The sequence below is a fragment of the Dryas octopetala genome, chromosome 4, assembly GCF_963921425.1.
Source record: "Dryas octopetala chromosome 4, drDryOcto1.1, whole genome shotgun sequence".
Lineage (NCBI taxonomy): Eukaryota > Viridiplantae > Streptophyta > Magnoliopsida > Rosales > Rosaceae > Dryas > Dryas octopetala.
This window is the reverse complement of record NC_141369.1, coordinates 12,869,614-12,940,598: the sequence shown is the minus strand read 5'-3', so window position 1 is coordinate 12,940,598 and position 70,985 is coordinate 12,869,614. Positions and strand designations below refer to the sequence as shown.

General features: G+C 38.4%; 6 protein-coding genes across 10 annotated transcripts; all 6 read left to right on the top strand.

Moving 5' to 3' along the window:
- Positions 1 to 22,454: 22,454 nt before the first annotated feature.
- LOC147286966 (3-isopropylmalate dehydrogenase 2, chloroplastic-like) lies at positions 22,455 to 27,725 on the top strand. The gene is made up of 11 exons (XM_086239846.1): positions 22,455 to 22,715; positions 23,018 to 23,147; positions 23,262 to 23,373; positions 23,676 to 23,751; positions 23,856 to 23,944; positions 24,666 to 24,752; positions 25,894 to 26,010; positions 26,149 to 26,256; positions 26,410 to 26,463; positions 26,544 to 26,696; positions 27,220 to 27,725. The coding sequence occupies exons 1-11, from the start codon at positions 22,502 to 22,504 to the stop codon at positions 27,292 to 27,294; spliced, it is 1,215 nt and encodes a 404-aa protein (XP_086095972.1). The 5' UTR covers positions 22,455 to 22,501; the 3' UTR covers positions 27,295 to 27,725.
- Positions 27,726 to 28,759: 1,034 nt separating this feature from the next.
- BRIZ2 (zinc finger (C3HC4-type RING finger) family protein) lies at positions 28,760 to 34,199 on the top strand. Of its 3 annotated transcripts, none has more exons than XM_086239844.1 (12): positions 28,760 to 29,083; positions 29,599 to 29,714; positions 29,806 to 29,914; positions 30,044 to 30,158; positions 30,274 to 30,371; positions 31,793 to 31,899; positions 32,050 to 32,296; positions 32,396 to 32,449; positions 32,621 to 32,758; positions 32,911 to 32,975; positions 33,519 to 33,573; positions 33,762 to 34,199. In XM_086239844.1, the coding sequence occupies exons 1-12, from the start codon at positions 28,844 to 28,846 to the stop codon at positions 33,831 to 33,833; spliced, it is 1,416 nt and encodes a 471-aa protein (XP_086095970.1). In that variant the 5' UTR covers positions 28,760 to 28,843; the 3' UTR covers positions 33,834 to 34,199. The 3 variants fall into 3 exon arrangements, with proteins under 3 accessions (XP_086095970.1, XP_086095969.1, XP_086095971.1); XM_086239843.1 differs by having other exon boundaries at positions 33,731 to 34,199; XM_086239845.1 differs by having other exon boundaries at positions 33,736 to 33,889.
- A 2,327-nt stretch (positions 34,200 to 36,526) lies between these two features.
- On the top strand, positions 36,527 to 39,639 carry LOC147286964 (RNI-like superfamily protein). 3 transcript variants are annotated; one of them, XM_086241393.1, is made up of 3 exons: positions 36,527 to 37,004; positions 37,047 to 37,089; positions 38,010 to 39,639. In XM_086241393.1, the coding sequence occupies exon 3, from the start codon at positions 38,051 to 38,053 to the stop codon at positions 39,452 to 39,454; it is 1,404 nt and encodes a 467-aa protein (XP_086097519.1). In that variant the 5' UTR covers positions 36,527 to 37,004; positions 37,047 to 37,089; positions 38,010 to 38,050; the 3' UTR covers positions 39,455 to 39,639. The 3 variants fall into 3 exon arrangements, with proteins under 3 accessions (XP_086097519.1, XP_086097521.1, XP_086097520.1); XM_086241395.1 differs by having other exon boundaries at positions 36,527 to 37,089; positions 37,968 to 39,639; XM_086241394.1 differs by lacking the exons at positions 36,527 to 37,004; positions 37,047 to 37,089 and adding an exon at positions 37,105 to 37,860.
- A 3,771-nt stretch (positions 39,640 to 43,410) lies between these two features.
- Positions 43,411 to 46,633, top strand: WIN1 (HOPW1-1-interacting 1). The gene is made up of 3 exons (XM_086241526.1): positions 43,411 to 44,082; positions 44,899 to 45,333; positions 46,018 to 46,633. The coding sequence occupies exons 1-3, from the start codon at positions 43,714 to 43,716 to the stop codon at positions 46,549 to 46,551; spliced, it is 1,338 nt and encodes a 445-aa protein (XP_086097652.1). The 5' UTR covers positions 43,411 to 43,713; the 3' UTR covers positions 46,552 to 46,633.
- A 7,502-nt stretch (positions 46,634 to 54,135) lies between these two features.
- Positions 54,136 to 59,443, top strand: LOC147286962 (uncharacterized). The gene has a single exon (XM_086239231.1). The coding sequence runs from the start codon at positions 54,331 to 54,333 to the stop codon at positions 57,007 to 57,009; it is 2,679 nt and encodes an 892-aa protein (XP_086095357.1). The 5' UTR covers positions 54,136 to 54,330; the 3' UTR covers positions 57,010 to 59,443.
- A 10,455-nt stretch (positions 59,444 to 69,898) lies between these two features.
- Positions 69,899 to 70,771, top strand: LOC147286961 (Integrase-type DNA-binding superfamily protein). Its single transcript, XM_086240858.1, has one exon. It carries the CDS (start codon positions 69,899 to 69,901, stop codon positions 70,769 to 70,771), a length of 873 nt encoding a protein of 290 aa, XP_086096984.1.
- Positions 70,772 to 70,985: the final 214 nt, after the last annotated feature.

Genomic DNA, 70,985 nt, shown 5'->3' with positions numbered 1-70,985 from the left:
ACCATATATATATATTTATATCTATATATATATATATTGGTCGGCTTTCTACTCATCCTTATGATTATATTTCTCATGAGCTTTCGTTTTGCATCAATTCCCAAGCCGTTGGGTAGTATCGTTTTAAATATCGGCCGTTGATTGGAGCATCATGAAGTTGGCCATCATTGTCCATTAATTGATACGCTCCTTTACCTAAAACCTTAACCACAGTGAACGGTCCCTTCCATGTGGGTGACCATTTTCCGAATTGTCGATCATGCTTACCAAGAGGCAAGATGGTTTTCCAAACTAAATCGCCCTCCCCGAAACTTTTGGCCCTCGTTTTCTTATTGTACGCCCTTGCTACAGCTTGTTTTTGAAGTTTTAAGTTGTCCAAGGCTTTCAACCTTGACTCATCCATCTCTTCGAGCTCTTGAACCATGGCTTGAGTGTACTCATCCGGTGTTAAATTTCCTTGGAGGGCAACCCGCAAGGACTTGACTGCTATTTCCAAAGGTAAAACCGCGTCATGCCCATACGTTAAAGCAAACGGTGTCGTTCCTGTCCCCGATCTCCTTGATGTCCGATATGCCCACAAGGTTTCGGATAATATTTCGTGCCACTTCTTTGGCTTGTCCGTTATAGCTTTTTGAATGATATTTTTGATAACCTTGTTGCTAGCCTCTGCCTGACCATTAGCTTGGGCATAATATGGGGTGGAGTGATGCAACTTGATCTCATTCTTTTCCATGAATGCCTTAACATCCGCCCCTATGAAATATTTTCCCCGATCAGTGGTAATGGACTCGGGTAGACCGAAACGGTGAATAATGTTTTCTTTCACGAATTGGATGACCTCTACCTGCGATACCTTCTTCAAAGGTACAGCTTCGACCCACTTAGTGAAGTAGTCAGTGGCCACTAAGATGTAGGAATGGCCCTTACTTGAAGTTGGGTGAATCTCTCCGATCACATCCATAGCCCAACCTCTGAATGGCCAAGGTTTGATTATAGGGTTCAACGTTGATGCCGGCACGTGTTGGATCGGGCCATGCCTTTGGCAAGGCTGGCAACCTTTCGCATATGTGATGCAATCTTTTAGGATAGTTGGCCAATAGAAGCCATGTCTCCTGATCAACCACCTCATCTTAATTCCGGGTTGGTGGGCACCGCATACTCCTTCATGGACCTCAGCCATTATTTGCATGGCTTCCTTCTTCCCTAGGCACCTCAACAGCAAGTCGTCAAACCCTTTTCTATATAAATCACCGTTCATAACCACATAGTTTCTTGCCTGAAGTCTTATTCTTCGACTGTGCTTCTCGGTTGGACGCCTTAAGTATTGGAGAAGAGGATAACGCCAATCTTCTGGCGTAACTCCTGACGGTATTGCTCCGATCATCAATCCCCTTTCCTGAACCGAAGGCAAGGATCTTCTTTCTACTTTAAAGAATTTCTCAGCCAACCCCTCAGATAGGTGTACACCAGATGCAAGTTGGGCCAATTCATTGGCCTCCCAATTCAAATCTCGAGGAACATGCTCCATATTAACTTCGTCAAAGTCGCCCATTAATTGTATGGCCATTTCACGGTATTCTGACAACACCGCACTATAACAATTATACTCTCCGGTCAATTGTTTAATAACTAGCATGGAATCACCCATGATCATTATATTGGCTGCCCCTAGCTCCCTCAAAATTTCCAGGCCGATAATTAACGCTTCATATTCGGCTTGATTATTTGAACATGTGAAGTCTAATTGGAAGGCATATTGTGCTCTAAAACTCCCCGGAGAAACGATCACAATTCCGGCCCCAGATGCGGCCGCAGTACTTGACCCATCAAAGTATAACTTCCATGGAACCAGAAAATAGTGGCACGCCCCGCACACTCACATCCAAACGGACCAAAAATCACTTTTGGCCAACCTTGGCTAAAAAACTAGTGAACATATTTTTGGCACGCCCGGTGGGATCTTATTTGTTGTCTTTACTAACGTTGCATGGTTGCTAATACTCGTGCGTTTCCAAATCGTGATCAGGAGAATCCTTATCGTAACCCGGTTCCTTATCGTGATCCAATGACGAAGAATCAAGCCAACCCAAGCAACCAACCCGTTGGCAAGGCGACCAGTGCTGTGAATCCAAGCAATCATCCCAACCTCGATTCTGGAAAGAAGCCTCAAGTTAGCCAACAAAGCGGGAATGATCACGTTCCGACCTTTGTGGACCATGGAGTGGACCAAAAGAATCAGGATGGATCATGTGATGAAGTTACAATTGAAGATGTACCGGAGAAAATCGGTCCTCTATTCCAGCCGAATCCGGCTACTACAGAGGATGTCCAACAACTTATCAATTTGGTGATGGAGGAAAGTCGGGTCACCCAGAATCATCTACAAACGGTGGCCATTCAGGTGAACACTACGTTAGACCGGATTGAACGGACTAATAATGTTATGGCCAACAACATTGCTGGTATGGGTACCCAAATCGGACAACACATTGTCCAAGCTCTCCAAGGGGGTCAGGGCCAGAATCCACCCATGGCCAATCAAGTGCAAATCCCTGAACCTTACAGACCGCCACCTTTGGCAAATCAACCGCGAGCTCATTTAGGTTTGGGGGGCAATGGTAACGGCCAGAATAATGGCCGGGCCCAAAACCAAGGGGGCAACCATCAAGCGGTCAACAACTTTGCTGGGGGCATTCAGGTCGGATTCGGCCAAGCCCCGGTGGGAATTGATAGGAATATGATCGAGATGGTCGTCCAAGACATGTATGGACCTCTAGCTAGGAGAACAATCCGACCGGTATACCGAAGACCTTACCCTGACTTTGTGGACCAAACGGAATACCCAAGAGGTTTTAGGGTTCCTGATTTTACTTTGTTCTCCGGTCAAGATTATCAATCCTCTATTGAACACATAGGCCGATTCACGGCCCAGTGTGCTGAAGCTGCAAACAATGATAATCTGAAACTTAAGATGTTTCCCAACTCACTCACTGGAGCTGCTTTCACCTGGTATGTTAGTTTGCCGGTCAACTCGGTTCCAAATTGGCAAACTATGGAGCGAATTTTCCATGAACAATTCTATCGCCATGAACCAGAAGTATCGATGGCTGACTTAGCCCGTTTGGTGCAAAATTCTGAAGAATCAGCTCAAGGGTATATCTCTCGATTCAGGCTTGCAAGAAGTAGATGCACTGTCCCTTTGCCTGAGAGCGAATTTGTGAAGTTAGCCCAGAATGGTTTGTCTTTAGAGCTTCGGAAGAAGTTTGAGGGAATGGAGTTTCGAGACCTTTATGACTTAGTTATGAGGGTGGATAAGTATGAGGCTCTTCTTAGGGAAGAGCGTCAAAAGAGGATGGCCGCCAAGGCTGCATGGAACAAGAATAAGTCAAGTGTCCAAATGGTGAACATGGAAGAGGAGCTGGAACAATTTGACACTGAGTCGGATGAGGAATTGGCCGAGATCAATGCGGCTGAGATTGTTATTTCCAAGCCACATGTGTGTAAGGCCTTGGTAAAAGCTTCTAAAGATCAGAAGGCACAACAAGTGAGTTTTTCTTCCAAGCAAAAAGGGTCAGCTACTAGAACGTTCACCTTTGACTTCTCAAAGGCTGAACAAATATTCGATCAATTGTTGGCCGAAAAGCTCATCAAGCTCACCAACGGTCAAACAATGCCACCCGGCAATGAGCTTAAGGATCGAACTTATTGCAAATGGCACAATGCATGGTCTCATTCAACTGCTAATTGCGTTGTCTTCCGTAATGTTGTGCAAGACCTTATTGAAAAGGGAACTCTGCGTTTCCCAGACAAGGACAAGCCAGTGATGGGTGTGGAGAAAGACCCTTTCCCAAATGCTCAAGTCAACATGGTTAACTTACACCTCCCAGAATACGGTCGACGCAATGAGAAAAAGGCTGGGGGAGATGGGAGTAGGTCATCCCAAACTCTTGGGGGGCAATCCCAAAGAAAAGAAGTTCGGCCAATAAAGGAGGTGACTACTCGGCCAGAAGGAAAATTGGCCCCAATTAAGGGAATTGTGCTGTGTAGCAGGTGCCAATGTGAGGTAGAACTAGAAGCCTTTAGGGTGGAATCGGTAAAACAAAATGAGGAGAACGATAACGTTCTAAAGTCGTCTCAAAATCGGGACAAAAGCATGCCAACCACGGCCCATGAAAAGGAAAAGGTTGGCCAAGGGCACGAATTTGAGAAGTCAACTGAGCATCAGTTTCAAGAAAAAGGCAAAGGCAGAGTGGATGAAATGTCACCACCTGGGAATTTCAGCCCTCATAGCCCAAGAAGGAGGATTGACTTAGGTGGCAGGACAAGGCGTCAACTCGAAGGAGATTTGCGTGGGGATGGAAAGCCAATAACATTTCAGCCAAAAGACAAGGGCAAAGGAAAAATGGAAGATTTGGTACCACTAAGGGATGACAGACTTCGTAGTCCAAGAAGGAAAATCGAGTTGGGAAACGAGTCAAGACGGTACCATGAAGACAACTATCGTAGGCCGTATAAACGGCCTTACCACAGGACACTGCGGTATGAAGATGTGGTGGAGGATTTGTCCAAGCCATATGAAAGAAAAGAAAGGAGCCTTTGGGTTTCGGTGACTGAGGGCCAAAACAGAAATGTGGCTCATGTGGCTATGCCAAAACCGGGAAAAAACACCTTCAAACCAACCCCAGCTGAACCTAATGTTTGGTACAAGAAAGGGAAGGACGGAATTATGATTCCTCTGACAAGAACCCAAACTCGACGTGTCCAAAGGCAGTACGCTCAGTCATGTCGTGAGGAGGAGGCTTGGATTAAGGAAAGAGATGCTCAATTGAGAAGAAGCTCCGATTTAAGGGAAAAGATAAAGAGAGGAGAAGTCAGGCTCTTGAAGGATGATAATTTGGCTGAAGAAAATATGGTGGCCGTACCTAAGGTCCAAAGAAAAGTTGAAGGGACCAAGGTAATGGTTGTCCCAAGAGAAAAAGAGGAAGTCATAAATATACTTGAAGCTCATATGTCAGGGGCATTTGAGGCCAATAAGGAAAAGGTTGGGACATGCAAGATAGACACCGACCAATTTATGAGTGAAGTTTCCAAGAACGAATCTGACCAATCCATGGTCGAGATTGCTAAATACGATAATGACCGGCCTGTAGTTGAACAACCCAAGGTTGAAGTCGGCCAAGAGACGGTTTCAACACAAGTAATGGCAGACCCTCCTTCCTCATCTCATGACCTTTCACCAAGAATGAATGGGCCAGCTGAAGGAAAAGATGACTCTTTTAACGAAGGGGATGAAGATAAAGTCGACCCCGACCAAGAAATGGGATTTGAAGAGGCTGGGGATGAAGATTACTTGGATGAAGATGACCTTGACGGAGAATATTATGAGGAGGAGAAAGAAAGTGACAACCATAAAGGTGAAAAGAAGTCCCAAATGAAGATATCACCTTCAGGAAAAATTACATATGAATTTGGGTCTTTAGGACCATTTGAATGCGGCATGATCATTACTTTGCCGTTGGATTTCAAAGCAGGGCCAGAACAAGTGGCCCAGTTGGAAGGAGACGTCATGGTTGAAGAAGAGGCATGGGCAGAAATAGATGACCAAGTAGCAAATCAGGAAGAAAATGATTGTGGACGGTCTGCGTGGCTCAAAGAGCATGGGGATGACCTCAACAACCAGTTAAGAACATTCCTCGGTAGGCCAACTGATGCAATGGCCAAACAAGTAAGAGCGTTATACATCCGGGCACATATTGATGGAATGCCGATGAATAGAGTATTCGTGGACAACGGTGCCGCTGCTAATATTCTACCATTGTCTACCTTGAAGAAGCTAAAGAAAACACAACATGACCTGCGTCCGACAAAGGTGAGGATAAGCTCTTTTGTGGGGGATGACGAGGAAATTCTAGGGGCAATTTCGCTAGAAGTAGCGGTTGGAAAAAAGAGAAGGGACACTACTTTCCTCGTGGTGAACTCGTTCTCCCAATATAACGTACTGCTTGGTCGAGATTGGATCAATGGTAGTTGGTGCATCCCGTCGTCTTTGCACCAATTGCTAATACTTTGGAATGAGGACAATACAATCGATGTTATTTCGGCCGATACACGGCCTTTTTCAGCTTCAGCAAACTTTATGGACGCTGAATTGTATGAGGAAGGAGTCACATTCCAAACCTTAGTAGATGGAGTCAAGGATATAGAATCTTTTGGGGTCGCAGCCAATGAGTTGGTTGAAGCCAAGAAATTGGAAGTCAAGATTAAAGATGAGCGGCCAATGTTGGCTGACCTGTTTGCATCAATATCCATATCCGATGACGGACAAGAATCAAGAAACGATTGAAGAAGCGCTGAAGAGATGGTCAGTGCATTTGGCTGAAGAAACGGCCTGGAAAGACAAAGATGAGATCGATCTCGTCGAATGCTTAAGAGAAGGGCCTGAAGAGGACCGCTTAGAAATTGAGGAATTGGACCCAGCACCAGCCAAGCTTGATGACTCCAAGGCTGAAGTGCAAGACCCTTTGATTGAAGTGAATTTGGGAACGGCTGAGGAGCATAGGCCGGTTTACGTTAGCGGCTTGATGAAACCCTCGCTAAGGGCCGAGATGGAGTCAGTTCTGAAGGAGTTCAAAGATTGTTTTGCGTGGGATTACACTGAAATGCCCGGACTTAATCGTCAGCTAGTGGAGCATCGTCTTCCAATCAAAGACGACTTCAAGCCATTCAAACAACCGCCCCGACGGATGTCAAAAGAAGTTGAGCTTAGGGTGAAAGAGGAAATTGAAAAACTTTTTACAGCCAAATTTATACGGCCAGCGATATATGTAAAGTGGCTTTCTAATGTTGTCCCTGTAATTAAAAAGAATGGCAAAATAAGAGTCTGTGTTGATTTTCGTAATTTAAATCTTGCAACTCCTAAGGACGAATATCCTATGCCTATGGCCGATCTCCTTGTTGATGGAGCGGCCAAACATGAAATGTTGTCATTTATGGATGGCTACTCGGGCTACAACCAAATTAATATAGCAGAGGAAGACGTCCATAAAACAGCATTTAGGTGCCCAGGGGCGACTGGAGCATTTGAATGGGTAGTGATGCCTTTTGGCCTTAAGAATGCTGGTGCAACCTACCAGCGAGCCATGAACGCGATTTTCCATGATATGATTGGCAAGACTTTGGAAGTGTATATTGATGATGTGGTTGTAAAGTCGGCCACTCGGTCGGGCCATCTTGGGGATTTAAAGAAAGCCTTCGAAAGAATGAGGTTGCATAAACTAAAGATGAATCCTCAAAAATGCGCTTTTGGGGTGTCGGCCGGAAACTTTCTAGGCTTTTTAGTCCACCAAAGAGGAATTGAAGTGGACAAGAATAAGGCCAAAGCCATCATTGACGCGCCCCCACCCAAGAACAAAAAGGAATTGCAAAGCTTCCTTGGCCGAATAAACTTTTTGAGAAGGTTTATTTCAAACTCGGCCGGAAAGACAGAACCTTTTTCCCCACTTCTTAAGCTTAAGGGTGAAGAGGAATTTGTATGGGGAGAACTACAACATAAGGCATTTGAAGCAATTAAAGATTATTTAACCCGGCCACCAGTATTGATTCCGCCTAAGAGAGGCAAACCACTGAAGTTGTACATATCGGCTTCAGAGAACTCTATTGGAAGCTTGTTGGCCCAAAACAATGATGAAAAGAAAGAACAGGCCATCCACTACTTAAGTAGAATACTAACGGCGGTGGAAAGAAAATATTCGCCGATCGAAAAGTTATGTTTGGCTTTATACTTCACAGCCACAAAATTGAGACATTACATGTTGCCTTCTGTTGTCTTTATCATTTCCAAAACAGACCTCATTAAATACATGTTATCCCAGCCTATCATTAGAGGCCGAATTGGAAAATGGACAATGGCTTTGTCTGAATTCTCGTTTAGGTATGTGCCCCAACAATCGGTTAAGGGCCAAGCCTTAGCCGATTTCCTAGCCGCTCACCCTAGTGTAGAAATAGAAGACATGGAATCATTCGAGATAGCATCTCACTTTCTGGTTCCATGGAAGTTATACTTTGATGGGTCAAGTACTACGGTCGCATCTGGGGCCGGAATTGTGATCGTTTCTCCGGGGAGTTTTAGAGCACAATATGCCTTCTAATTAGACTTCACATGTTCAAGTAATCAAGCCGAATATGAAGCGTTAATTATCGGCCTAGAAATTTTGAGGGAGCTAGGGGCAGCCAATATAATGATCATGGGTGATTCCATGTTAGTTATTAAACAATTGACCGGAGAGTATAATTGTTATAGTGCGGTGTTGTCAGAGTACCGTGAAATGGCCATACAATTAATGGGCGACTTTGACGAAGTTAATATGGAGCATGTTCCTCGGGATTTGAATTGGGAGGCCAATGAATTGGCCCAACTTGCATCTGGTGTACACCTATCTGAGGGGTTGGCTGAGAAATTCTTTAAAGTAGAAAGAAGATCCTTGCCTTCGGTTCAGGAAAGGGGATTGATGATCGGAGCAATACCGTCAGGAGTTACGCCAGAAGATTGGCGTTACCCTCTTCTCCAATACTTAAGGCGTCCAACCGAGAAGCACAGTCGAAGAATAAGACTTCAGGCAAGAAACTATGTGGTTATGAACGGTGATTTATATAGAAAAGGGTTTGACGACTTGCTGTTGAGGTGCCTAGGGAAGAAGGAAGCCATGCAAATAATGGCTGAGGTCCATGAAGGAGTATGCGGTGCCCACCAACCCGGAATTAAGATGAGGTGGTTGATCAGGAGACATGGCTTCTATTGGCCAACTATCCTAAAAGATTGCATCACATATGCGAAAGGTTGCCAGCCTTGCCAAAGGCATGGTCCGATCCAACACGTGCCGGCATCAACGTTGAACCCTATAATCAAACCTTGGCCATTCAGAGGTTGGGCTATGGATGTGATCGGAGAGATTCACCCAACTTCAAGTAAGAGCCATTCCTACATCTTAGTGGCCACTGACTACTTCACTAAGTGGGTCGAAGCTGTACCTTTGAAGAAGGTATCACAGGTAGAGGTCATCCAATTCGTGAAAGAAAACATTATTCACCGTTTCGGTCTACCCGAGTCCATTACCACTGATCGGGGAAAATATTTCATAGGGGCGGATGTTAAGGCATTCATGGAAAAGAATGAAATCAAGTTGCATCACTCCACCCCATATTATGCTCAAGCTAATGGTCAGGCAGAGGCTAGCAACAAGGTTATCAAAAATATCATTCAAAAAGCTATAACGGACAAGCCAAAGAAGTGGCACGAAATATTATCCGAAACCTTGTGGGCATATCGAACATCAAGGAGATCGGGGACAGGAACGACACCGTTTGCTTTAACGTATGGGCATGACGCGGTTTTACCTTTGGAAATAGCAGTCAAGTCCTTGCGGGTTGCCCTCCAAGGAAATTTAACACCGGATGAGTACACTCAAGCCATGGTTCAAGAGCTTGAAGAGATGGATGAATCAAGGTTGAAAGCCTTGGACAACTTAAAACTTCAAAAACAAGCTGTAGCAAGGGCGTACAATAAGAAAACAAGGGCCAAAAGTTTCGGGGAAGGCGATTTAGTTTGGAAAACCATCTTGCCTCTTGGTAAGCATGATCGACAATTCGGAAAATGGTCATCCACATGGAAGGGACCATTCACTGTGGTTAAGGTTTTAGGTAAAGGAGCGTATCAATTAATGGACTATGATGGCCAACTTCATGATGCTCCAATCAACGGCCGATATTTAAAGCGATACTACCCAACGGCTTGGGAATTGATGCAAAATGAAAGCTCATGAGAAATATAATCATAAGGATGAGTAGAAAGCCGACCAATATATATATATATAGATATAAATATATATATCATTTAAAAAAAAAAAATGGTCAAGGCTATCAAAGCAAGGCCATAAATGGCCAAAAATCATAAGTCAGCCATTATAAAACAAAAGTGGCTGAAATCGACAGATAAATCCCAAAATAGGCAACTATGATCGGGGACTAAACATGGCCAAAGTCTCAAAATAAGGCTAAAAGTGACGGAAAATGGTGGCTTTGAAAGTGTCCCAATGACTCTCAGCAATGCTCATGGCCGCGACAAGTCCAGCCTGTTTCTTGGAGAAGTCCTCTTGAGCACGAATCAGCTCCTGAAGGCGGGCCTCAATGGGTTTGGCCCCCTGAATACGTGCAGTGAACTTAGAGGCTAACTCGGCCTGTTGGGCATCAATCTTTCTCTTCTGCTCCTCAAGGTCGTGATAAAGTTGCATCTCCTCCTCGCTTGCGACGGCCTCAGCTACAAGAACATTCTTAGTAGACAGAATTTCTGTGGCTAGGCTAAGTCCAGCCTGGTGCTCGGCCCGGGCGTGACGGTAGCTGGCCGCAGTCGACTCAAGTAGCTGAAACGAGAACTCTATCATGGTCCCAATGCCAGCAACCACAGGGTTGGCCAAAGATAGCCTAGCAATGGCATCTCGAAGCTTAGCCCGAAAGGCTTCGTCTGACATCGCCTCGAGACCTTGAGCGAATAAGGCCTCAAAATCAGTCTTCACTTGGCCACTACATGGCCCAAGGATGGAAGACTCGGAGGCTGAAGTAGTGGAGGCAGTAGCGGCTCCAATCAGACAATGGAAGCGCTTCAAGGAATCCGTAGCTCCCTTGTCCATCATAGGTGAACCCTGAAAATTTTAAGTGGAGTAAGAGGCCATTGGGGGAAATAGAAGTTAAGTATGTAAGGCCATGGAAACATACTCTAAATGGCTGAGAGGTCATAATGGCCATGGATTCGGAGGTTGGGGTTGCCGGAACCACTAGCGTAGAAACTTGTGAGCTGGAACCAGCAGTAGAAGTGGGGACAAGTGTCTCGGCCATGAATCCCTACAAGAAAACTCAAATGAATAGAGTCTGACATCGCCTCGAGACCTTGAGTGAATGAGGCCTCAAAATCAGTCTTCACTTGGCCACTACATGGCCCAAGGATGGAAGACTCGGAGGCTGAAGTAGTGGAGGCAGTAGCGGCTGCAATCAGACAATGGAAGCGCTTCAAGGAATCCGTAGCTCCCGTGTCCATCATAGGTGAACCCTGAAAATTTTAAGTGGAGTAAGAGGCCATTGGGGGAAATAGAAGTTAAGTATGCAAGGCCACGGAAACATACTCTAAATGGCTGAGAGGTCATAATGGCCATGGATTCGGAGGTTGGGGTTGCCGGAACCACTAGCGTAGAAACTTGTGAGCTGGAACCAGCAGTAGAAGTGGGGACAAATGTCTCGGCCATGAATCCCTACAAGAAAACTCAAATGAATAAAAGATATGATTTTGTAGGCTGAAATGAGGTTTTTTGACAATTACTTACTGGGATTGTCAGAGGAGGCGATGTATGAGCAACGTGAATCTCTGTATCAAGGCCATTAGAGTTGGCCCCAGCAACCAAGGAGATGTCAAGGGTCGGCATGACGTTATTCTAAAGTGATAGGCGATTAGAAGTTAGATGTGCTACAAGGCCAGCTGAGAATTTATATGAAGAAATAGAGTTACATACCTTTGTTGCTTGTGGCTGAAGGACAATAGCCATATCCGTAGAAGTCCCTGGAGCAGTCTCAGTGGCATAGTCCAAATGAGGGTTATTTAGGGATGTGATGTTGGCCTCAGTGGGTTCTTGGCCAAGTGAACTAGCTAGAAGTGCAGGAGATGTTCGAACCACAACCTATGATGGATAAAATGGGTTAGGTATGCCTCACAAACATGCAAAAAAAAAAAAAAAAAAAAAAAATGTGGCATTCTTTGCCCCTACCCACCTCCGAGTGGGGAGATGAAGACTTGTTCCCATCAGGCTGAGTCACTAAGTCGTCAGACATAGTGATGATGTGACCATAAGGGACCTCTCCCATGTCCAAAAGTGTCTCCACACACCCATTAGTTGGCTGAGAAACAAGGCTAGCCACCTGCAAAATATGGGTTAGAGTGGTGCAATCCCAATATTCGCCAAAAGTTTAGAGGAACATGTTCACCCTTTGCTTAGCAGCAAGTAAAGAGTCATTTGGTGGCAAGTACATTGGCATATAATACATGTTTGCGGATGTGTTTTGCGGGCCAACATTCATGGCCCCAGAAGAAGAAGGGGATGAGGAATTGGCGGCCCGCTAGTACAAGGATAAGGAAATTAGTAAATTTCTGAAAGATTATAATAAAAGAAATAATTCGGCCAACATCGGCCGTATTTCTCAAAATGGCCAATATTGGCCGTAATTTGTAAATTGGTCAACATTGGCCGAAATTCTTAGAATGGCCAATGTTGGCCATAATCCTTAAGTAAAAGACAATGCATACCTGAGGCTCAGGAGGGTGCCTAGGTCGTATCTTCAAAGGGACGCCCTCCGAAGAGTCTTCATCCTCGAGCATGGCCAAGGAGGCTTTTGACTTAGGCTTATGCTCTAAATAAGGAAGAAATTTGTTAGTGGGCCATTAAAGCAAATATAACAGTTATTTGAAACGAAGCTTACTCGATTTGATGGGTGGTGCTCTACGCGTGGCCAGAGTTTTCTTGACTCGTTTTCTCTTGACAACTGCAGGGGAGGCATCTGAATCCTCATCTGAGGCGTTTGAGAATGAATCTAAGTAGCAAATGGAGTGAAAGATTAGTTTCATGCAAAAAAAAAAAAAAAAAAAAGGGGCAAAGAATGCCACATTTTTATAGGCCAATTAAATGATAATGGCCATTCTCGGCGTGCAAGAGAAAGAAAAACTAAAACTTTATACTCTCAAATTGCTTAGACTATAAAGCTTGGGGGGCAATGTTTGTACCCAAAAATGACACTTGGGTTATTATTGGCCATTTTTCATATTGGCCATTTCTCATATTGGCCATTTTTCATATTGGCCATTTCTCATATTGGCCATTTCTCACATTGGCCATTTTTCATATTGGCCATTTCTCACATTGGCCATTTCTCACATTGGCCATTTTTCATGTTGGCCATTTCTCATATTGGCCATTTTTCATATTGGCCATTTCTCACATTGGCCATTTTTCTTATTGGCCATGTTTCTTGTTGGCCATTTTCGTGTAGTGGCTAAGAATATTTTCTTGGCCCATATACTCTTATTTGGTGGCTAACTTACTTTGGGGCCAATGGGTGTGTGAACCCACTCCTCTTTAAATTGTGGTTTAAGGGCCAATAATTGTTTAAGACTACTAGCCAATATGGCCCACGACCCAAAAGAAATTTTTAAGGCCAGTAATGAGACTATAAAATAGATGAACCCGTCTCAATAAAGGGGCCGGTAGAGGTTTCCACGGCCCATTCGCATAATCAACTCCGAAAAATGAGTCCAAAATTGCTAGGAAGCCAAATCAAGCAATGAGTCCAACTTTGGAAATAATTCGGAAAGTTTTGCGAATAAGTCACCTAGATGGACAAGGACTCAATACGATCAAGTAAAGGAATCCTACTATGGAAAGAATTTCAATCCTCATCAATAGCAAAACTTGGCCGCCAAGAAGAAATCTCAGAAGTTCGAGTCCTATTAGGAGAGGGAAGATGATTTCGGGCCAGGAAATGGCCCATTATCTAGGGTTGTATCCTAGCACCCTTATAAATAGAGGCATTCGAGAGAAGAGACACACATTCAGCATCCAATACACCCAGATACTCAAATCTCAAGAATCTCTCAAAGTTCTTTTGCTTTCAATTTCTTTTTAGTTGCTACCGTTCGAGGTGCTTTTAGGCTTCTCATAACTTTAGTCTCAAGATCATTAGGTTTGTAGCTCTGCCATTGCCTTCACAAGGATTGTGGTATCGATTTATTTTATGCACTTTAAGTTCATGCAATTGGATCGCTTCTATTTTAATTTATGTTCAAGTTCTTCATTCAATACATAGATGTTTATTTTGTTCATTGTTCTTTTTAATATTGAAGTTGATTTAGTTGACAATAATAGCATTGAGTTTCAGTATAATTTTATCGTCCATAGTTTCTTTTATCTTTTTGGCCAATTTCATCATTGCATTCACGAATTCAACAATACTGTTCTAAGGAGGCCGAGACGCGACTCGGACTCTGATTCCGACTAAAGCCTTGTCCCCGAGGCTAGAAAAGAATCCAGGCCAAGAGTGGTTCCTAGCTTGGCCGCACAATCGTTAGATTGGATTTCAGATTTAAGCGCAAAACCCCAACATTATCATCCCAATTTCTATTGTGGCCTAGTTTGAGGCCCAATAGTGGCACGCCCCGCACACTCACACCCAAACGGACCAAAAATCACTTTTGGCCAACCTTGGCTAAAGAAATAGTGAACATATTTTTGGCACGCCCAGTGGGACCTTATTTGTTGTCTTTACTAACGTTGCATGGTTGCTAATACTCGTGCGTTTCCAAATCGTGATCAGGAGGATCCTTACCGTAACCCGGTTCCTTATCGTGATCCAATGACGAAGAATCAAGCCAACCCAAGCAACCAACCCGCTGGCAAGGCGACCGGTGCTGTGAATCCAAGCAATCATCCCAACCTCGATTCTGGGAAGAAGCCTCAAGTTAGCCAACAGAGCGGGAATGATCACGTTCCGACCTTTGTGGACCATGGAATGGACCAAAAGAATCAGGATGGATCATATGATGAAGTTACAATTGAAGATGTACCGGAGAAAATCGGTCCTCTATTCCAGCCGAATCCGGCTACTATAGAGGATGTCCAACAACTTATCAATTTGGTAAGGGAGGAAAGTCGGGTCACCCAGACTCATCTACAAACTATGGCCATTCAGGTGAACACTACGTTAGACCGAATTGAACGGACTAATAATGTTATGGCCAACAACATTGCCGGTATGGGTACCCAAATCGGACAACACATTGTCCAAGCTCTTCAAGGGGGTCAGGGCCAGAATCCACCCATGGCCAATCAAGTGCAAAACCCTGAACCCTATAGACCGCCACCTTTGGCAAATCAACCACGAGCTCATTTAGGTTTGGGGGGCAATGGTAACGGCCAGAATAATGGCCGGGCCCAAAACCAAGGGGGCAACCATCAAGCGGTCAACAACTTTGCTGGGGGCATTCAGGTCGGACTCGGCCAAGCCCCGGTGGGAATTGATAGGAATATGATCGAGATGGTCGTCCAAGACATGTATGGACCTCTAGCTAGGAGAACAATCCGGCCGGTATACCGAAGACCTTACCCTGACTTTGTGGACCAAACGGAATACCCAAGAGGTTTTAGGGTTCCTGATTTTACTTTGTTCTCCGGTCAAGATTATCAATCCTCTATTGAACACATAGGCCGATTCACGGCCCAGTGTGCTGAAGCTGCAAACAATGATAATCTGAAACTTAAGATGTTTCCCAACTCACTCACTGGAGCTGCTTTCACCTGGTATGTTAGTTTGCCGGTCAACTCGGTTCCAAATTGGCAAACTATGGAGCGAATTTTCCATGAACAATTCTATCGCCATGAACCAGAAGTATCGATGGCTGACTTAGCCCGTTTGGTGCAAAATTCTGAAGAATCAGCTCAAGGGTATATCTCTCGATTCAGGCTTGCAAGAAGTAGATGCACTGTCCCTTTGCCTGAGAGCGAATTTGTGAAGTTAGCCCAGAATGGTTTGTCTTTAGAGCTTCGGAAGAAGTTTGAGGGAATGGAGTTTCGAGACCTTTATGACTTAGTTATGAGGGTGGATAAGTATGAGGCTCTTCTGAGGGAAGAACGTCAAAAGAGGATGGCCGCCAAGGCTGCATGGAACAAGAATAAGTCAAGTGTCCAAATGGTGAACATGGAAGAGGAGCTGGAGCAACTTGACACTGAGTCGGATGAGGAATTGGCCGAGATCAATGCGGCTGAGATTGTTATTTCCAAGCCACATGTGTGTAAGGCCTTGGTAAAAGCTTCTAAAGACCAGAAGGCACAACAAGTGAGTTTTTCTTCCAAGCAAAAAGGGTCAGCTACTAGAACGTTCACCTTTGACTTCTCAAAGGCTGAACAAATATTCGATCAATTGTTGGCCGAAAAGCTCATCAAGCTCACCAACGGTCAAACATTGCCACCCGGTAATGAGCTTAAGGATCGAACTTATTGCAAATGGCACAATGCATGGTCTCATTCAACTGCTAATTGCGTTGTCTTCCGTAATGTTGTGCAAGACCTTATCGAAAAGGGAACTCTGCGTTTCCCAGACAAGGACAAGCCAGTGATGGGTGTGGAGAAAGACCCTTTCCCAAATGTTCAAGTCAACATGGTTAACTTACACCTCCCAGAATACGGTCGACGCAATGAGAAAAAGGCTGGGGGAGATGGGAGTAGGTCATCCCAAACTCTTGGGGGGCAATCCCAAAGAAAAGAAGTTCGGCCAATAAAGGAGGTGACTACTCGGCTAGGAGGAAAATTGGCCCCAATTAAGGGAATTGTGCTGTGTAGCAGGTGCCAATGTGAAGTAGAACTAGAAGCCTTTAGGGTGGAATCGGTAAAACAAAATGAGGAGAACGATAACGTTCTAAAGTCGCCTCAAAATCGGGACAAAAGCATGCCAACCACGGCCCATGAAAAGGAAAAGGTTGGCCAAGGGCACGAATTTGAGAAGTCAACTGAGCATCAGTTTCAAGAAAAAGGCAAAGGCAGAGTGGATGAAATGTCACCACCTGGGAATTTCAGCCCTCATAGCCCAAGAAGGAGGATTGACTTAGGTGGCAGGACAAGGCGTCAACTCGAAGGAGATTTGCGTGGGGATGGAAAGCCAATAACATTTCAGCCAAAAGACAAGGGCAAAGGAAAAATGGAAGATTTGGTACCACTAAGGGATGACAGACTTCGTAGTCCAAGAAGGAAAATTGAGTTGGGAAACGAGTCAAGACGGTACCATGAAGATAACTATCGTAAGCCGTATAAACGGCCTTACCACAGGACACTGCGGTATGAAGATGTGGTGGAGGATTTGTCCAAACCATATGAAAGAAAAGAAAGGAGCCTTTGGGTTTCGGTGACTGAGGGCCAAAACAGAAATGTGGCTCATGTGGCTATGCCAAAACCGGGAAAAAACACCTTCAAACCAACCCCAGCTGAACCTAATGTTTGGTACAAGAAAGGGAAGGACGGAATTATGATTCCTCTGACAAGAACCCAAACTCGACGTGTCCAAAGGCAGTACGCTCAGTCATGTCGTGAGGAGGAGGCTTGGATTAAGGAAAGAGAGGCTCAATTGAGAAGAAGCTCCGATTTAAGGGAAAAGATAAAGAGAGGAGAAGTCAGGCTCTTGAAGGATGATAATTTGGCTGAAGAAAATATGGTGGCCGTACCTAAGGTCCAAAGAAAAGTTGAAGGGACCAAGGTAATGGTTGTCCCAAGAGAAAAAGAGGAAGTCATAAATATACTTGAAGCTCATATGTCAGGGGCATTTGAGGCCAATAAGGAAAAGGTTGGGACAAGCAAGATAGACACCGACCAATTTATGAGTGAAGTTTCCAAGAACGAATCTGACCAATCCATGGTCGAGATTGCTAAATACGATAATGACCGGCCTGTAGTTGAACAACCCAAGGTTGAAGTCGGCCAAGAGACGGTTTCAACACAAGTAATGGCAGACCCTCCTTCCTCATCTCATGACCTTTCACCAAGAATGAATGGGCCAGCTGAAGGAAATGATGACTCTTTTAACGAAAGGGATGAAGATAAAGTCGACCCCGACCAAGAAATGGGATTTGAAGAGGCTGGGGATGAAGATTACTTGGATGAAGATGACCTTGATGGAGAATATTATGAGGAGGAGAAAGAAAGTGACAACCATAAAGGTGAAAAGAAGTCCCAAATGAAGATATCACCTTCAGGAAAAATTACATATGAATTTGGGTCTTTAGGACCATTTGAATGCGGCATGATCATTACTTTGCCGTTGGATTTCAAAGCAGGGCCAGAACAAGTGGCCCAGTTGGAAGGAGACGTCATGGTTGAAGAAGAGGCATGGGCAGAAATAGATGACCAAGTAGCAAATCAGGAAGAAAATGATTGTGGACGGTCTGTGTGGCTCAAAGAGCATGGGGATGACCTCAACAACCAGTTAAGAACATTCCTCGGCAGGCCAACTGATGCAATGGCCAAACAAGTAAGAGCATTATACATTCGGGCACATATTGATGGAATGCCAATGAATAGAGTATTCGTGGACAACGGTGCCGCTGCTAATATTCTACCATTGTCTACCTTGAAGAAGCTAAAGAAAACACAACATGACCTGCGTCCGACAAAGGTGAGGATAAGCTCTTTTGTGGGGGATGACGAGGAAATTCTAGGGGCAATTTCGCTAGAAGTAGCGGTTGGAAAAAAGAGAAGGGACACTACTTTCCTCGTGGTGAACTCGTTCTCCCAATATAATGTACTGCTTGGTCGAGATTGGATCAACGGTAGTTGGTGCATCCCGTCGTCTTTGCACCAATTGCTAATACTTTGGAATGAGGACAATACAATCGATGTTATTTCGGCCGATACACGGCCTTTTTCAGCTTCAGCCAACTTTATGGACGCTGAATTGTATGAGGAAGGAGTCACATTCCAAACCTTGGTAGATGGGGTCAGGGATATAGAATCTTTTGGGGTCGCGGCCAATGAGTTGGTTGAAGCCAAGAAATTGGAAGTCAAGATTAAAGATGAGCGGCCAATGTTGGCTGACCTGTTTGCATCAATATCCATATCCGATGACGGACAAGAATCAAGAAACGATTGAAGAAGCGCTGGAGAGATGGTCAGTGCATTTGGCTGAAGAAACGGCCTGGAGAGACAAAGATGAGATCGATCTCGTCGAATGCTTAAGAGAAGGGCCTGAAGAGGACCGCTTAGAAATTGAGGAATTGGACCCAGCACCAGCCAAGCTTGATGACTCCAAGGCTGAAGTGCAAGACCCTTTGATTGAAGTGAATTTGGGAACGGCTGAGGAGCATAGGCCGGTTTACGTTAGCGGCTTGATGGAACCCTTGCTAAGGGCCGAGATGGAGTCAGTTCTGAAGGAGTTCAAAGATTGTTTTGCGTGGGATTACACTGAAATGCCCGGACTTAATCGTCAGCTAGTGGAGCATCGTCTTCCAATCAAAGACGACTTCAAGCCATTCAAACATTTGACAATGAACAAAATAAACATCTATGTATTGAATGAAGAACTTGAACATAAATTAAAATAGAAGCGATCCAATTGCATGAACTTAAAGTGCATAAAATAAATCGATACCACAATCCTTGTGAAGGCAATGGCAGAGCTACAAACCTAATGATCTTGAGACTAAAGTTATGAGAAGCCTAAAAGCACCTCGAACGGTAGCAACTAAAAAGAAATTGAAAGCAAAAGAACTTTGAGAGATTCTTGAGATTTGAGTATCTGGGTGTATTGGATGCTGAATGTGTGTCTCTTCTCTCGAATGCCTCTATTTATAAGGGTGCTAGGATACAACCCTAGATAATGGGCCATTTCCTGGCCCGAAATCATCTTCCCTCTCCTAATAGGACTCGAACTTCTGAGATTTCTTCTTGGCGGCCAAGTTTTGCTATTGATGAGGATTGAAATTCTTTCCATAGTAGGATTCCTTTACTTGATCGTATTGAGTCCTTGTCCATCTAGGTGACTTATTCGCAAAACTTTCCGAATTATTTCCAAAGTTGGACTCATTGCTTGATTTGGCTTCCTAGCAATTTTGGACTCATTTTTCGGAGTTGATTATGCGAATGGGCCGTGGAAACCTCTACCGGCCCCTTTATTGAGACGGGTTCATCTATTTTATAGTCTCATTACTGGCCTTAAAAATTTCTTTTGGGTCGTGGGCCATATTGGCTAGTAGTCTTAAACAATTATTGGCCCTTAAACCACAATTTAAAGAGGAGTGGGTTCACACACCCATTGGCCCCAAAGTAAGTTAGCCACCAAATAAGAGTATATGGGCCAAGAAAATATTCTTAGCCACTACACGAAAATGGCCAACAAGAAACATGGCCAATAAGAAAAATGGCCAATGTGAGAAATGGCCAATATGAAAAATGGCCAATATGAGAAATGGCCAACATGAAAAATGGCCAATGTGAGAAATGGCCAATGTGAGAAATGGCCAATATGAAAAATGGCCAATGTGAGAAATGGCCAATATGAGAAATGGCCAATATGAAAAATGGCCAATATGAGAAATGGCCAATGTGAGAAATGGCCAATATGAAAAATGGCCAATAATAACCCAAGTGTCATTTTTGGGTACAAACAGCTAGCTAAGGCCCAACCACATGTGCAGCACCGTCACATGAAGAGAGGCATACATATGCAAACGGTATAGACTATACCGTATAGTTCAACCTTATCCTACTTATTACCCAATTGAGAGAAACTTCTCTGCAATAGGGTTACGGTTGATTTGGTATTTCAACCCTATAATATGATGACACGTATACTTTTATACTTTATCACATATATTTTTTCTACCCAATAAATAAGGAATGTGGATGGAAATTTTCGAACTAATCAAAATTAGCTTCCTGCGTTAGAATTCTAATATCATATTAATATTTAAATTGCATATATATGCATATCAACCTAACAGTTTTTACCTCCAAATTATCATATTGTCAGCGAAGCCCTTGTATAATATTATTTTTCTAAAGGATATAATATTAAAGTTGTATGCTACAAATTAATTATACAAATTTTTATCAATGTCTCTTATTTCTATATTTGCAGTATTGAATAAAACATTCTTTCGGTTGTCGAGATAACCCAGTTGAAAGAGTCCTCAAATTTTGATACCCAAGTTCGATCTTACTTCCCTCCTAATAAAATAAACAAAATAAACAAAATAAAACAATAAAACAATCTTTAATTCTTTTATTTTTGTAATGAGTCATTATTTTGGGTAGAGCTCTATAACTTTTTTTTTATACATTTTTAAACCTCATTTTACCCTTACTCAAACACCCTCCAACTCGACATGTCCTTCTCCATCGTCTCCCACCTTGATTGACCCCGGCCCTCCCCGGCTCCCCCCTCCAGCCACTACGCCAATCCTTATCGGATTCCTAGCTCCTTAATTCCTATGCAACGTACTCCCTTTTCTATTTATCTCTCACTCTCATTTGGGTTCTCTTTCAGACCTTTCAACCACTCAATAAGACCAAAGTGTGAAAGCCACTGGACCAAAAAAATAGAGTGACACAGTCCATTATCTTATGTTATTTCTCACATAAATTAACATGTCAAAAACTAATAAATGAAATCAACATAAAACACAAAATTAATCTTATGGAGTTATATCCACCTACGTTTTACCATAAAAATCATTGTTACTAATTACACTTATTTGATAGTGACAGTTGCAATCTTTCCAATTTCCAAAAAAAGAAAAAAACACGCCAAGCACTTGACACAAAAAATATGAAAATTATTATAACGTAAGTTTATTTGTCAAAAAGTAGATCTAGTTGTTATTGCAACTTTTTAAATAGGTTTAGTTATCATTAAGGACTTTAAAATCATTCATTTTTTTTATTAAATTAATGTGAGGACAAATTTGGAAGTTTAAGGGGAAAAAATATAAGTGTAGTACTATAGTGTGTAGTCAAACAAGCACTAGACTAATTGATCATATCTGTTAGGGGTGTGATTTGGATAGGAAAATCCGAATCCAACCGATTCCGATTAGAAAATTTCAATTTTAGAACGTCCGAATCAAATCCAAAATTAGAAAATTCTATAAAAAAAAAAAATTGGATTGGATTGGAATTGAAATGTTTATGTAAATTCCGATCCAAAAAATTCTCAAATTTTACTAAGGCATTCCGATCCAATATTTTCAAAATTTTTTTTTAATATATTTCGTATTTATATTAAATATTTTATTATTTATTTAGTTTTCTACTATATATTTCATTAATTTGTTATTTATTTTAAACATACACATATATATATTAAAAAAAGATATATGACTAATACTATTAATATAAACATATGTATATCATAAATATATGTATATCATAAATTCATAATAACATAAATGCTAACAAAAATACCCACATTTTTTTGTTATTACTATTTTGTTTTTATTAGGGGGAGGGGGGATCGAAGCTAGGGTAATTAATTTCATTATTATTAAATATATATATATTCGAAGATGGTCTAAAAAATATTTCGAATATAAGAAAATGTTAAAATTTTGATTTTTTATTCAAAAGTTTCGAAAATATAATATTTTGAAAAAATTCAAAAATTCTTATTAATTCGAAAATTTCGAATCAGAATGAGGTGTTGAAATTCCTATTTTTTGGATTAGAAACGCCATTCCGAAATTGTTTTAATTGAAATTGGAACACTTTATTTTCGATCCAATCCGTCCGAAACACACCCCTATTATCTGTTATAAAAAAATAAAAATAAAAAAGATTTGGAACACATTAAAGAAAAAAAAAAATGCATTTTACAATTGAAGCGTGCGGAATGCTATAGAACTGCCGAACAAAGCGCAGCCCCGAGTTTGACAACAATGGCTGCTTGTCTGCAACTCAACGCTAAGCCCTTCAGGCCCCTTCTCTCTCCTAACTACGTTTCCAAGCACACCCACAAGCTTGGTAGGATCAGGTGCTCCGCAGCTTCACCCTCCAAACGCTACACCATCACTTTGCTTCCTGGCGATGGCATTGGCCCCGAAGTCATCTCCGTCGCCAAGAACGTCCTCAACCTCGCTGCCTCCATCGAAGGTTCGTTCAATTACAGATTTTTCTTAAGTTTATTTCGATTGTATACTTTGTTTGGTTTCTGAGAAACGGAAGCAGAATGGAAAAGAAAAAGGAAAGCCGTATTTGGTTTTCATTTGTTAAAAGTCCCTTACTTTCCTACATTTTCTCACTGATTCTAATAATGCTTATAGGTTTCAGAGGTAGTGTTCAACAATAAGCTTCCAGTGTGTGTGTGTGTGTAACCAAGAAACTTTTGCTGGGGACTTGATATTTTTTTTATTGTTTTTGCTATTTATATAACCAAATATATTTCTGTAAATTAGGGATTGAGTTTAAGTATCAAGAAGTGCCTGTGGGTGGAGCTGCCTTGGATTTGACTGGAGTGCCATTACCGGAAGAGACCCTTTTGGCAGCTAAGCAATCCGATGCAGTTCTGCTCGGAGCAATTGGGGGGTAGATCATTATTGTCCTTCACAATGCCTTTACTATCTTATTGATTCTTTTTTCAGTGTGCCATTTTCATTTGCCAATGGTGTAATTTACTTGTTTAAATTGTTGATTCTTAAGGTACAAATGGGATAAAAATGAAAAGCATTTGAAACCAGAAACTGGGTTGCTTAAGCTTCGAGAAGGTCTTAAAGTGTTTGCAAATTTGAGGCCTGCAACTGTTTTACCGCAGGTAATATCTGTGCTAATCCAAATTACTGGGAATTTGGTTAAATTTGTTTAGCACTTTTTCCCTTTGATGTTGTTAGTTCTTAGACTAACTGTGCACCCTAGTACATAAGATTGCGTTCAGAACATCATATTCCAAATTATTGTATTAAAAAGTGGAGGTTGACAGATTTCGTATGTTATATTAATGATAATTGAGTAACTAAAGGGTGTGCGTAATTGCTTTATCTTCTTAATACCAGTGTATCTTTATTTTCAAACTTTCCCATGACAAAAGTTTGTCATTTTATATTATTACTCTTTCAGCTGGTGGATGCTTCAACATTGAAGAAAGAGGTTGCTGAAGGGGTTGACCTTATGGTTGTAAGGGAGCTCACTGGAGGTTAGTACAGAATATTTAAACTAGTAATCAACCAACTGAACTCTCATCTGTTGAATTTTTCTTACTTGAATTAATCTTGTCATTCTTGTTTTCTGCTGAAATAGGTATATATTTTGGAAAGCCAAGGGGTTTTGGCACCAATGAAAACGGTGAGGAGATTGGCTACAACACAGAGGTGTACGCTGCCTATGAGGTAGTTTCTGATTTTTGCGTAAACTTCAACGTTAAATTCCTGGTTTTCTGGTTTTCTGAGAGTGAAAGCTTCACCAATGAGGTCTGCATTCAGAAGATTTCACTTTGCACTGTGACAACTGAAAAAAGTAATGGAAAATAGATCACTCTCCCAGATTCTGTACCTTCTTTAAGGACTTAAAAGTGTATTTATAATTTATACCATTTTTAATCCCGCCTCCTCTATGTAGGCCTTTTCTTTATGACATGGCTCGAATCTAGTTTGCAGCTTTGACATAACCATGTTAAAGTTTCTTAGTCTATATGTTACCTGTGTGGCAAACAAAGCAGGGAGAGGATCACAAATTTGGGTTACTGTGTGGCCTTTCCATTCGTTTCTATTTTATAGGGGATGGGGGTGGGAGACGTGGGTAGGGGTGTTTATAAGATGATGCAGAGTAGTTTATTGCAATAAAAGAAATATGCAACAACTTTGTGAATGTGCATTGACTTTTCCCTGCTGAAGAGTTTACAAGCATTTCATTGTATTGGACTACTGGTAAATTACAGCCATTAAGGGATTTCTTAGTTGAAATGGTAACTTTATAATTGTTTGGTCTGCTTTTAATAATAAGATATTCAGAACTTGTTTTGTGAGTTTCTCCTCATTTCTTATTGTTTAATAGTTCTTCATATTTCATTGTGTGCACATGCTTATTTAACGTGAAGTAATTTCTTTCCAGATTGATCGCATTGCTCGTGTTGCTTTTGAGACTGCTCGGAAGCGGCAGGGGAAGCTCTGCAGTGTTGACAAAGCAAATGTGTTGGAGGTACATTTTCTTATTGAAACAACTTTCCACTCTTCTTTACATAAATTTGAGGTTATTTAGGAAAGTTGTGAGAAATTTTTTTAAATGTTTCCTGAATAGAAGCTGCAAACATTTTCCTGTGTTGATAATAGCATTATATTCGACAAGTCTAAAGATTCATATTCTTCAGCTTTCTGATGCATAATCAATGAGTTGATTGTGTCTAAATGCTCCCTTACAGATTACAAGAAGTTTTGCATAATTTTCAGAACAAATTTCATTGGTTTCTACACATGTGGATTTATTAAGGCTCAGCTTTTGGCTTGAGTTTCTGACCAAAAAAAAAAAAAACAGATTTTGGCGTGAGTTATGAAAAGCATTTAAAATAACTGGTTGTGCCCCTTTGGCACTGTTATAATAAAATCATTTCATACGAAAACGAAAATTATGGGTGTTTAACCTGGCTTCTATATATGAATGATGGGTGACCTGTATATGCTAACCTTTTATTAACGTAATTGCTTGTTGATTAAAATGGGAACCAAATTATTTGATACTGGTGCATGTGATGGAAAAAGAGGCAATAGCTGAGAAGTTCTTGTGCTAAACTCATGCCATTTTAAAAACAATTAGTACCAAAGATATTAATACACACACACACAGATATATATTAAATTACTGGTGAAAATGAATTAATTAGCTGTCATTGGCCTTTGGGCCTGATAACACCTCCTCCCTCATTACAAGTTACAAAGGCTGTTGGGTTTCCATGACGATGTTGGAAAGTGGGATACTTTAGACTGTTTGGTGAAGAGGTCCACTTCCACTTGTCTATTTGTCTTTCATCGACTTATCCAAACAATCTAATGATTGCCTTCAATCTGATCATAGCCTTTCAAGATCATTTAGCCAATCTATTGCACTGAAGTATGTTAGTTCTTGGGCCATAATGATCATTGACACTGCAGGCCCAATATGGATTGCTGCCAATGTTGCTTGTGGTTGTTTGGGGAAAGGAAATGTCAGAAATATGTATAGGCTACTTGACAATATTGTTTTTTGCATGTCTGTTTCTTTTTCTTCCTTGCAGACATGCTTAAGTTATATTATAAGTCTATAACATCTCTTATAATATTGATATATTAATTCAATGGATATCTAGGCGTCGATGTTTTGGAGGAAAAGAATCATGGCAATAGCCTTAGAATATCCTGATGTGGAACTCTCACACATGTATGTTGATAATGCTGCAATGCAGCTTGTTCGTGATCCAAAACAGGTTCGTTTTAAGTCCATTGGAATTACCCTTCTTTCATTCATACTAGGATCAAGAAATGTTGGATGAGACGAACAAAATTATTGAGCGTCCGAAATGAGAATTTCCGGTCTCACAATGTTAGCCTATGAAAAATTGCAGTTTGATACGATTGTCACAAACAACATATTTGGCGATATATTATCTGATGAGGCCTCAATGATTACTGGAAGTATTGGGATGCTTCCATCTGCTAGTCTTGGCGAATCGGTATGGCAAACTCTGTCTCTCAATTGTTCAAGTTTAGGTCCATATGTGTCAGGAATTTATTTTTTTATTGGACTTTCTAGTCGTGCCTTTTCAATCCAAGGATAAGTTTGGATTCCTTTTGATCTGATTATATCAAATTTCCGATTGGCACAGGGTCCTGGACTTTTTGAACCCATACATGGTTCTGCTCCTGATATTGCTGGACAGGTTGGTTTGCCTACACATCAAATCATCTTCTCTATGGAGTACCATGAGTTTAATATAGAATTTAATGGTCTAAAATGCAGGATAAAGCAAACCCATTAGCAACAATTCTCAGCGCTGCTATGCTTTTGAAGTACGGTCTAGGGGAAGAAAATGCTGCAAAGAGAATTGAGGTGGCAGTTCTAGATACTTTGAATAGGGGTTTTCGAACGGGTGACATATATTCCGCTGGAACTGTATGTACATTTTTTAATTTCTCACATTCTCAGTCTCATTTCTTCTTTCTGTTCCTTTGGTAGGGAAACTTGATAGCCACAAATTATTATAATGCTCTTTCCTTTTGTTGAAAACAAATGAATGATATGGAATATAACATTTAGATGGTTTAGCCTATCTTTATGTTTGATCCTATAGTCCTTATATTGGTGGGATTAAATTGAATATTCTGGTTGATAAACCATTATACCTTGGGTATGGTGGTGTGGGATAGTTAGATGAGGAGAAAAAATAAAACAAAGGAAAAAAATTGGTATGGTAATAATAGCTCAATATTAAAATGCTGAAAGATACATATGTAATATTTATTTATGCATGGCTTTCTTCTGGTTTATAGCTTGAATCATGATAGACGGAGCTTCTATTAAAATTCTTGAATCCATCTTTTCCATTGATTTGTACAGTAATAGTTGCTTACAGTTCAGTGTAAGGATTTCTTATGTTGAATGATTGACCATTGATGGCTAACATTAGCTTATACAGAAATTGGTAGGATGCAAAGAAATGGGTGAAGAGGTATTGAAGGCGGTAGATTCCCAAGTTCCTTCCCCAGTATGAACTGATGCATTGATCAGCACTGACGTCAAGGGCTCAATATGGTTCCACCGCTACCAATGTATTCTAACATCATCTCGGGAGTGAGGAAGCCATTGCGATCAGCTGAAAGCAAGTCCATAGATCTCATCCAGTATGATTTTTTCTTTTCAAGGGTTTCCTTTATTGTTCTTTCTCCTCCTTTTTCCCTCTTTTCTTTAGGTGAAACAAAACCATTTTTGTAACTGTACCTCAATTTTAATTTTATTTTAACCTTTTGAGTTGGTGTTATGTCCAAGACTTCGTCTTTGTTTAAAATAGTCGTAGACTCATCATGGATTGTTGTAATTTATGGAAAAATTGGTGCCTAAAAATGGAGATTGACAGACATATTTTGCATCTTCTAAGATAATTCATAAGAGATCCCGATTGGCTTGCTTCCTGCATTTTGTTTATGGAGTGTTATGGTTTGGTCCCTCTTAGTTTATTCATATTTATTTTTTATAATGAAAACTTTATTTTAGAAAAACAAAGGGTTTACGAAAGGACACATTCCATCCTTGGTTGCTCTGCTCCAAGCCTGATTAAACATATCAGAAAAATTAAGAGATATATCCACTCTCTGTCAATGAAGACCGTTTGTCTCCAAACAAGTTTTGCTGGCTTACAGTTCCAAAGGGCATGGTTACGCCTTCAACATATGCTGACAAGTTTTCCACAGTGAGTCGTGGGAGATTTTCCTGGAAAAGTGACAAACCCTAAATAGAAGCCCATCAAAATACACATGAAACAACAAAAGCAAACCCTAAAATGGCAACAAAGGGTTTGGAGGGACATTAGGGTCAAATTTAGGATTTTGGTTTGGAGGGAACATAGAGAGGTTTTGGGGTAGGGGAAACCCCAAAAGCCCTAAAACCAAAACACACCGGCAAAGAATAGAGGCTGTAAGCAATATAGCAAAATTAGCACGAAGTTAAACAAACATGAGAAGGGAACTGTGGAAGATGGGGGGTGGTGGCCACCCTAGCTCGCTAAGGGCAAAACTTTGATGAAAATAGGAACATAATCGATTTGTGAAACACCCCTTTATACATTTTGCACATGTTTCATGAAAGAGGGAAAGATTTAGCTGCAGTACCTAAACTTTGTCGGTTGTGTCAGTTCAAGATAGTCCATACTTAACTTCGTCAAGTCTATCACTACTTCGTCCAAAAGTACAGGTGCTGAAGGATAATTTTACAAAAAGCTTGATAGAACTGACAAAATGAACCATTTTGACACAATATAAAAAATTTTAAGGCGCATAATGATACAAACCAAAATTCATACACTGAAATGATTTAGGGGTCAACGCTTTGGTTTATTCAATTTGAACGGCGGTCAACTCATCAGAAAATTAATGTTTGTATTTCCAAAAAAAATTAAAAAACCTTATTTTTTGGGACCTTTAACAAGAAAAAAAGAAAAAGAAAATTGATTGTGAGCTCAACGCGCGTATACCGTTCTTTAACTACCACTGTCACCTTCTGGTTCTTCTCCCGCTAAACTAAAACTCCGTCATTTATTACTCTCCATGTCACCGAGTTCGAGCACAGCACATGCCGGAGCCTCGCCGGCCGAGGTCTTCAGGCCATCGCCGGCGATGATTCCCGGCGAGCCCAGCGACTCTTCGTGTTCCTCTTCCTCCTCAATCTCCAACATCACGCAGGCCTTTCCTTTCTCCTCCGGAAACCCTAGAATCGAAGAGACCAGAGGCATCATGCTTCTCTACCGCGACGACGACGCCGTTTCGGGCTCACCTTCTAATCTCCCTGTACGCTCATTTAACTTTTTACTTATTTATATATTTATTTCGAATTTTATGTGGAAATGAAGGTTTTGTCTGAAGCTAAGTACTGTTTCGGGGACCTAAACTTAGTAAAATCAAAGTTTTTGTGTAAATGTTAAGGGATTGCTTTACATTTTTAGTTTCATGTTAAATTATGCATATAAATTGTTGGAATTGGAACTTTACTATTTTCCCAGAAATTTATAGGAAAATTTTGTAAATAACACTTTTGATTTAGCCTTACAATTTCCTAAGGCTCGGTCCTAGTCGTTGATTTTGTATGTTAAACTATTTAACATACAAAGTGTGAATTGTTTTTCCCTTTGTTGATGTGTGTTGAACTTTGAAATCTTAAGAAAAAGTATCCTACGAAATTTGTTGTAATAGAATCTTTTAGATGCTGAAGTTTGTTATTTGGAAATTGTTATCAAACTAACTTGAACAACCTGGGCTAAAGCAAAAAAGACAATGTGAGATTGATTGAGGTGTCCACTTTGTAGGTTGGAAGGAAGCCACTTGTTTGTGTGCTTGGAGTGCCGAATCACATGACATATGCAGACTTCTGCCAGTTGTGTGGCTCATTCATTCAGCATATTTTGGAGATGCGGATTGTCAGGTTCTGTATTTGAAAGTATTGCCATTTTTGGTCCTACATTTTCTGTTATGTTGTTGAATTTCAATTTTGATTTTGATTTTTTGGGGTTTAGGAATGATGGAATGGAGGATCGTTATAGCATTTTGATTAGGTTTGATAGTCAGGACTCCACAGATGATTTCTACAAACACTTCAATGGGAGCCGATTCTCATCGCTAGAGGTTGTCTTCACATACTTTATATTCATTGACATAGATACATGGTGTATTGACTTGAAGGGGTTCAACAGATAACAACAGTTCTTAGTTTTTATTGTTTTCATCTTATTTATTATCTTGGACTTAATATAGGTGGAGGTTTGGCGCATACTTTTCACAGTAGATGTGCAATACACTGGTTCAATAGAACATGCACAGGCATCTGCTGCAAGCTCAACTGAGCAGCCATCATGTCCAGTCTGTCTTGGTATGCATACATAAGCATAGATCTATGTGACAACATGAATTTTATATTTAGGGTTTGTTGTTTTTCTTGTGTCCTTAGTTTTCAAATATTTCTTACTTAAAACTTTATTTTACAGAGAGATTAGACCAAGATATGGGTGGAATTCTGACAACTATCTGCAATCATTCTTTTCATTGCTCTTGCATTTCAAAATGGACGGATTCTTCTTGTCCTGTAAGTAATTTGCAAGTGCTTCTACTCTTTTCTTTGGTATGTGTATATATGTGTGTGTGTGATTGTGTTTCTGTCCTCTAAGTAATTTGGAAAATGCTTCCACATTTTTTGTTCATGTGTATGTTTGTGTGTGTAGATATGCGTGCAATTGTAAGACCATGTTTAGAAGTTAGCATACTAGAATAGATTGGGCTCTTTTTTCCCTTCCTCCTCCCTAGCATACTATGCTACTACTAGAATAGATTGGGCTCTTTTTTCCCTTCCCCCTCCCTCGCATACTATGCTACATGCTCGTTTCAGTTGGCTTAGTGTTGGGAGACTCAGGTTCCACCTTATGTACAAAGAGACGGAACTCAACCAATGTTGTTTAGCATGATTCTTTTGGCTAAAAATGATGAATGTTCAGATTATCATTTGGTATGTAAAATCCAGAAGTTCTTTATACTTTGTATCATCACTCTTATTATCGTGAATCTGATAGAAGGAATTTTAGGAGGCCTCATGCACTAGTAATCAATTAATGTTTGCAACCATAGAAAAATTTCACACTGTCAAGTGCAAGCATTGTTTCTGATTCTGGGAAGCGGACAAAGGTGTTAAAGGTTATGACTATCAAAATCTCCCCTCCCAGGATACCATGTTAGTTGGACCAATGCTAGGTAATCACCTGTTGTAATTAGTTGGTTCTTCATAAGGACTGTAATTGGTGTAATTTAAATGTCATACATGAATTCTTTGGGAGCTCTGCCCTTTAAAGCACAGTTACCAACTTTTTGACCTGTGCTTGGTTTTTATTCCCCACTTATCATCTGATCCTATTTAATTTTGATAAATAGTTATGTAAGAAGTATGAAAGGGATGGAGGCCAACTGGCCAAATACATGGTAACCTACAAAGGATCATTCACAAAATCAAAAGGGAAAGGTAATGATAGTAAAAGAGAAAAAAGGAAAGCAATACACTCAGACCCCATAATTGAAAGTATGAAGGAAGCTCAAATAAACTTAAGCCTGAAAATGATGGTGCTGTTAGAGCCAAGAAATGAAACTGTTAAGGAAACTCTCTTATCCTATGTCCGTTTCCTTTTAGCTACTTCTGTTTTAGTTTCTTTACTTTTTTCTCATATACCTGTATAGATTCTTTTATTTTTGAAGGATAAAAAGTAAAATTGACTGAATAAATTTAATTAACTGTAACTACTCAAGCTCTGAATGCTCAAGAGGTGGAGAACATAGATTACCAGTTCTCTTTGGGTCAATCCATGGTTAAGCTGCACTGCAGTCTGTGATTTGGCTACAGCTTTTATTTATTAACTTGTTGTATTTATTTTCCGGCTAGATGAAGCTGCGTTATGCTTATACAGTTAACTTTGCAAGGTAGGCACTTGGTAGTTATTAACTTGTCTACCACACATTATTCAGGTATGCCGATATTGTCAGCAGCAGCCTGAAAAGTCTAATTGTATTGTTTGTCAAACTTCTGAGAATCTTTGGATGTGTGTTATCTGTGGTTTTGTTGGCTGTGGGAGGTAACAATTCTTTTGAAACCTTTGATTCCCATTTTTCTTATCACTTTTGGATCTCTCTCTCTCTCTCTCTCTCTCACACACACACACACACACACACACCCAAGTATGTGTCTTTATCATGCAGTTGCTAATCTGAAAATTTTGGTGTAGGTATAAAGAAGGACATGCCATAAGACATTGGAAAGAAACACAACATTGCTATTCTCTTGAATTGGAAACGCAACGTGTATGGGATTATGCAGGAGACAATTATGTTCACCGCCTGATTCAATCTAAAACTGATGGAAAATTGGTTGAATTGAATTCACATTGTCAGAATGCTAATGATAGGTGTGAAAGTTGTGAGTGTGTAGATTCTGGATTCAGTGAGGCTCTTTTGAACAGTAAAGTAGATGCTGTAATGATTCTATTCTTTGTGTCAATTGATACTTACAATAACATTGCTATTATGTTCTTTGTAGTTTGCAGTTCTCACATTTTTTAATATTATCTGCAGATTGTTAATGAGTACAATGAACTGCTTGCTGCCCAACTTGAGAACCAAAAAGTGGTAAGTTCATTCTTCTAATTCCTTGCTAAGAGTTCTTCAGTTTATACTTTGACACTGCATGAGATTTCTGGTCTTACTTCATCCTAATTACTTGATAGATGTTGTGGTTTAAATACGGATACTTTTTTTTCAATGCTGCTATTAGATTGATATCTTTTGCTGTGATTGCAGTATTTTGAATTGTTACTGCAAGAAGTTAAAGAAGGAACTGATAGAGAAATTTCTAATGCTGTTGAGAGGTCTGTGGCACTAAAGAAAATGCAGGCCAAGGTGGACAGATGTGTAAAAGAGAAGAAGTTTCTTGATGATGTAAGTGTCAACACTTGTGCATCTTGAGTAGCTCGTTGACAAATTCATGTGCTTCTTATTCAATCATTATTTTAGTATTCTTGCATATATCATCTATATGAGATATCGCCTAGCCAGCAACTGGTTAAAGATCTTTTTGCTTCTCCATGCAGCTTAATGAGAATCTTTTGAAGAATCAGGATATTTGGAAATCAAAGATACTTGAAACTGAAGAGAGGTATTGGTTTCTCCCTTTCTTTTTCTTTTTCTTTTTTTTATTCTTTTTCACATCTTCCCAAAAGTTCAGTGACTTGAGATGGTACTGAGCAATTTGATGGCTTATTAATGATGGTGATCCCATGACATACTTTTTAAATCTCTCTCTCTCTCTCTCTCTCTCTCTCTCTCTCTCTCTCTCTCTCTCTCTCTCTCACACACACACACACCACACCCATTCATTTATATGAGAAGGTTTCCAGTCATAGTTGACCACCCGTAGATAGATCATAATGCTATGCATTCAACTCCAAACTCTTCCCTTGAAAAGCTCAGGAAGTTTAAATTGTATCGTACTAAAGCAATAGGCAGCACTCTCAGGCCAACACTTATTTATGTATCACTTACTAATTTTTTTTTTTTTTTCTCGTTTGAGAGAATCTTGGCGAACCATTTTGTAGATTTTCTGACCCAGTGTAAAATTTATTTATTTGTTTTTCTGCCGTTATTGCTTTATTGAACCTATTTCGTCCAGCCTTATTAGACCTAATGCTTGTACTTGCAGGGAGAAAAAGGTTTTGAAACTGAAGGATGACAAGATAAGCGAGTTAGAAGAGCAGGTGATAAAAGATTGTCAGACTTTTTCCTTTTGTTCAGAAAAAAAAAAAAAAGGAAAAAACAAATCCATGCTAGACAGTTTCAATGCCTGGCCTTAATATTTAAGCATTGGTCTAAACTAACCTGAACTTTCATTGCTAAATTTTTACCTTTTTGCAGCTTAGGAATTTGATGCTGTACCTTGAAACAGGGAAGACAGTGGAGCACTTATCAATATCAGATGAAATTAAGGGGAACGGCACTGTCCATCCAGTATCGGTAGAGTCGTCTTCAAGGAATGGCTCAAAGGGTGCCTCAAAGACTAATAACAGGAGAAGCTAAGGTGTATCATTCCATGAGTTGCTTGCGTTTCCAACGTTACGTATCAACTTGGGGCCTTTTTATTCCTTCTATATTTTGTGGTTGCCAAGTTTGTGTATGGCAAGGGGGAATATGATTTTCTTAATTTCGGCATTGTATAGTATCTTATCATAAAGATGGTGATGGCTGATGGATGTTGAAAATTTATGCATACTCAACAATACTTGAAAACAAACCTTTATGGCTGATGGATGCTAAAGGGGATACTTGTACAGATATGCTCAAGGTTTTGTATTAAAAATTTATGTACTTGAACAGACCTTTCTGACCCTCAAAAATATCACACAGCAAACATGTGATGTTACGGACGCATAGAAAAGTTTCTCCTGTTCCTTCAGGCAGCATCATTTAGGAAAAGAACTCGTTGATAATTTCCACACATCTTTGCTAGTAAAGACCTGCATACTCTAAACATCTACTTTCTTGGATAACTAGAATTCTATTGTCTACTTCTTAGGACATTTTAAGGTAAAGCTAATTCATGTTGCACATCATTAAAGAAGTTTTCATTGCTAAAATATAAAGAAAAGTATATTAATGCAACGAAATTAAATTAAAATATACGCAATTTAACACAAGTGAGTGACCCCCTTAGATTTAAGTATTTAACACAACAATCGAAATGAAGTGAATTATCTAACCCTTATATCGATACATTGTCCCTCACTTGTTCTTCAAATTAAATATATATATATATATAAATATAATAATAACAATAAAATAAAATAAAAAAACTTTTTCAGTAGGCAAGCTTTTTCACTTGGCAAAATAGCAATCTTGAAGAAGAGGTCTTCATTCATCGCTGAATTGATGATTCGTAGGAATCGTATTATGGGTCTCTTGCCAGGTTTTATTGGCAATGTAAACCCTCCTGCACAATCTGCATAATGTCGATGGAATCAAATGTTGATCGAGCAAATTGTGTCAGATAAGGTTGAACTCACGCCCTTGTTATCCACATTTATCTTATCTTCTCTATTAGTAATAATCCTATAGAATCTAATTATAACTTTTCAGTATTTCGATATATACAATGCTTTTTTCACAATAATTGGTCATGTATTTAATCGTATGAGGAGTTGACTATACATTGTGAAGAAGTGTGAAAAAATTGATTATTAATCATGAAAAGCATGTTGTATACATCCGTTGTAATTTCTCAAAAAGTTAGAAAAGTAGTTAAATTCTGTAGTATATTAGTTCTATTGATTGGCAGTAGATCGCTGCCATTAAAACACATTACAATATTGCATGTTCTTTTCAATTCAACTAAACATTATGGTACAAAGAACTAAACATTCACTCTTCCATTTCTACATCTTGCAAATAATAATACAATACAATTCTCCTTGGGCTGAGGTACTTTTCCTAATAATTCTCATTTGGTAAAACATTTCAATTACCTGAAATTCTTATTCCTGATTTTCCTTTTTCTTTAAGGTATGATATTAGGTTCAGCTTAAAAAAATAATAAATTACATTTAAATCAATAAAATATTTTAATATTACATAATAGTTAATGTAAATTTTCTTTTTTCATAAAGGTCAATGAGTTTTGAAATTATATCTCATTTTAGTCACAAAGCTCAATCCACTTAATGATATCATGTACTTTAGTGCATTGAAAAATACCAATTTGCCATTCCATTTTTTTTATTACTTATAGGCGTAAAATTATAGCACTGCCTTTAATTTAGTTCAGGGTTTAGAAATAGCATGCAAAGTATATAAATGAATTTTAGCAATAAAAAAAAACCTAATACAAATATAAATTTGAATAGTTTAGCAATAAAAAACAAATACAAATATAAATGAAGTTTAGCAGTCAAAAACAAAACCTAATACAAATATAAATTTGAATAATTTAGGAGTAAAAAACAAATACAAATATAAATGAAGTTTAACAGTAAAGAACAAAACCTAATACAAAACTTAAGTTGTTTTGCTGCGTAGCAATAAAAAACAAAACTTAATACAAATATAAATTTGAATAGTAATGTATGTTTATTAATCTATTGTAATTTATTTTTTTCATTTTGGTCAATAATGACTAAAATAAAATTATAAAAAAAGTGCATTGATTAAAAAGATAATTACAAACAAGTCCACTTTTAGAGCTATTTGTACAAAAAAAACCCACTTAAAAAGTTGAATGACAAATAAGTCCACTCTTTTGTACAAATAAGTCTACGTTATGTTTTTTTCCATGATTTTTTTTTTAAACTAAGTAAATTGTCACAGTAACAATGATTACTACTGCCAAACAGTAGCAATTAATAGTGTATTTTTACAATTTAAATAGCTACTGTCAAATAGTAGCAATTAATAGAATTTTTTTTTAATTTAAATAGTTACCGTCCAACAGTAACAATTAGCTTCTTCTTCTTCCATTTCGTCTCCTTAGGCATGTTTGGGTTCTAGATCCCTTTTTTCCTTTTCTTCTTTTCTTCTTTTTAAAATCCAGCACTCTCTCTCTCTGAACTCATCTTCTTCTTCTTTTCTCTCCCCCTCAATTTCTCTCTCTTCTCTCCTCGTATCCTCCCTCTGCCTCACTTTCTCTCTACCTCTCCTCTCTCTCAGCCCCGAAACCCAATCCCCCAGCCTCAACCGCCGTCCTCCCCCTCCCCCTGCATCCTCTCTCTTGTTGCCTCCCTCGATTGACGCCAGTGGACCGACTGGGTATCGGTTTTTTGCAACTAGACCGAATGGATCTGTGGATTGTAGATCTGAGTTTTTTAAAAAAAAACCCTTGATTAAAATGTAATTACGAAAAATTTTATTAATTTATTTGTAATTAGCCAAAAAAAAAAGTTATGATATTATATTTTAAACAAACAGAAAGTATGCTATGTGTTGGATACTTACGAGTTACGATAGCTCAAAATATTTCGTTAAAAAAAAGAGAGTAATAACTTGCGATATTTGGTTTTTAGCAAAGAAAACAAAAAAACTTTACAAAAATTGGTCATGACTATGAGATGATTGCCGCTTGAACGATCCAGATTGAACAAACACTCAATAGTTCTTGTGACCAAATCCAGAGGATTTGGATCTTCAAACAGAAACCCATATCATCTTCAATAAAGCCTTTTTACAATATCCATCTTCTTCGGCCTTCCTTGCAATTAGCGATTTAGCATCATCATCTCCAATTTGAGGTAAGATTTCTTATGTTTTTGGTACTCTGGTTTCAGCTCTTGGCTTTTTCACTGTGTCATTTCATATCTTAATTTCCTTGGAGATCGGCCATAAACTAAATCTGATTACAGTTAATTCTCTCTAGATTGAATATGTCTATTTTTATGCACTTTTAAATGTTTCTGTTGTTGTTTTGTACGGCTTGGTTATTGTAGGCATTGACATGATTAACGGGTAGTTGTCAAATTTATTATTATTTAAAAAAAAAAAAAAAACGGAAATTATGTGTTTTTTCTTTGGGTCTAATAGGAAATGGTTTTTCTTCAATTTGGTTGGATCAAGTAGCGGAATTTTAGATTTTTTTATATGGGTTACTTGAATTATAGGGTATATAACTAGTTTGTTGGATATGACGTTGTTCTGAGCTGAACTCTCGTCTTTGGGTGATGAGCACTTTCTTCGTCCTTTCTTGTGAATTTTCCTTTTTATGCTTGATTCTTTAAGCATAGATAAGTTTCCTTTTATTTTTCATTGGATTTTATTTGAAAACTGTTAGAAAGGAAACTGAAATCTTCATACTTTTTGTAAAATTGTTAGTTTTATGTTATTCTGTTCTGGGTGGTCTTTGAAAGACTTTGTTTTGTTGGTATCCAAATGTTATTGGAGTAGCTCCCTTGGAAATTAGGGTGTTCAAGTGAAAAAGCTTGCATTTTGCTTTCCAATTCATAAAAAGAGGGATAGTCGCATTTGAGAAACACTCATCAGTGTTTATTCAGAGTCAAAATTTATGTGTAAGTGTTTGACACAAAAATATCATGTTTGTTTTTATCATTTCTCAGCTTTAATTATGAATATTCTTAATTCCTTTACCTTACCAAGTTCCCTTTTTTCTCCCCAGTTAGGCTAAAATTTCCCATGTTCGTTTTCGTTACAATCTCAGGTGGTGCTGCTCTATGTTTAGTAAAGGAAATTTCTTTTTAGATGGATTTTTTGCCAGACCAGTTAGTTTGGGAAATCCTGAGCAGGATTAAGAAACCCACTGACAGAAACTCCGTGTCTTTAGCATGTAAACGCCTACATGAATTGGATAATGAACAGAGACAATCTCTTCGGGTTGGTTGTGGATTAGACCCTGCAAATGAAGCTTTGACTTCTCTCTGCAGTAGGTTTCCCAACTTGACAAAGGTAGAGATAACTTACTCTGGCTGGATGTCCAAACTTGGAAAGCAGCTGGATGACCAAGGGCTTCTTATTCTTTCCAATCACTGTCCTTCTATGATTGATCTCACATTTAGTTACTGCACATTTATCACTGATGTGGGCCTTCGTCACTTGTCTTCTTGCTCAAAACTTTCAGCTTTGAAGTTGAATTTCACCCCAAGGATAACTGGCTGTGGCATATTATCTCTTGTTGTGGGCTGCAAAAACCTCACTATTCTGCACCTTATTCGTTGTTTAAATGTTAGCAGTGTCGAGTGGCTTGAATATCTTGGCAAGCTTGAAACACTTGAAGATCTATCAATTAAGAATTGTAGAGCTATTGGGGAGGGAGATTTGATCAAGCTAGGTCCTAGTTGGCAAAAACTGAAATGCTTGCAATTTGAGGTGGATGCCAATTACAGGTATATGAAAGTTTATGATCGTTTAGCTGTGGATCGATGGCAAAAGCAGTGGGTCCCATGTGAGAATATGGTGGAACTTAGCTTGGTAAATTGCATCATCAGCCCAGGGAGGGGGCTTGCTTGTGTGTTGGGGAAGTGCAAGAATTTGGAGAAGATTCACTTGGACATGTGTGTTGGGGTAAGGGACTGTGACATCATAGGCTTAGCCCAAAAATCAAAAAACCTTCGCTCCATTTACCTCCGAGTTCCGTCAGACTTCTCACTTCCTCTTCTGATGAATGACCCATTGAGATTAACTGATGAATGCTTAAAAGCCTTGGCTCAGAACTGTTCGATGCTGGAATCTGTCAGGATTTCTTACTCTGATGGGGAGTTCCCTTCATTTTCCTCATTCACGTTAGATGGAATCCTTACTTTGATTCAGAAGTGCCCTGTGCGAGAACTTTCTTTTGACCAAGTGTATTCCTTCAACGACGCCGGGATGGAATCTCTTTGCTTGGCTCAACATCTTGAAACCTTGGAGCTTGTCAGATGTCAAGAGATAAGTGATGAGGGGCTGCAGCTTGTGAGCCAGTTTCCCAGATTGTCCATTTTGCGCCTAAAGAAGTGTTTGGGGGTTTCTGATGATGGGTTAAAGCCACTTGTGGGGTCATACAAACTGGAATTGTTGGCTGTGGAAGATTGTCCTCAAATTTCTGAAAGAGGAGTCCTAGGCTCTGCAAAATCTGTATCTTTCAGACATGACTTGTCATGGATGTACTGAAGTTGTTTCTGGATCAGATAAGCAGTATCAACTATCAAGGCTTGTCTGGTTTCTGCGGCCATTCATTTATCCATTTGTTGTAATTAATTTTAGATGGCTTTATACTGTAAAGTATTGTATTGTGAATGTTATGTTTGTACTATTTGTAATTAACTCAATGATTTGTCAGAATAAATTATGGTATTCATTAATTTGCCTTCACTGATAACACATAATGATCTTGCAAATTGTGGATTCATGTATATCTTGCAAACTTGTGACCAGTGGAGTTCGAAAAGCATTCATTTGTATTGCTTACTCTAATGCAGCATAATTGCCATACAGGTGACTACTATATGCTAACACAGTGCATGATGTGATGAGTTCATTTGATATCATGCAATTAATAAAACAAAGAAATGAATTTTTGTTAAAAGATGATCTCGATGGAGGAAAACACAAGAGTAAAATACATAAAGAGGTTGGCCACTGCCGGTCAATCAGCATAACCGCTTCAACAGCATGTTACTGCACTGGTTTGGTATGATTAAACAGGTAAGGTCTTTTTTTTTTTCATTTCTCATTTTCTCCTTTTTAGTTTTCTAGTCTAACATCTTTCACTTATGAAATGTCTATGCTTCCTAAACTACGTGTGTCAGACGTCAGTTTATCCTCTAAAACTCGTTCTAATTCACTTCATGTTCTAAATTCTGCACTTTGTGTCAAGTACTTATTCTAAGTCTATAAATTTTTTCATTAGCGCACGTGATCTAGTGCTTATGTGGGTAATTTTCAAGCCAAAATTACTAATTTACTAACCTAGCAAGACACCGATTGCGTTATTAAGTTCCAAGACAAAATTTATTATTGAGCACTCGGTAACTGCATATGGAGTTACAACATTGAATCTACATTATATATTCTCAATAAAAAAAATATTAATTTTAAATCTTCAACTAATAAATCTCCTAAAACACATTATAAATATTAACCTATTCAACCCCACCATATTAAGATTCAATTTGAAAAATAAAAAATAAAAAATTCGAGTGGTAAATGCAAATGCAATTGCCGAGCGCTTGATGAATTAGTTTACATTGAGGAACGCACTTAATGCACACGGATTGTTTTGCAACTTAATTATATTGTTAACTTTATTTATGGTTAAAATTTTTAATTGTGCAGTAATATTAGGAATGAAAATGGGTCGGTTTTTACCGACAACTAACCCAAGAGTGTCGATTCGGTTGGTACCACCCGACTCATTGTAGTTGGTTCGAATGTTGATTTTGGCAATAGGCAAAAGTTGAACAACCGACCCGACCCATGCAACTGACTTTTAGTAAAAATTGTGGGCCTTTGGAGTTGGGCTGTGTGTGTATATGAATTGTGATTGTGGGTGAGTGGGAAAGAGAGACCCAGGCCCAAACCTAGGCGAATTGTATGTGCTTTAAGTATGTAAACGCACTTAATGCACACGGATTGTTTTGTAGCTTAATTATATTGTTAACTTTATTTATGGTTAAAATTTTTAATTGTGCAGTAATATTAGGACTGGAAATAGGTCGGTTTTTACCCGATAACTGACCTAAAAGTGTCGGTTCGGTTGGTACCACCCGACTCATTATAGTCGGTTTGGATGTCTGTTTTGGAAATAGGCAACCGAACCGACCCATGCAACCGACTTTTAGTAAAAATTGTGGGCCTTTGGAGTTGGGCTGTGTGTGTGTGAATTGTGATTGTGGGTGAGTGGGAAAAATAGACCCAGGCCCAAACCCAACCTCTGTCTATCTTTCAGTTGCCTTTCTCAGACCCACACTCTCATATCTCCTCTCTTAGGCCTTCCACAGCAGTGAGGGTGAGCTTGAGAGTGAGAGTGTGTGAGAGTTTGAGGAAGATATAAAATTATGTACAGTGGGCCGGAGGATTGAGTGTGAGAGTGAGTGAGAGTTAGAGTTGAGGGCGAGATGAAGCACCGGCTGAGAGTGAGAGTTTGTGAGATTTTTATTTTCGTGGGCCCCAGGACATGCTAAAAGTCTGCCTCACCCTTTGCACAAAATAAAAAGTTGATTGTGTGAGTTGGAATTCAAACAAAAGGAAGGGGTGTTTTTGGAAAACAAAAATCAAAAGAAAAGTAGCTGATATGCTACTGTTCACTGCAGACTTTGTCTGCTACACTCCCCCAGGCGAGTGTGTGGCTCACAGACGGCTATGATTTTCGGACTGTTGGAGATCAACAGTCCACATTAAATAACCGTTATACATTATTAAAATATATAGATATATATATATATACCGCCTATGAAACGTGGCAAGTTTTGGGCTCTTAGTTTGATATATCAATTGGAGATCAACGGTCCACATTAATTGACCTTTATAAATAGATTAAAAAATACTAAAAAAATATAGAAAAATTTTGAAAAAATATTTAAAAATTTTGAAAATATTTAAATATTGAGCATTCACACTTGCATTACTAGGCTTAATTTAAATATTGAGCATTCACACCTATAATTTAATCTAACTTAAACTTAATTTAATTAGGTACAACTACATTACTCTCAGCTTTCACTCTCAGCACCACTGCAGCTTCAGCATATATCACTCTCACTTTTCAGGCCACAAAAAATCACTTTTCAGGCCACAAAATCACTTTTCAGGCCATGTTTTATTCTCACTCTCACTCTCACCACTGTGGATGACCTTAGCTCTCATCAATCAGTCATTAGTCATCACTCAATCTTCTCTCTCGTCGGCGACTAAGAACTCCGTTGCGCTCATCATCGGCGATGGCGACCGCAACCCCGACCTCTGCTCAGCTTGTCACTCTCTCTGTCTCACAATTGCCCTAATTCCTAAATCCCTAATTTGATAATTAGTAATCACGTATGTCCATCTCTCTCCTCAGCCTTGTACCACCAAATTATAGCTATGTGTATCAGTGTATGTAGATTACTAGATTATGTGTTGGTTATTATTTATTGTGCTTTTGGGACTTACCAAGTTACCAGTTACCACAAAGGAATTGTGCTCTTGGGGACATTTTGATTATTGAAGCATGATTGCCTTGATTGCAGATGAGATTTTTAGTTTTGCTACTCTTTGTTCTTGTTATGTCTAATTAGCTTTGGAATTTTGTCTATGCATTTTCCTGGTTTGGTTAATTTGGACCTTTGGTGTTGTGTTTGGCAGCAGGCAAGTGGCAGCCTATAGTTTTTGACACTTTTATTGTTCCTTTACTATAGTCTGAGGATTTGGTGTAATTTGTTGTGGGTGTTTAGTATTGCTAACCAAGTTGGAGTTACAGTACAATTTCTTTGAATGATTGCAGCCTTGCAGATGTGATTCTAAGTTTTGCTGGTGGTGGCTGCAAGTTTTGCTGGTTTTTTGTGTTGGTGGCTGCAAATTTTGGCTTAGTTGGTGGCTGCAATTGTGGCTTGGTACAGCCTTGCAGATGCATATATAAACTTTAGTTGTTTACTAGTGGCTGCAATTTTGGTTTGGTTTAGTGCTTTTTTTTTTTTTTTTGTAAGGCTTTATATTACTGAACCTCTAGTAACTTAGTAAGGCTTTGAACTTTTTGAGTATTTGGTTTTTTGTTCAAAATGCTCTCAAAGCATGGAAAGTATACATATTATGATTGCAGTTGTTTGCCTATTGAAAATTGTGAATTTTTGTGAAGTATTGATAAGCTTTATTATGAATGTGCGGAAAAAAAAATTTGCCAAATAACCAACCGATCCGACCTCAACCGATAAAGTCGATTGTCCAACTATCAGCCGACCCACAATATTGGGTCGGTTGTCGGTTTTAAAATTTAACAAATGTCGGTTTATCGAATGGGTCAGTTGTTTGGCCAATATAATCCTGACCCGAGTCATTCCTAGCCATAGTTTTTGTAATATGAAATAATAAAGCTTAAATATAAATATATAATGAATGACAATCCTCGATGAATGTTGAGGTTTACACAAACGTCACGGACATGGGAACTTAAACCATTCACCCCATGATGCAAATATAACTGTACCCGAAAATGACCTGCTCCTTACCCGTTATACTCTCTCTCTTTCTGAAGCATAACGTCGAACTAAAAATTTCAGATGCTTGGGACTTCAGAGCTCCAACTCGAAGCTTCGAGCTGCTTAAACCCCACGCCGCCTTCTACGGCATCGTTTTTGTCCCGAATCGAATTTATTCCTCAATTATATATCAGTTTATCCCCTCTCACAAAACCCGCTATATAACTCCGCGGTTCTATTAATCCCGAAACCAACAAAATGACTCCTTCTCTCCAACTACTCAACCCCACGATTTTCGCGGGAACACCAAGCGCCCGCGTCCCAACGACCAATGGGGCGGCGGCGCGTGTTTGCCTTAACGTGGACGCGCGCCCACCCGATCAGAGCCGGGAGGTGATGGAGGCGGAGGCGAAGGTTATGGTGGGGACGTACAAAAGAGCTCCCGTGGTGCTCTCCAGTGGCAAAGGATGTAAATTGTTCGATCCTGAGGGCCGAGAGTATTTGGACTTGACGTCTGGGATTGCCGTCAATGCGCTCGGTCACGGGGACCCTGATTGGATACGGGCGGTCACAGAGCAAGCCCATACGCTCACCCACGTCAGCAATAGCTTCTATTCCATTCCACAGGTCTTTTTTTTTTTTTTTTTTTTTGAGAGAACCATTCCACAGGTCTTTAATTTTTGTCCAAATTATTTCTATTTTTTTTATACTATGTCTGTTTTTTTAAGTTTTTATATGAGAATTGAATTTAACCATAACAACATATCTAGTGGCACGTAATTTCACTATTTAGCGAATGAGTAATGCTTTGTGATTAGCTAATAGGTTATGTAATTTCTAGCTTAATGACCATTCAATGTTGCACTAATCTCACATTTGATTTGATATAGATAAAATGTATGATTAGTAGCAATAATAATGCTTTTCATGCATTTGATATTTATGGCACTGTGGTTAAATCATAATGATGGTTGGTCCGATAATTAACCTGTTGTCAAAGTTTTTGGGCTTAAGAGCTTAAATGTCTACTTTGACTAATTGAATCCTAAGTAGTTCTAAGTACAAGCTGCAGACCATCTGTAATGGGATATGAAATGTGAAATATGGTATCAAACAAGGCCTGAATATATATGTTGACACACTGAGTACTTTGTAAGAGTCAAGATCATGTGCAGATCTTTTTGGTGTTGATTTTGTGGTTATGTTTAAAACTAGGTTGTTTTTCTATTTAGTTACTTTAACCTTCAACTTTTAAACGATGTTGTTCTCAGCAATCAGTACCAAGAAAAAAAATTAGCAGAGAATGGTATTTTCACTCTGTAAATAACATATGCCTCTGGCATTATATGTTTTTGTGTTTACTTGTTCAGCTATTTAAGCTTACTTTGCTTGTTATGCAATTTTTCCTCTCTAAAATTTGTTCACAAAATTACTTTGCTGCAGGTGGAGCTGGCAAAGCGTCTGGTGGCTAGCTCCTTTGCTGATCGTGTCTTTTTCTCCAACTCCGGAACAGAAGCAAATGAAGCTGCCATAAAATTTGCAAGAAAGTTCCACAGAGTTTCATTTCCTGAAAAGAAAGAGCCAGCAACAGAATTTATTTCTTTCACTAACAGCTTTCATGGGAGGACAATGGGGGCCGTTGCTTTGACGAGTAAGGAGCATTACCGATCACCATTTGAGCCCGTCATGCCTGGAGTTACTTTCTTGCAGTATGGCGATATACAAGGTGCAAGAAAACTAATTCAATCTGGCAAAATTGCTGCTGTGTTTCTTGAACCTATTCAGGGTGAAGGTGGCGTAATTAGTGCAACTAAAGAATTTTTGGAATCTTTGCGTGGTGCTTGTGATGATTCGGGGTCTCTTATGGTCTTCGATGAGGTAGGAAGCTGTTCTTTTTGGAAAGTTAGATGCCTGTTTAGATGCTGGTTCTCGAGGTTAAATTCCTCATAGGGAATATTGCATTTGGAAACAGAATGATTATGTTTTGGAATCTTGCTGTCTATTCTTCTCTTCGCTTATTATTTCCTTTTTTGTTGTTAAAAAAAAAAAAAAAAAAAAAGAATAGAGACAGAAAATATGTTGGGTCCTGATTTTTGTTTTTTAATTTTCATTTCACTTCCAAAGATTGATATGAAAAAAGTCGTTGTCTTTGAAAAGATCATATGCAGCCATGGTTATGCCTGCCACTGGTCAATTTGTTGGGGTTTTTCCTCTTTAAAGCTTATTTGAAAGCAAATTGAGAATTCGACTTGTCCAGGCAAGAGCTAGCTAATAGAACTTATTATAAAAGACTTCTGTGACAAACATAAATCTATAGTTCGGTAGGGACATACTAGATGGTTGTTTTCAGGCTTATGACTTTTTTTTTTTTTCCAATCAAAATGTAGAAATAGGAACTATGATTTGTGGTTGGAGGAAACCATGGTTTTGTAAATTCATCCATCTTTTCATGGCAGAAAGAGCTGTTTATTTATGATGTATGTATATGTTTTTGGGATACTTAGTTTTGGGATATATCTTAGTGATTCTGACAAGCACACCTCATAATGTTTTGATTCATAGGTTCAATGTGGCTTGGGAAGAACTGGTTATCTCTGGGCGCATGAAGCTTATAGTGTAGTCCCGGATATAATGACTCTGGCCAAGCCTCTTGCAGGAGGGCTTCCCATAGGTGCTGTGCTGATGACTGAAAAGGTTGCTGCTGCAATAAAATATGGAGAACATGGAAGCACTTTTGCTGGAGGACCGCTTGTCTGCAATGCAGCCCTTACTGTTCTGGATAAAATCTCAAACCCTGAGTTTCTCAGCAGTGTCTCAAAGAAAGGTGAGTATTTCAAAGAATTGTTAACTAAGAAGCTGGGAACAAATCCACATGTGAGAGAAGTTCGTGGGATGGGGCTTATTATTGGGGTAGAGCTTGATGTGCCTGCTTCACCACTCGTCGATGCCTGTCGAAATTCTGGTCTTCTAATAATAACAGCAGGCAAAGGAAATGTTCTCAGGCTTGTGCCGCCATTGATTGTCTCTGAGCAGGAATTGGAGCTTGCTGCTGAGATTCTGCTTGAATGTTTGCCGGCCCTTGATGGCTCCAATTGAAGTTGAAGTAAATTATCATCATTTAGTTTTGTGTAAGAGATGTAAATTGTTGAATTTTAATTATCAAGCACGAGTTCAACTCTGTTTAATTAGCTCAGTTTTGTGCATATGTCTCTGTTTTGCAGGGTCCATTAATAGTTAAGCTAAGCATGTTTACATTACATGAATATACAGAGTAATGCTGGATTAACCATCGTTATTTTCAATTGCATATACAAAAGGCCAAATTATGATCTTAATTCATGTGGTTTGTCCTAGTTTCACTTCAATCTTTGTATTTTAATACTTACCAGACATGCCCTTTAGTTTTCTAACCATGAATCACTCAATAAAGTTGAAATCGATTCAAATTTCAAACTATACAAAGACTAAAGGGGGTCAGATTGAACATTAAACCATAAAGAAAATCTTTAAATTTGTAATATATGACTAGATTGAAATTAGTCAAGCACTCAAGCAGAGCAAGACAGAGAGATAATTCATTTCCCCCAATCCACATTTGAAGACAAGCATACAACAACATATACAACTTCATAACCAAGAAACAGAGAGAGAGAGAGAGAGAGAGAGAGAGAGAGAGAGAGAGAGAGAGAGAGAGAGAAAGTACTAATGAGGCCTTGCTAAGTTGCTATTTGCACTTCTTTTTGTACATTTCAACCGAAAACCTTAAGATATAGGGCAAAAAGAGTGCAAGGAATACGTAGTTTGAGTTCACATCAGTACCGTTACTTACAGCAGCAATTGAAGCACCGTAAGTAAATGACATAGAAAACAAGGCAACCCATATTTCCAGATAAAATGGAAAATCATACACCAAATACGAAATGATGAGTGTTGATGAAGAAAACGCAGCCGAGTTGGAGAAGAGGAACATTGTGAATGCAATTCCACTAGAAGCTAAAACCGCCGTTCCTGCCTTGTGTGCATCCTTGTTTTCTTGCCAAACCCCCCCCGGAGGGTTCACTCCCGCCGTAAAGGTTGCGGCGGCGATCAGGGAAGCCACCACTAACAACACATTTCTTACGTCACATGGCGAGTCACGTTCGGGCTTGTACTGAAAGGTATTGAGCAATTTCGACATGGAAAGTTGGTCATGATTAGATATTGTAGGCTGTGTCGCCGTTGCAGCCATTGGACCTCACAAGCAGCAGCAAGTAATTACAGGATGGTGAAGACAACTTGAGAATGAGATATGCATCCCACCCATTTCTCTAGCTACTTTAAATAGACCTCAAACCAAACCAGGAAGTACAAAAGTTACAAGAAAAAATTAAATCAAAAGCACATCAATTTCAGCCACACAGTTACTTTGACGTGTAGATGAGATTTTCTTGGTTGTAAGCAACATGAAGCTAATGGGTTTGAGTTGACTGTATATAACACGATGTGATAACATAAGAGCATGTGAACATGGTTTGTCAGGAGATCAGTTCACTATGTTAACATTTAGTACGGAGACAAAAATATTTGGAGGAAGACAGTTGAGATATGTGTTAAATTTTGATTTTCTGTGGCTACAGCAAGTTGTTCAACTTAGACTACGTAGTCGAGCACTCGAGCCCTCGTTGTGAATGCTAGTAATAGCACAATAAATAACAAAGGAATTAGGCCCAATGGACCCTCAGAACATCAAAGAACACTTTGGATGAATTATATATGGCCCAAGCATTTTTCAGATTACTCTTCAACATTGATGCTAATTTCCAGATTGCATCAACATCAATCACAAAACAAAGAAAAATATTTATCTGCAGGTGATTCGAAACACAAACAATTGCATTCTTTAAAGTAAAATCCAATTCAAAATCTGGAAATTTTCATACGCTGATACAACAAACATCCAAATTAATTAAGTTTCGAAGAGACACGGTACAATGGAGACAGCGGCGGAGTCGCGGGCGATGACGCCGGCGACGTGGTCCTGGGTGGAGAAGATGTTCTACAAGCACCAACGTGGCGTCGCCTCCATCGTCGATGATGAGATTGGGCCCACCGCAGGGGTCGAGGGCATGCTCGGTGGCGACTCAGTGATGGCGGCAGCGACGTGGTCCTGGGTGGAGAAGATGTCGATGAGTGTGAGGAGGGAGGGGTGGCTGGGCGTGGGGATCTGGGCTGTTTTTATTTTGTTTTGTCTGATTGATTCTCTTGTTTTTTTTTTTTCTTTCAATTATTTTATTTTTGAAGGTTTATTAATTTATTTTATTATTTTTTGTCTATGTGGTATTTTTTTTAAAGCCGGGTAAGTATGCCACATCGACGAATAAAGGCCTCTCACATGAAAAACTTCACAAAGGCATAACGTTGTCAAAAAATGAGTTCATTTTTGCTGGCTACAAAAATGTGACGGTGAGTATTACTATTATGGTGAATTAGTGGCACGTATCATAAAAAAGTGGTCAGGTGACACGTGTTATTCATCCACTATGTTGAGCAAAAATGAATTTATTAAAAAATGATGGTTGAGGCACGTCTCTGCAAGTTTTTTTTAATGGGGTACTAACTTGAAAAAAGATATAAACCTAAAGTACATACGTGTAATTTGTTTTTTAATTTTAATTCAATTTTGATTCTTATTCTTTTATTTTATAAACATATATATATAGGGAGCAGTGCTAAGAGTTTCAAATTTATATTCCAAATTTGAATTTCAAATTATGTGTCAATATTTTATTGATTCATACATAGCCTACTTTAAAGATTATTTATTTCACAACAAGTAAAACACTGACATGTTTAATGGCATAATTTGTGACCCAAATTTAGAATATAAATTTTAAATCCCTAATATTATTGATACCTAGGTATGTAATTATACTTACCAATCAAATCAAAATTAAATTCAGCTAGCTCTAAGATTTAATTAAAATCACATCCTATCCATGAATGAAAACTTAAAAACACCTCTTCCTCTTTAATTTCCGCAACTTTTTGATGACTTCAACCACCGCATACCTTATAATATAAGGCAAAAACAGCGCAAGGTACACATAACGGGACTTCATATATAGCTCCCGGGGAGCTTACAGCTTCAATTGCAACCCCATATGTAAACGACATACCAAACATGGCCATCCAAATCTCCAGATAAAACAGAAAGTCGTACACCAGAAACTAAATCACGAGCGTAGAGGCTGAAAACGCCACCGTATTGCCGAAAAGGAACATGGTGAATGAGAGCCTACTGTGGGAAGCTAAAACTGACTGACCCGCAATATGATATTTGGGGTCAGTGGAGTTGCCCTCGGTGTCTTGCCAAACCGGCCGGGAGGGTTGACTCCCGTCGCAAAGGTTGCGGAGGCCGTCAAGGTGGCCACCACCAGCAAGGAGTTTCTAATGTCGTTTGGGGAAGTCTCGTTCGGGCTTGTAGTGAAAGTGGTCCAGCCATTTTTTCACTGAAGCTTCATTAGATGGGGCAGGTGGTGCACCCATTCACTACAAGAAAAAACTTTACAGAGCACAATCTTATATTTGTGTCATTTGTTTCAAAAAGCACAATTAATCATGCTCTAATGTCATTGGTAACGCTGCAGCCACGATTATGTGCTTGTGACCGGTATTGGCGTTACTCATAAAGATGAGGCACAATCTTGATATTTGTGTCACACCCACAAAGACACAAATACAAGTACTAATTGTGTCTTCCCTCTGACAATCACGTTGACAAACATGCAGACGTAGCCTGGCACGTTACTGTTACGGACATGGCACATCTACTACAAATGTGCCCAATGAGTTTATGTTTTTAAAAAAATAATAATAAACAATATATATTTTTATGAAGACCATTTTGTGTGTTAATATTTACACCTTATTATTTTGCACTTGCACAGTATATATAGCACATGCTATACACTAGAAATCTAGAATACTATCCTATCTACTGGAAGTGTAGTACCATTAAAACTATATGCATACATGTTATTATATTATACCATTAAAACTAGTAAAAAATTAGTATAGTGTACAACCCTATTAGAAAGTAAAACAATCATTGTAAAAATACCTAATAAAAAAGATTTAATTGCAATTAGTTAATTTCATCATAATATGCTACAAACAAATCATATAGACTAATAATGACAATCAGTACTTAATTCTATTGTGTAATCTGTTCGGAAAAAAAAAGGTATATATTAGTTACCATACTACAATTGTAATATGCAAGTACAAAACACAAGATTCCTAAACCTACATATTACAATTAAATAAATAGACTATTACCAACATTTTCCTATTCTACGTAATCTTGGATGACTGCATCAACAAGTTAAACTTCATTCCAAGTCTGCATCAACAAGTTTCAAGTGTATGTGACTTTTCCTTAGACTGAAATATTTAAAAAAAAGCAATAACATCACTCCCAGCAGGTTTGGAATTTTTTATAGCAGAAGAGAGTATTAAAAAAAAAAAACAAGCAAAGGAGACAGGAAAAGTAAACCATACCTCAATAAGTTTTAACTTCCACATGGTCTCTGACTTTAAAAGCCTGTAAAAAAATAGACCAGAAAGTTAATAAGAAAATAGACCATGATCCTTACATACAGATACAAGAAAATAATAAAAAAAATTTAAAAAAATTATGTGCTTACATCTTCAGCTTTTTCCAGTCAATTTGAACTCAACTCACTAATATGGCAAAGTCCCTGTAAAAGATTGAGAATTGAGACGTCTATTAACAATACTGTTTCAACCTCATCCCTCTGCAAATATTGTTTAGAACTCTATACTTCACCTAACATAGGATCTAAGTGATAAAGCAATTCAGCATACGGGTCAATGATAACCAATGTCCAATGATCCCTATAATCCAAAAAATTTATGCATTTGCTCTATAATAAACCAACCTGCTCAGTAAAAAAAAATAAAAAGCGATAGGAAAAGAGACATGGAAAATAACCATTAGAAGAAAAGCATTACATATTTATACATACTTTATTATTATGGAAAAAGGTTGAAAATAAACCAAAGCTGCTTTTCTACATAACAAGCTGACAAAAAAAAAAAAACGCATAAGCTTTTGTTCATTCATCCATTCATCCAAATTGAATCAAACAGGCATCCAAAAATTGAATCAAACAGCCATCCAAAAATTGAATCAACCAGCCATCCAAAATCTCATAGAAGCTTTTGTTCACCGGAAATGTTTAATCATATAATGAGCTACTCTCATGCTCAAGACAAGAAACCTAAACCAATCAAAACAAAATAAAGAATGATTAGCCACACTTGATAAGGAATATCATAATTTAAAAAAGTTCAAACACATTTGAATTGTGATCTGACCATTATTTCATATACTTTTATACTCTTGTTCTTGGATTATTGTTATGTTTTAGAGTGTTTTTAGTTCGTTTTAACTTAGTTTTATATTTTTTTAGGTTTGAAGAGTAAAGAGGAGAAAACAAAGCAAATGGAATATTTTCAGAGTAGAAATTACTGGGCAGATCAGTCAACTTCGCGGAATAAACTGCACTTCCTCGGAACAAACCAGATGTCGTGCCTTATACCGTTGGAAAGATACGGATGTTAGCTTTCCGAGGAATTTTACGGTTCGTGATTTGCATTTTTCTAGGAGAAGTTATGGCTATTTGACTGAAGGCAGTTCAGGCAGAAAATTTTGTGCGAAAATGCAAAGTAATTCTTTTTAGATTTCTTTCTTGGAACCCAATTGATGTTATGTGTATTTGGGAAGTATCTAGAGGAGTCCAGGTTTATTATTTAAGGTCTAATCCTATTTTTGTTGGGATTTTGGGTGCCAAACCATCAATGACAACTCATCATAAGAATAATCCAAGTCCAACGAGGAAAGTCTTTACCAAAGAAGAAAAGGATTTGTTTCTTATTTAAAGGAAGGAGATCATCATCTTTGGGATTCTTTTTTTTGGGGGAAGAAGGAGAGACAAGAAGTGGCTGCCATCATTGTTTTCTTCCATCCGTCATCATATTTCATAAGTTTTTAATGCTTTCTAGGTTTTTAATTATGTTTTCTTTAAACATGAGCAACTAAACTCTTTTTCTAGGGATAGGATGATGCCCTAGCATGAATGTTTATGGTTTTTAATATTTATTTAATGGATTTTTAATTTCTTTAGATGAATGCTTAATCACTGTTTTAACTGTTGCTATTTGTTAAGTTCTTTGACTGCGCACCTTAGGGCTTTGCATCTAGTAAATTTGAAGTTGAATTTGAGGCTGAGAGGCAATATAATTTGAATTAGCTTCTTGTGGTTGAGTGTGGTAAATTACATTGTTGCTCGAGAGAGAATAATGATTTGCTTGGTTCTCTTGTTTTCTAGAGCGTAATGAATCCTATTTGTTAAATTTGTGCCTGAGAAGGATAAATTGCATGTTAGGGTATACGACCTTTGCCTGAGAAGGAAAGAATCATGCACTTAAGGAAAACTGTGGTCTAAGTGTCTGAGAGGAACTTAGATACGAGAATTATCATCTAAAGAATTCAAAGAATTTGTTGAATGTATTAAAACCTAAACTGGATTGCTTGTGGTTGATTCCGAATCCCTAGTTCTTCCAATTGACTGTTAAACCATAATCTTCTATTTTCATTAGTTTACTTATTGTTCTTGATCCTTGTTTTTAATTGTTGCATTTTCATTTGCTCTCATCATAAATCGTTACAATAATCTTCTCAAAGTCATTTTTAATTTTCAAGTTGTATTTATTTTTATTAGATCTAAATAAGGAATTTAAGTTTTTGAATTAAATTAAAAATCCTCGTGGGTACGACAACCTTTTTTTTCCATATACTATATTACATCCACCCTGTATACTTGCAGGAAATTCACCCAGTTTTTGGCGCCGTTGCCGGGGATTATTTAATTTAGTTTAGAATTTGGATTTCTAATTTTCATCTAATTTTTTTTTTGTTTTCTAGTTAGTTTAGGAATACAATTTTTACTTTCTTAAAAAAAAAAAAAGACTATTTTGACTTTTCTTTCCTTTCTAGATGAGGAGCTGAATTTTTTTTGTTTGTGCCCATTTCCTAGATACAGCAAGAAGAAGAAATATCTCTTCCTTCCAAAAAAAAGTGTGCACGTGATTGATTTTGGCAAGTGGGGTTGAAATTGAAAAAGGAGAAGACAAGGAAAGCTAATTGGTGTAGGACCCATTATCTACTCTAAGAGATGGGCTTCTTCTCTTTCTAGCATCCATTCCTACCAGCAATACATATATCTCTTCTCAAATCAAAAAGGCTCGTTCACTTGCAGCAAGCGGAAATTTTTTTCAACTCAAAAGGATATCCGATCTCTCTTCTCTCTTCTCTTATCAGCAAAGCTCCATCAACATCAAGCTCGACGTCGAAACCACCATCTTCGACTTCGGCATTATCGGCAAGTTCCTTTCCTATTTTCTCAGCAAAGCCCATTGGCATCACAGCAAAGATTCATCACGTTTTTGGGTGATCTGAGTTTGACCCATCAGCTAAGTTGGCACTACCGATTTGAGTCCAAGTCGACGCTACCCAAGACTTCCAGCCACTAGAATCCCTCTCTTCCCGTCGAGTAAAGCAAATGGGTATCACATCTTTGTTTTGACAGCAGCCCACAGCGGAGCCCCGTCGATTAACCGCTCCAGACTTCTGGTGAGTTGATATTTAATTTGAGATTCTAATTAGTTTGGATTTGCTGCCAATCCATTTGAAACAGGGGTAAATAGCACAAAGTGTATTTGGATTTTATTGGGTATTTTCGGGTATTTGTTGGTATTCTCTGTTTGCCCATTTAATTTGGGGGTCAATAAGTACAAGTTTGCACAAAGTGTATGCACGGGAGACGATCGCTCAATCTAGCGCTCATTCCAATCGATCACGAACTTGAGCACACTCTCCGTAATCAGCGAAGGCAGAAAACGCAGCAGACTATTTTAAGACCAACTATGGGGGATCAACTAATACTACCTAACCCAGAACCACCCAAGAAGCTTCGAGATTACACCGCACCTGCAGAATACAGTGCTCCTTCATGTATTGTCTTAACTCCGATCGTGCAGCGTTTCGAAATTCGTCCACAAACCATTCAATCCTTGCCTATCTTCCATGGAAAAGAAGAAGAAAATCCTTACAACCATCTCAAGACGTTTTTCAATATTTGCTCCACATTCAGCTATGCTGGGATAACTGAGGAACAAGTTCGACTCCGTTTGTTTCCATTCTCGTTGAGGGATAAGGCATTGAATTGGTTAGACTCTCTTCCTGCGGCATCTATCAACTCTTGGACAGAGTTATCCAAGAAATTTCTGAGTAAATATTTTCCTGCTCGAAAAACTAATGCTGTGTTGAATAACATTATGAGTTTCCGTCAACTGGACGGCGAACAATTTCATGAAAGCTGGGAACGTTACAAGGATTTTTATCTTCAATGTCCTCATCATGGGATAGATACTTGGCAGAAAGTCCAGTATTTTTATAGAGGGCTTAAACCTCAGAGCAGGAGTATGGTCGATTCAACAGTGGGTGGAAGCTTAATGGATAAAACTGCAGATGAGGCGATCGATATTTTTGAGACTATTTGTGAGAACTCTGAGCATTGGGACCTTCCTACGACAGATTCTCAAGTTACGGCTCCACCAGTAACAAAGAAAGGAGGCATGTATGAAGTTAATTCTAGGACAGGTTTGGAAGCACAGGTTGCAGCTCTAACAAAGCTTCTCGCACCATTAGTGACCAAGGTCACAGCACAACCATGTACTTTGTGTGCTAGCATAGCTCATGACACCGCAAATTGTCCGTCGAATCCTACATTAGAAGATGTGCAAGAGGTCAATGCATTCAATGGAAGGCCGCGGAATGATCCTTATTCAAACACTTATAATCCGGGGTGGAAACAACATCCTAACTTTTCTTGGAGTAACTCACAGAATACCTTGGGACCGTCTAATTTTTCAAGGCCGTATCAGCAATCCTATCAAGCTCCTCCAGTGCAACAAGAGGACCCTTCTATCAAGGAGATGTTAACTCAGCTCGTAAAGGAGATGTCAAGCTATAAACAAGAAGTAGCATCACTGAAACAAAGCCAATCAATTTTGGAGAAGAGTCAGTCAAAGCTCGAGGTTCAATTAAGTCAAATAGCTACTGCTGTGAGTAGTTTGGCGAGAAGACAAGGACAATTTCCTAGCCAAACGGAAGCTAATCCAAGGAATAATGAGCAAGTTCAAGCTATTACAACTTTGAGGAGTGGAAAAATAATAGATAATAAGGTTGGAAATCATGGAGAGATGGAAGAAAGAAAGGTCGAATCTGAGCATGACAAGCACACAACTAGCCTTGCTAAAGCTGCCAAATCAGACCAGCAAGTGTCCTTTAGTTCCAATGCAAACCAACAGGGTTTTACAGCTGCTCCATTGCAGCAAGATACCTTGCCCAGCCCTCCAATAACTTCTTTGCCTTTCCCTCAACGTGCAAAGCAAGCAAGGAAAGAGAAGAACATGGGAGATATTCTAGAGCAATTCAAGAAGGTGCAAATTAATATTCCTTTGCTAGAGGCTATCAAACAAATTCCTTCTTATGCAAAGTTTTTGAAAGATTTATGCACCAACAAAAGGAAATTTGATGAACATGAAAAGGTGATGTTGTCAGAGGAAGTTAGTGCTGTGCTTCAAAGAAAATTGCCACCGAAACTCAAAGATCCTGGCAGCTTTACAGTACCATGTACGATTGGAGCAAGGAATTTTGACAGAGCATTACTGGATCTGGGAGCAAGTGTGAACTTAATGCCTTATTCCATTTATGAACACCTTGGTTTGGGTGAGCTGAAACCTATTTCAATATCTCTACAATTCGCGGATCGTTCTGTAAAATATCCAAGAGGCATCATTGAGGACGTACTTGTCAAAGTTGATGAATTTATTCTCCCTGCTGATTTTATTGTTTTGGACATGGAAGAAGTTGAAATTCCGGACCGCGAGCTACCTCTCATTCTTGGTAAACCCTTCATGGCCACTGCGGGCACAAAAATTGATGTTAAAGAAGGGTTACTAACCATGACTGTGCAAGATACTACTGTTAAATTTCAGGTCTTTGAGGCTTTGAAGAAACCCATGGATCTGTATGATTGTTTTCATGTGGAAGTTGTGGATCGCATAATTGAGAATATATTTATTGAATCAAGCTCCACCGATCCTCTAGAAGTTTGCCTAACTCAACATGGCATGAATTTTGACAAAGTCTCAGTACTAGCAGCAGCCCAAGAACTCCAAGCTGTGAACTCTTACCCTCCTACAAGCCATCCTAAGTTCGAAGTGTTGCCATCCTCACATGCCAAACTCGTTCCTTCCATCATCCAACCTCCAACACTTGAACTGAAGCCCCTTCCAGAGAATTTAAAATATGTATATTTGGGTGATTTAGAGACTCTTCCTGTGATTATAGCCGCTGACCTTAGTCGAACAGAAGAAGAAAAGTTGGTTCGTGTGTTAAGAGATAGAGCATACGATTGCTCATGACAAAGCATTAATTCTGAAGCGTTTTGAGCCAAATCAGAAAGTCTTATTATTTAACTCGCGACTTCGACTATTTCCGGGCAAACTTCGTTCAAGATGGTCTGGGCCTTTTCTAGTCATTCAAGTATTTCCTCACGGAGCGGTCGAAATCAAAAACATGACTGATGGCTCCGTATTTAAAGTGAACGGCCATCGTTTGAAACCATATTTGGAGCCTGTCAACACACTAGAGGAACAAACCCAAGCCATTGAGGTCGTGTACCTTAGTGTCCCTTCAATTATGTGAGTGTTGCTGAGTCGGGCTGACGACTTTAAATTCAGCGCTTCTTGGGAGGCAACCCAAGTTTTGGGATGGATGAGATGAGAGCTTGACCTTTGTATTCGCGCGCTGCTGCCAACCATGACTTCTAATACCTAGGGAGCTCTAAACTTAATCTCCTTGATCTGCATATATATATATTTTCTCTTCTTTACTGTGTCTATTTGTTCCTCCCTTATTTATCTGATTCCTTGCATGTTGTTTTCAATCTTTTAACATTGGGGACAATGTTCTATTCAAGTTTGGGGGGGTGTCTTTTAATTTCTATTTGAAAAAAAAAAAAAAAAAATTCGTTTTTGTGTGTTTAGTTGCCTTCCAAATCCAATGATGGGAATAGGAACTTGATCTGCAAGAGCTAGAGGGAACATTGAGCATTGATTTGGGTCTAGATCTTAATTTGTAGTTTTTCATCATGCTTAAATTCTCATTGTACGTAGCCTAGGTTGGTGTGGAACTTTTAATATCTGAAAAACTATGTGAGAACTAAGTTGGACTTGTATAACCCCTGTGAGTATTGAGCCTAGTTGCTTATCTTTGAGATGATATTTATTGTTTCATCATCTTTCTTTTTCTTGTATTTTTATGGTCGATCTCATTCTTGAATTGTAACTCTAGAACTTCCTTCAATGCCTCTTGAGACTTTGAATTAATTTGCATGATCTTTAGGAAATGATTAAGGCATGTAGGATTAACCACTATGACCAAACAAGCTTGTGTCCTTAATATTTTATCCTTTAGATAGCCCCTTTGTGCCTAAATAAGCTGTTTCTTTCATGAAACCACATCATCCTCAGCCCTGAACTTAAACACATATCCTTACCCTATTTTATGAGATTAGTAGAGAAAAATTGCTGTAAGGGAATGCATGATTATTAATGGTTCAGATTGGTTCTCAGTCAGCAGGTAGCAGTTCAAAGAAAAATTTGGGGGCTGGAAGGTGTTAGAAAGTCAGGGAAATTGTGTCTTGGACATATTTGAGTACACAACTCTTATATTACTCTGAATATCTGATCTTTGTGACAATTGAAACAATGAAACTGAAAAAAAAAAAAAAAAAAAAAAAAAATTTGAATTGCAGATACAGCCTTGATCCCATCAGGTCTTGAAATCTTTAGTACATGGCATTGATCAATATTCAGATACCATTATTCTTCTTTTGTTTTCACCTCAGCATAAATGCTTATCTGGACCTAAGAATTGTTGGCATTAGAGTTGATTTTGGGTTTGGAAAATTTGGATTCTTATGCAGCCTCTAGTTTTGAAGTATTTTCCAACTTACCCTGATCATGTGTTCTCTGCTAATTCCCTTGTGATCATCATTTGCTCTACTAATTTTCATAGACTCTTTGTGATATCCTTATCCTTTCTTTCTTTTGCCCTTACCCCCAAGCCCCATTACAACCATGAGTAAAGACCTTTTGATCTTAGAGATTATGTGAATTTGATCTGTGGAGATAAGGTAAAGAAGGGAGCATATGGAAGCAATTTCCTATCTTTTATTGAGATCATGTTATTTTCAGAAAAAGAGCTTTCTTTTATAATAAATTTATGTGAGCTATTTGTTGTCATTTACATTATTCTTCTCACATAAACATGAGTGAAAAGTTATGGACTAGCCAGAAAATCTGTGTGCTTCATTGTGAGTGTATGTCTTGGTGAGATTTTGGAGTTAAAACTAATTCTTACATGTTTATTTGGATATTGAAGTTCTGCATGAACTCATGACTATTTTACACTATATTTGAGCATGATTGATATGAACTTTGTCTACACGTGCCACGTGATTAAGAGTTCTGATGGACCTGTTTTAATGTTTTATGAACCTTTGATACTCTAATGCTGCACTTTAGTTCTCTGAGGTAATTATTGGAAGGTTTAGGACTTTTTATGGTTTATTCTTGGTGTGTTTGTGTTTTTAATTTCTGTTTTTATTTTGTTTTGTTGCTTGAGGACAAGCAAAGTTCAAGTTTGGGGGTATTTGATCTGACCATTATTTCATATACTTTTATACTCTTGTTCTTGGATTATTGTTATGTTTTAGAGTGTTTTTAGGTTCGTTTTAACTTAGTTTTATATTTTTTTAGGTTTGAAGAGTAAAGAGGAGAAAACAAAGCAAATGGAATATTTTCAGAGTAGAAATTACTGGGCAGATCAGTCAACTTCGCGGAATAAACTGCACTTCCTCGGAACAAACCAGATGTCGTGCCTTATACCGTTGGAAAGATACGGATGTTAGCTTTCCGAGGAATTTTACGGTTCGTGATTTGCATTTTTCTAGGAGAAGTTATGGCTATTTGACTGAAGGCAGTTCAGGCAGAAAATTTTGTGCAAAAATGCAAAGTAATTCTTTTTAGATTTCTTTCTTGGAACCCAATTGATGTTATGTGTATTTGGGAAGTATCTAGAGGAGTCCAGGTTTATTATTTAAGGTCTAATCCTATTTTTGTTGGAATTTTGGTGCTACATATACCACATTTTTATACTATAATTTCATACCACCTTATGTGGCAACTTACATGGCATTCATACATTGAATACTAAAAAATAAAAAGAAAAACCCAAAAAGAAAAAGAAAAAGAAAAACTTTGTCCAATAAAGTAATGACACGTCAGATGGTATAAAAATGTGGTATAAGAATGTGGTAAGTATAGCATTATTCTAAGAATAATCCAAGTCCAACGAGGAAAGTCTTTACCAAAGAAGAAAAGGATTTGTTTCTTATTTAAAGGAAGGAGATCATCATCTTTGGGATTCTTTTTTTTGGGGGAAGAAGGAGAGACAAGAAGTGGCTGCCATCATTGTTTTCTTCCATCCGTCATCATAGTTCATAAGTTTTTAATGCTTTCTAGGTTTTTAATTATGTTTTCTTTAAACATGAGCAACTAAACTCTTTTTCTAGGGATAGGATGATGCCCTAGCATGAATGTTTATGGTTTTTAATATTTATTTAATGGATTTTTAATTTCTTTAGATGAATGCTTAATCACTGTTTTAACTGTTGCTATTTGTTAAGTTCTTTGACTGCGCACCTTAGGGCTTTGCATCTAGTAAATTTGAAGTTGAATTTGAGGCTGAGAGGCAATATAATTTGAATTAGCTTCTTGTGGTTGAGTGTGGTAAATTACATTGTTGCTCGAGAGAGAATAATGATTTGCTTGGTTCTCTTGTTTTCTAGAGCGTAATGAATCCTATTTGTTAAATTTGTGCCTGAGAAGGATAAATTGCATGTTAGGGTATACGACCTTTGCCTGAGAAGGAAAGAATCATGCACTTAAGGAAAACTGTGGTCTAAGTGTCTGAGAGAAACTTAGATACGAGAATTATCATCTAAAGAATTCAAAGAATTTGTTGAATGTATTAAAACCTAAACTGGATTGCTTGTGGTTGATTCCGAATCCCTAGTTCTTCCAATTGACTGTTAAACCATAATCTTCTATTTTCATTAGTTTACTTATTGTTCTTGATCCTTGTTTTTAATTGTTGCATTTTCATTTGCTCTCATCATAAATCGTCACAATAATCTTCTCAAAGTCTTTTTTAATTTTCAAGTTGTATTTATTTTTATTAGATCTAAATAAGGAATTTAAGTTTTTGAATTAAATTAAAAATCCTCGTGGGTACGACAACCTTTTTTTTTCCATATACTATATTACATCCACCCTGTATACTTGCAGGAAATTCATCAAATTGTGGGGTCGTTGAGGGCCTTGGGGGCTGTGGGGCTGTTTGAGGAGGATCAACCCCTTCTGTGACTGCTTCAGCTCTAGAACTCTCATCCATTGTTGACATTCCTAATTAAAGGACATTGCAGTGGAAATCAGAGGCCAACATAACTTAATAAACGAACCGTGACTAACCCATAAATACAATTTATTTAATAACACCCAACCCAAATGAGTTTTCTAGTTTACTAATCAAACAACCAAACAACATTTTAGTCCCTATGCAGAATAGAACAGAACATATAATCAAATATGCAGATAATCAATTACACGCAGATAACCAAACAACATTTTACTGATCGATGAAAATAATGCAGATAATCAAATTAAATCCCTCTGTTTAAGCCGATAATCAAACCCTAAGAAGTGAACAAAAAAACAATTATACAAAAATCCCTAATTGATTAAACAGATAAACCCTAAATTGAACCCTAATCTGTAACACCCTGATCCTAAAACAAATTGGTTTCTCAACTAAAAATCAACCCCAATCAACCTAGGCACTTCAATTGGACCAAAAACAACTCAGAATTCATTCCAATATGCTCGATTCAAGGTAAACCCGAAATGGGTACAAGCCATAAAATTTCAAATCTTTAGATTCTCAAAATTGACACGCAATAACAAGGGGGAAGGAAAGCCCATACCTAGAGGATCATTTCTCGTAACTGGATCGAGGGCCAAATCTCGCCGGAAAAGCTCAAATTGGCCGGAGAAGCCGCCGGCCTTCTCAGCCTCGATTTACCGTCGTGGAGCGTCGGGTAGACGATCGGAGCACACCACCGTGCTCGGCTCGACGAGAGGAAGCTTCCAGGGCCAGAGCTGGGCCGCGAAGACGCCGGAAACGGCGAGTCAACGCCGGAGCTCTAAACGGGCGAAAACTGGGTTCTCGGTTTCTGCGCAATTTCTGGGTGATCCGAGACTAGGAGAAGAGAGAGGGAGTGACGACGAGCAAACTGGGCCAAACACCCAGCCTAGTCGCCGCCGAACGCGCCGCCACGCGCCGGTGACAGACGTAGCAAGGGTGAGAGGCGAGAGAGAACAGAGATGCGAGGGAGAGAGAGAAAACTGGGGAGTGAGTTTTTGTGTTTTAGTTGTTTGGGGTTTGGTTTGGGTGACCTTACAAGTAGCACAATGGTAATATTTGTGTCTTATGACAGCAACAAAGAGCATGAATCATATATTTGTGTCTTATGACCTGCCAAATAGAGCACAAATATTTGAGTATAAACCCAATTTAATATTATTTTTAATTTTATGAATAGATTTAGTTACTTCCTCAGCTCTCACACGAGTTTCAATAAAATTGTTGCACAGTAATAATATGTAAAAAAGCACGAAAATTATGTCTTATATAATAGGACACATATAAAAAAGACACAATCACATGTGCCAAATGTAACAGAACACAAATATATTTATATTTATGCCCCTTATTAAATAACATGTCACAAATTCGTATTTGTGCCCATTTTGTATGTGCCTCATGTCCCTTTTTCTTGTAGTGATTGATTCTAAGCACTAAGCACTAAGCACCAAGCTAATTGTAATATTATACAAAGATGTAAGCTAAACACAAGTACTAATTAAGAATGTGATTTTCGGTCTCTCTTAATTTCTCTACTTTAAATAGAGCTCAAAAGGTGGATATTAAAGTCGATCAGGTCGTTTGTTTACATTATGGTCTGTTAGGTACCTGTCACTTACTGATAATCTTGTCTATAAAAATAGGTCAAAATCAGAATTGATATTATTTAATAATTTATCTATGATCAAAAGATTCACAGACAAAAAATGAATGACTCTATAGTCCATTAATAATCAAACTCGTTCGATTATCTTTAAAAAGTAAAATCAAAGTAACATATAGAGATAAATTTGAAAGAATTTAAGTATTTATTCCAAAATTAATTGGTAATGAAAAGAGTAGCTCAAATCTTTATAAGCTATTATGCAAGACCTCACATTTTCAATATAAGATCTTTCTCTCAACACGTCCTTGCACGTGTAGCGTCACTCAAGCCTAACACGTGGACAATTCATATTGGGTGACGTAGAAGCACGTATGGCCGTTGGGTCTGACAAGTAAATAGCTTACTCTGATACCATAAGGGAATCTAAGCATCTATCGTAAAACTAATTGACAATGAAAAAAATAGATCAAAACCTTATTAGTCATTATATATGTAAGACTTTATATTTTCAATGTGTGATCTTCCTCTCAACAAAATCAGGCCCTCGTTAACCATAAATTATTGTAAGTGCAGGTAATAGTGTGCAATTTCGACACAGAAGATTCAACAGATGGCGGTGCAGCTACCCATTCCAATTAAACTTTGAAAAATCCTCAAAAATAGAACTTTGATTCAGACATTTAGTCATAAGATATGTTGTGTTTTGTTTTGTGTGACTATTTGTTCATCATGTCAACAATCTACGCTATCGTTTAATGACACGTTTCTTTTCAACCAAAATATAAAAAAATTGATGAAGATAACTGGATAGGTTGGATGTATATATAATTATGAGTTAATTACACTTACACCCCTTGAGGTTTATCGTCTTTTCACATACACCCCATGGGGTTTCAACAATTACACATACACCCCCTGAGGTTTCAAAACTGTTGCATATAACCCCCTATAGTGAGACGAAAATGATGAGAAATTATGCGAAAAGACATGCTAAGAGGTTAAATGGCCTAATAAAATTACTCAAGGTGTAAGGTCCAACCTTAATACAAATATTTTCATTTTTATTTATTTATTTTTTTCTCTTGTAGGGAGTTATATGCAATAGTTTTGAAACCTCAGGAAGTATATGCGAAAAGACGATAAACTTCAGGGGATGTAAGTGTAATTAACTCATATAATTATATACGATGGGAACTTTCTTTAGCTCTGATTTGCATCCTCAAGTCCAAACAAATAAGTATCAATGTAGTAGTTGAAGTTGATTACGGTATTCATTGAAAATAACTGAAGTCCTCGTACGTACAGATACAAAGAAATTAATATTCACATAAACTATCCACATTCATTGAAATTGTGACATATTCTTCATGCTATCATGTTTGAATGATATTCTACATCGGAAGTAATATTCCATGCTGAGAAAAGGGGTCCACTTAATTTTAGGCCACAACCCAACATTTAGACTCGACGAATTGGACGCCCTTTGGATACCGTTGAGTTTTGACTGAATATTGTTGGGCCTTTTGGATGCTAGCTAGAGGGCACTTTTGGGCCTTTAGAAAATGTATTGCCTTAAGATTTTAGTTGAGAATCTGAAATTTCCTCCTTATAAGGAGAACTTCAAGAGAAGTGAGAAGTGAGAACAACTGGTTAATTATATATTACTATCTTCATCTCTATCAATGACAAAAATGTATATTTTTGCAATCACCCCTACACGTACGTTTGAAATTTGCATTATGAGGGAAACAGGAAAATATAGACAACCACACAACACCAACCTTATTTCAACAAAAACTAGATTGACCACTATTCATCTTGGTCTTCTCATTACTACTTTCATGAAAAAAGAAACAAAGCTATGAAGGAATATTCAGAAGCACTACTAGTACTACTTTTTTTTGGTCGAAACTACTAGTACTACTTGGGCATGCAATAATTTCACATTTCCCATGAGCCATGAAACTTTGCAAAGTGAGAGTGATCAGATCAGAGAAAACTTGCACACAAGTTTACACAAATCCAAAAAAGTACAAAACTCATAAAGATAAAATGATGGCATACTTTCTTTGTCTTTGTCTTGTTTCTTAATTTCTTGGTCTTGGGATTTTCTCACCACTTTCTCTCTCTTTCTCTTCCTCGATCGAAACCCAAGTGGGAAAATGTTCCCTTTAACTCTCTCTCATGGCCAAGAGAAAGTCTCTCAGTCCAAAGAGTGTGACTGTGTGTGTAAAACCCTAAAACCTTCGCGTGCTTCACTTTCTTCTATACAAACACACAACTCTCACTCTCTCTCTCCCTCTCTCTGTCTCTCTCATCCCTAGAGTGTGTTTAGGGTCAAATAGACAGACATTCTCTTTTGCACCCACCAAATGTTTCTTCAAATAACGAAACATGGGTCGGTCCATTACACCATCATCTTGGGTATTGGCCAAAATAAGCCAACGATTACATTCAACAGAGTCACAAACTTACGTCCCTATGCATGTGTGTGTCAGAGAGAGATCAGATATTAACGAGAAAGAGAAGATTGACTTCAAACTTCAAAGTCTATATATTATTAATTAATTTCAATTCGAATAATTAATTAATGAATGGTCTTGGTAAGATAATAGTCCACCTTATGGACCACCGATCGATCATGTTTTTGTATCTACGGTTTTATACATGGCCTCTGCAGTTTATTGGTTCATAGTGAAGTGTAAACCACAATAAGAAAGGTGATCACATTGGTTTGCATACTTTTATATTTCCAAAGCTCATTTTCTGGGTCTCTCACGTGATCGACTTTACGTGTTTATTGTGCACAAGTTTGATTATCAGCAAGTAGAAAAGATTTGGAAATTAAAACTTGGTTGGCACCTTAGCCATGTGTTTCATACCATCAAGCAAAACCCACCAAAATTTGGAAGGTTTTCAACCAAAAAACGCAATTAGATCTAGAATAGGTAACTCACCTACTTCTTCGATCTCCTGTGCCAACTATTGGAGAAATGTACTTTTATTTCTTTTATTTGTTGCATTTAACCCCAGGTAGTGAATTGAGTTTCCGCATATGTATATCCTCTGACAAGCTCGCAACTTTAGGTAATTAATTAGGTTTGGAATAAAACTATTTTGACTATTTTATAGATAGGTCACACTTGTTTTAGAGAATAGTACTCAGCAAAGTGGTTATTTAAAATAGTCCAAATAACAATACTCGTTAAATTTGATCGAAATGAGGGCACTAAATTTGTTGGAAAAATAGATCTTCTCACTTTTTTCCTTTTTTTTTTTGGGTTGGGGAAAGAGATCTTGTCTTTCTTTTCTTTTTTTCTCATTTTTATATTTGTCTAGATTAGAAGAACTTTAGTACATAAGACCAGAGTGAAAATATACATCTTATGTATTTTTATTAATGTCTTGTATTATATATTAGGTCACATGATTAGAGATAGATATTAAAAAAAAAAACTCTTAACACATAAAGTGCGATGAACTAATTAATTAACCCTTAGTTGATTGGTATACCATTAGGCCAACAAATCATGACTGCATGGCCACTTGTACGCCATAGAGCTCACAAGAAAAACTTCGTTGTAATAGAAATTAGAGTTAAATATAAAAATGGTTTATGAATTTTATTATGATTCTTAATTTGGTCAATTAACTATAAAAAGTGTCAATTTTGTTTATGAATTTTTCAAGTTGTACCAAAGCAGTACAAACGTTAATTTTCATAAAAAAAATTTAAGCCAAAATGTGATCAATGGACTGAAATACCTCTGCAAATACAGTCACATGTTGTACACATGACTAGTTTCATTAATTTTTTTTTTTTTATAGAAGTTAATGTTTGTACTGATTTGATACAATTTGAGAAATTCGTTAATCAAATTGAGAATCATAATAAATTTCATAGATCATTTTTATATTTAACCCTAAAAATTAATAATATAGTATCACCAACATAAATGATGGTGTGTCCCAAATTTTAATGTTCTAAACCCACATTTTCTATGTTGGTGGTGCCATGTCAATTCTACTTACAAGGAAGGTTTTCTCGAAACTTTGACATGCGCGCGCACATATATGACCTTGCATGCACACATTCAAGTCTAGCATGCACTAAATGAATATGATTAGGGAATGCAAGACAATAACCAAATGACCTTGGCTAACCATGACCATGAGCTGGGGACAAGGGTGGAGTGGCATGAGAAAGTTATTGGACTTGCTCTCATCTTGTGCTAAGTCATCGAGATATCCCTGAAATTGTATCTGGATGAATTCGTTAAATTTAATCTTATTCTGTGTTCAATTTAAATAATTAAATTAAAGACGATATGATTACAATCTGAGTTCAAAAGATATGAGCCTCTAACATTATGGTAAGATAAATGATGGACATAGTTTTTTTTTTTTTTTTTTATCAAATCAAAAAGGCAAATTAAAAAAAAAAGGAAAGGAAGGGGTCATGATAAATTCATCGTGATATAGGCTATATAGCACCACGGCCATTTGATCTTGCTTACATCACCCAAGATCCCACGCTCGTGTTTACCAGCTTTCTTAAGAAGTTTCCCGACGCCCAAAGAAATTAAATCTAATAAAATAATGTTTAGATAGGACCGAAGTAACCATGATTGACATGATCAAAATCAATCATGAGTACAATTACACAATACCAACCATAACTTCAACGATCACGGCATCTTCATCTTACATGCTGGTTTTCCAGGTGCTTCCTCACGGTCACTTTTGTGCGCCTGCGTAACATCCAAATCTGTCTTCGCATGAAGCAAGCAATCAAAATAATATCTTTTATTTTCGTACATCATCATAATAATATCGGAAAATAAGATTAAATTAATCCAACAATCTTTTCGTCGACGAGACCGTGATGCTATCGATCTCGCCCACTGATGCCATATCAACGGTCATTAATGCCCTATCAAACTCTCGAGATCATGCATTCATGCACTCTTAAAACCCATCAAATCATTATGTCCACATGATTACCCTTTTCTTTCCTATTGCAATCCATGTCCCCCCGTCATTAATAACTCCATGCAATGTTCAAGTAGTACGTAGGGTGTTGATACTCTTATAATTAAAAATGTGTAAGTTACATGATTACATAATTTACATCTAATAGCTTTATTTGTTTTTCTTTTCACTTTAGTAATAGAGGTCTTAACTCTCAAGGCCTTTTCTAATGGTACCGTGAGAGTGTGAGTGAGAGTGGAACTCATATTTGGGTTAAAACCAACTAACATTCTCACTTTTGGCATTATTTAAGAGATAAAATTTGAGTATTCAATTCAAAAGTAATTGATAATGGGCGTAGAGGTTCAAAACTTTATAAGCATATATGCTAAATTCTAATTTTTTATGTGGCGAGATTTTGAACCTAACACGTGGACAAATTGTATTGGTCGTTGGGCCTTACACGTAGATAACTAAACTCTGATACTATAATAGAATTTAAGAATTTAATCCAAAACTAATTGGTAATGGCGAATAGGCCCAAAACCTTATAAGCACATATGTTAAACTCTAGTTTTTCTGATGTGAAACATTACTCTACATTACTCTTAAGAAGGTTAAAAACCAAATTGAAATATGAGTACGCTTTCAAATTTGGACATTAACTATTGGAGAAGGCCTAAACTTAAATCTTCTTATTCCAATAAATTAAACGATGAACTTACTAATACCAAATTAAATCCTAAAGTTGTGAATCGAAATCTATATGATAGTGTTTTATTCTTTTACTGTCATATCATCTACAACACCACTAAAATTTATAATTTGAAAAACCAAAAGACTCTCAATGCCTCTATTGTGTTCTTTATATAAACTTGGAAAATAATTTTATACGATTACCACCATCAACCATGATGTAGCATTATTACTCTGCTTAATGTTTGTGATGTGTTTTATTGCAATTGTTGGTAGTTAACATGTATAATTGTATGATTAATAATAATAACAGGCTCCTTCTGTTGAGGTATACCTCAACTTATTTATGTTGAGGTATACCCTATTGGGGCCCACACGAGTCGTTTTGTGTCGATCCGAACCGTTTAATTTTTACATCTCCGTAGATAGATCATCCTTGTAAAAAATTAGCCAAATCGGAAATCATTTGCCTATCTAACTTTGATCAAATAAATGGACGAACCAAATATTTTCGATGAAACCGTCCATTTGTTTTATCAAAGTTAGATAGGCAAATGATTTCCGATTTGACTAATTTTTTGCAAGGATGATCTATCAATGAAGATGATCCTTGCGAACGGTTCCGATCGACACAAAACGACTTGTGTGGGCCACAACAAGGTCATACCTCAACATAAATAAGTTGAGGTATACCTTAACAGAATGAACCTGATAATAATAATAATAAATACATGTATGGTTGTATATATTGAAAAAAATAACCAACATGATATGTATGAAGTGTGATACTAATACGTACTAAACCCGCAATTAATGGTTGTGAACAAAATTATTATAAAAAATTTTAACTTGGCATCTCAAATCTCAATATATAAACTTTTAGGCATCCTCATCAGTAGTTATCAAGTTATCAATTGATTTGAAGTTAATTACATACCTAACCTTTAATATGGCATTAAAGTAGTCTCATACACCATGAGCAAAGCATAGTGCAAAGCATGGTTCTTTAGTTCTTTACCAAATGAGGGGGTACTTCCACCATTTTAGTAAATCCTAGTCTAGCTATTGCCGGGGATATATATATAAGATTGCAATAGGAAGATTACGTACACTATCTTTTGACCCCGTAGTATGTTTCCATGATTACCCAATACTTATTCATGATATGGCTCAATATGACTCAACGTGCCCCATGACCTAATGTAAATGTTAGTAGGTCGTAGGGGCATTTACGACATCCTAAATAGCCTCCTGTCAAGAATACAGACAAGGACGTAAATATGAGGGATTACGGTCTCATCAACTTGACAGGAATATCTTTTAATTCTTAATAAAATCTTTTGAAAAAATCATTGTCAAAAAATGGTTCATTCGATTATATAATTATTTTATTAGGTATATATAAACTCTTAACCTGTGCGGGTTCCCTCCAAGAGCTTCCCATTAATGACTTTAATGCCTCTTTGATTTTCTCCGTTCAACGCGCTACTATGAACACTACAAACTCCGTTCCGTTCTTCTACAACCCGGTTTCGTTTCATGCAGCACCCGAAACGTTGAGGTTTCTAACCAAAGCGACTTCGCTTTACGAGTCCTACGTAAACAACACAACCCACTTCTCGGTTCCTTCCGTTTCTGTCCCTAACCAGCTAAACCAACCAGAAAATCGGCGTGTTTCGGCCGAGATTTCGGTTCGTGATAGCAATGACAAAGAAGCGGAACCCGAAACAACGGAAACGCCTCCGATTCTTGACGGAATCGCCGCCGTTGTGGGGGAACACGTACTCTTCGGAGGCAAAAGGGCCAGTAACACCGTAAGAAACGATGAAAACATCCAAATTTCGGATTTCGTTTGCGTTTCGGAGCGTTTCGGTGCCGAAAGTTCGAAATCGGTTGGCGAAAAGAGAAATGTCGGGAGCGTTTCGGTTCAAAAGAGCTACAGGGGAGTGAGGAAGAGGCCGTGGGGGAGGTGGTCGGCGGAGATAAGGGACCGAATCGGGCGGTGCAGGCACTGGCTGGGAACGTTCGACACGGCGGAGGAGGCGGCGCGTGCGTACGACGCGGCGGCGAGGAGGCTGAGAGGGTCGAAGGCTCGGACCAACTTTGCAATTCCGTCGGTGCTTCCACTCTCGTCACCCTCTTCATCATCTTGTAATCATTCTTCGGAGGCAAAGAGAATGAAGCCTAAGGCTTTGAACGGAGGCAGGAAGTGTTCAGTGGTGACTTCTGTGGCCCATTTGTTTAGTCAAACTCCATGTCCAGGTGGTGGTCATGTTCTTATGGGGAATGGGAATTTGGAGCTTGATTTGAAGCTGGGGGTGAATTTTGGTCAAAGAGTAAGTGTGGGTCGTAATGGCAATTAAAGTTGATTAGTTCATATCATATGGTTCTTATTTGGGTTTCTTTTTTTTTTTTTTTTCCTTTTTTTGGTTTTAGTAATGGCAATTAAGTCATGCATGGGTTTAGATATAGTGTTTTGAAATGCATGTGAATGTAAGCAAAAAGGACTACTTTGGTGGATTCTGCAGCCCATGCTTTATATTAAGATGGATATAGAAACTGATACTACTACTGCAG

Excerpts from the sequence above, each read along its gene's own strand:
- LOC147286964 (XM_086241393.1), top strand. The coding sequence starts at position 38,051 with ATGGATTTTTTGCCAGACCAGTTAGTTTGGGAAATCCTGAGCAGGATT.
- LOC147286962 (XM_086239231.1), top strand. The coding sequence starts at position 54,331 with ATGCACGGGAGACGATCGCTCAATCTAGCGCTCATTCCAATCGATCAC.
- LOC147286966 (XM_086239846.1), top strand. The coding sequence starts at position 22,502 with ATGGCTGCTTGTCTGCAACTCAACGCTAAGCCCTTCAGGCCCCTTCTC. Across the intron at positions 23,374-23,675 it reads CTGCAACTGTTTTACCGCAG|CTGGTGGATGCTTCAACATT; the intron begins GTAATATCTGTG and ends TTACTCTTTCAG. Across the intron at positions 26,257-26,409 it reads CTGCTAGTCTTGGCGAATCG|GGTCCTGGACTTTTTGAACC; the intron begins GTATGGCAAACT and ends CGATTGGCACAG.
- LOC147286961 (XM_086240858.1), top strand. The coding sequence starts at position 69,899 with ATGAACACTACAAACTCCGTTCCGTTCTTCTACAACCCGGTTTCGTTT.
- WIN1 (XM_086241526.1), top strand. The coding sequence starts at position 43,714 with ATGACTCCTTCTCTCCAACTACTCAACCCCACGATTTTCGCGGGAACA. Across the intron at positions 44,083-44,898 it reads GCTTCTATTCCATTCCACAG|GTGGAGCTGGCAAAGCGTCT; the intron begins GTCTTTTTTTTT and ends ACTTTGCTGCAG. Across the intron at positions 45,334-46,017 it reads CTCTTATGGTCTTCGATGAG|GTTCAATGTGGCTTGGGAAG; the intron begins GTAGGAAGCTGT and ends TTTGATTCATAG.
- BRIZ2 (XM_086239843.1), top strand. The coding sequence starts at position 28,844 with ATGTCACCGAGTTCGAGCACAGCACATGCCGGAGCCTCGCCGGCCGAG. Across the intron at positions 31,900-32,049 it reads GGTTTTGTTGGCTGTGGGAG|GTATAAAGAAGGACATGCCA; the intron begins GTAACAATTCTT and ends ATTTTGGTGTAG. Across the intron at positions 32,976-33,518 it reads ATACTTGAAACTGAAGAGAG|GGAGAAAAAGGTTTTGAAAC; the intron begins GTATTGGTTTCT and ends TTGTACTTGCAG.